Source organism: Mauremys mutica, chromosome 1 (assembly GCF_020497125.1).
Source record: "Mauremys mutica isolate MM-2020 ecotype Southern chromosome 1, ASM2049712v1, whole genome shotgun sequence".
In the NCBI taxonomy this organism is placed as follows: Eukaryota; Metazoa; Chordata; order Testudines; family Geoemydidae; genus Mauremys; species Mauremys mutica.
The window spans coordinates 193,608,258-193,680,346 of record NC_059072.1 but is presented as its reverse complement, the minus strand read 5'-3'; the positions used below and the strand labels follow the sequence as shown (position 1 = coordinate 193,680,346).

Below are 72,089 nucleotides of genomic sequence, written 5' to 3'. Positions count from 1 at the left end.
GGGGCAGGGCCAGGCTGTTTGGGAGGCACAGCCTTCCCTACCCTGAAGCTCATTCAGCAGTTTGAGGCTTGCAGAAAAGCCAAGCTGTTAGCTTTTCCATTAGGGCTACCATCCCTTTCACTTCTCAAACGCCAAGTTATAGTCTCTATTTAATTTCAGTGCCATAGGGAGATTCATGTCAGGGGAGGGTAGCTTCATTTAAAATTAGCCACTGGGAGAGGGATCACATAAGAAGAGCAATATCCTTCCCAACCCTATGAAGGGAGCCCCCCCTACATTCCCTGAGGCTCCAGAGAGGTTAATTCAGTGGTTCTCAAACTTTCGTCCTGGTGACCCCTTTCACATAGCAAACCTGTGAGTGCGACCCCCACCCCTTATAAATTGAAAACACTTTTTTATATATTTAACACTATTATAAATGCTGGAGGCAAAGCAGGGTTTGAGGTGGAGGCTGACAGCTCGCAACCCCCAGTAATAACCTTGTGACCCCCTGAGGGGTCCTGAACCCCAGTTTGAGAACCCCTGGGTTAATTTAATTTTAGTACCCTGTGTCCATTCACATGCATGTGCTATTTTGAGCATTTCAGTTTTCACAACATAGGCTCATCCCAGATTCTGGAACAAGCTCAAATGCTCAGTTCGTGGAGTATGTACATAAGCTATACTAAAGACAAACCCACAGTAACCGTCTCCAGTTTGTGAGGGACCCCATGGAGCCAGTCTCTAGGAAACAGATAAATGCATGGAGGTTAAATCCATTAATGGCTATTAGCCAGGATGGGTAAGGAATGGTGTCCCTAGCCTCTGTTTGTCAGAGGGTGGAGATGGATGGCAGGAGAGAGATCACTTGATCATTACCTGTTAGGTTTACTCCATCTGGGGCACTTGGCATTGGCCATTGTCGGTAGACAGGATACTGGGCTGCATGGACCTTTGGTTTGACCCAGTATGGCCGTTCTTATGTTCTAACCTAAATGAACCTAAAGTTATAGAGACAGATATGAGTCAAGGAAGCCAGCAGAGTATGAGAAACCTGGAAAAATCTCTGACTGGATGGGCTGGTCACAAGCTGAGGTGGTTCAAAAGTTTTGGATTATTTTTAAGCAGAATTTTTTTTACTGTTTCTTTAAACAATCAAACACAGCAAGAATCAAATATTTGGCCACACAATTCTGAAACCCCAAACCATATTCAGGTTTTGGCAGACTAATTTCAGATTTTCAATTAAAAAAAACCACAACAAATTTTGAAGGAAAGCAGACATTGTCCGTGATTTTTTTCTGCTTTTTACAAACCCCTAGTTTTCGAACCAAAAAAAGTTTTGATGGAAAATATTTGTCCAACCCATTTAATGAGCTTCAGTGCCTTTTAGCACTAGCTGATGCTGAGAACCAGTGATACCTTGTAAAGAAGTTTTCTCAAAACTAGGTTTGTGCTGAGATGCGGAAGGTTTATTTTTCTCAGGGCCGCCCGTGAGGGGGAGCAAGTGGGGCAATTTGCCCTGGGCCCCGCAGGGGCCCCCACAAGAATATAGTATTGCAATTTTTTTATGGAAGGGACCCCTGAAATTGCTTTGCCCCAGGCCCCCTGAATCCTCTGGGTGGCCCTGCTTGCACAACTGTTTGAAGTTGCACTTTGGCCTGGAGCTCAGGCTTTGAAGGTCAGACCCCTCTCTAGGGTTCAAACAAATACACTAAAAGAACAGGAGTACTTGTGGCATCTTAGAGACTAACAAATTTATTTCAGCATAAGCTTTCGTGGTTTACAGCTCACTTCTTCGGATGCATAGAATGGAACATAGTGCATAGTGTGTTCCATTCTATGCATCCGAAGAAATGAGCTGTAGCCCACGAAAGCTCATGCTGAAATAAATTTGTTAGTCTCTAAGGTCCCACAAGTACTCCTGTTCTTTTTGCGGATACAGACTAACACGGCTGCTATTCTGAAACCAAACAAATACACTGAATCCCATGTAAAGTAAGGCTTTGTTATTTCATTCTACAACATTTGCAGCACAAATCGGGAGAGAAAACAGATGTGCTCATCAGCTCTGGTGTTCAGAACAATGGTGGAGCTGCAGCTGACATCCACATCTCACTGCCTCATGTAATTGCCTAATTGCATGACTCACTTATACATTCATTCACGCTGTTTCGTTGGTAAGGGGGATGTCTCAGGCCCCAAAAGGGAGAAGATGTTAATGAAACCCTCATTCACTGTTACATCATTAAATAGTGAAGTGTGGTTTGGAGTTTCACATCAAGCTTCAGAGGGGTAACCGTGTTAGTCTGGATCTGTAAAAAGCAACAAAGAGTCCTGTGGCACCTTATAGACTAACAGATGTATTGGAGCATAAGCTTTCGTGGGTGAATACCCACTTTGTCAGACGCATGTCACATCAAGCTATTGCTGGTAACAATCACCATTAAAATATGTTCAATGTTTTCGTTTTGTTTTTTAAAGAAACAGCAAAAGAAGGAAAAAGAGTTAAAGCATTTGAAATGTAAAGCACTAAGGAAGGCTTTCATTTTAACAATAGCCCTTGCTCCTTTTCCCATTAGCTGAATAGATTTCTTAGAAGGACAATCCCTGTTTGATCATTTCAGATGGTATTAACTGTCCTTTGGGAGCAAAAGACAGTTAGCTTAGATGGTTTTGTTCTGCTGCTGTTCGAGTCTGATCCTGCTGTCTGTAAGGTAAAACAAGACAAACACACACAAAGGAAGAGAGAAAAGAAAAACCAAGCTAGAAAACACCATTTTTGGTTCTGGTGCTGACTTTCACGTATATTCTCATTGCTGCATAACACAGGCTCAGTGCACTTAGACAATTTGTGACCTAGCAAACTTGTACAAGTGCTGGCCAGTCTAATATGGTGCTTTTTAGCTTGCCTTTCTGGTCACAGATTTACAGCAGTGTCACAAAGGAAGGAGTTGTCAGTGTCTAAGTCAGACTATTACTAGACAGAAAGCAAAAGAAGAGAAAGAGGAAAAATAAGAAAAGGAAAAAAAAGACACATGACATTGGGTGAGACAAGAACCCGAGTCTCTCTTTCCATGTGTTGTCTGGAATGTAGTCAAAGCTGGTGGAGGCAGTGATTATGTCATCTGGTTACAGGTCCGTGATCTGCTCAGGATGCCTTTTAGCAGGACAACAATGGCCTGAAATTATGGTGTCATGGTGGATCCCAGGAGATGATGGGAGTGACAGCCATGAATGGAAAATTGCTCCTTTCAGTCCAATTGTCACACTGGCAGGGCCGGCGCTTCCATTAGGCGGTCGCCTAAGGCGCCAGGATTCGGGGGGCGGCATTTTGTGCCCTCCCCATGGGGCACACGGGAGCTTCCAGTTCCGCTTCCGTCATGCCACCGAAGAAGGACCTTCTGCTGATGTGCCGCGGAAAACAGCGGCAGACAATTGAGCAGCTCAATGACTGCCGCTGTCGCCTGTGGCATTTCAGCGGAGGGTCCTTCTTCGGCGGTGCAATGGGAGTGGAACCGGAAGCTCCCGTGCGCCCCGTGGGGAGCGCACAAAATGCTGCCCCCCAAATTCTGCCTCAGCATTCTGGTCCCATTTAGTGACCCATACATTAACAATGACTAAGAAACGATGGCAACCTCATGTTCATGCCATTACCATTAACCAGTCAAAACAAATGTAAGTGATTTCAGCTTTAAAATGTTTCTCCTATTTCTAGAATCTTTCAGCTCATTGCCAGGCCAAACTGTGACTTTACCAGGCACTTTAAAGACCCCTTATCACGTTTCTTTTAAACAATCGAGTTTGTATGTATTTGTCCCCAATTTTTGCTGATTTTCATAAACAATTGTATGGAACAGGCTGAGTAAGACTCTTATTACCTTGGATATAGACAACTAAGGGCTTGGCTACACTGCCCCACAGTTCAGACCATCGGGTTGTGAACAGAAGTGCGCACTAACATGCTGTGGTCAGGGGTGCAGGAACAATTTTTATAGGGGGGTTTTGCTGATGATGGAAACCACAGAAACCATGTATTTGGATTGTGTAGCGGGGTGGCAGCCCAGGAGAGGGCTGGGGCTGGGGAAGGGAGCAAAGCCCTGGCTGATTGGTGGAAGTGGCTGCAGCTGGGGCCACGCTCCAAACAGACTAACTGGGCCTTCCTTATAAGAAGGTCAGGGAAGCCAGAAGCTCAGGACTCTCTCTCTGCTTGTAGAGAGAGAAGGACCTGGCTGCTAGGGAGCTAAGCAGGGTACTGGGCGTGGAGCAGGGCTGGGGGAAGGGTAAAGGAGCTGGGGAGCTCTGGCCTAGGAAAGCCCCAGGCTGTGGGCCTAGCTGAGGGCCTAAGACCAGTACCAGGGCTGGAGAGGGGCAGCCCAGCTATTGAGAGAGGCGGCAGGTCCAACCCAACCTTGCCAGTGATGAGTGGCGTATACTGCAGTCTGCCCCAGGGAGTGAGGCTAGATGGTGTCTGGCAGTAGCCTTACACTGAGGGGAGGTGGGATTAGTGGGTGGGGGTTCCCCTGGGTGGGGAGACCCAGAGTGTGGGGGTACTGCCAGGGGGGCAGCAACCCAGAGAAAGGGGCACCGGGGTCCTGGGAGGGACACTGGTTCAGCGGTAAGGTGGATCACCAGCCTGCAGGGGGTGCTCCAGGAGGCTGGAAGAGCTAATTCCCATGGTTGACCAGCAGGAGGTGCCGCAGGGGTGAGTCCACTCCCTTACAGGTTGTTATTACTACTTCAAGACATGGGGTGGGACAGCACCCCCAGAACCCTCCGTTCCAGCACCAGTGGCTGCAGTATAAATTCCATAGGTGGACACTGTGGGTGTGAACTAAAAGGTTCCTGGTCCGCATAAATGTAATCATCTTCAAACAGGACTACATTAGTGCAAACTAGAACTCTTTTAGTTTGTGCCCACAGAGTTCACAGGGGAGTTACCGCACAGCACTTCAGTGTGCACAGATATTCACATCCCCAGTGTCCAAACTCCAGCACAGTGTAGACATAGACTTAGAGAATGAGACCCTGCACAACAGTACCTGCTAAATACTGCCCCCTCCCATCCTCTATCATTCTCATCCTTCATCTAGCCAATGACCGAGGACTAGGTGGGGTGTAAGCATAGTTCCAGTGGCAGCTGATTATCAGACGCAAGTGAAACTATGCCCCACCAGGAATCCAGACCTTCCACGGTGTCCGGCAGATAATCTACAATTTGACCTTTACTCAAACCATCAACATAAGATTGAAATTCTCTTATCCCAATGTCTGTGTGTGCCATCTTCTCCCTCTGCTTGTGAACTCTTTCTTCCTATTGGGAAGCAGTTTGACTTTCATGGGATTACTCATAAGAACATAAGCATGGCCCTATTTGGTCTGACCAAAGGTCCATCTAGCCCAGTATCCTGTCTTCCAACAGTGGCCAGTGCCAGGTGCCCATGGGGGAATGAACAGAACAGGTAATCATCAAGTGATCCACCCCTGTTGCTCATTCCCAGCTTCTGGCAAACAGAGGCTAGGGACACCATCCCTGCCCATCCTGGCTAATAGCCATTGATGGACCTATACTCTATGAATGTATCTAGCTCTTTTTTGAACCCTGTTATGGTCTTGACCTTTACAACATCCTCTGGCAAGTTGTTCCACAGGTTGACTGTGCGTTGTGTGAAGAAACACTTCTTTTTATTTGTTTTAAACCTGCTGCCTATTAATTTCATTTGGTGACCCCTAGTTCTTGTGTTATGAGAAGTAGTAAATAACACTTCCTTATCTATTTTCTCTACACCAGTCATGATTTTATAGATCTCAATCATATCTCCCCTTAGCTGTCTCTTTTCCAAGTTGAAAAATCCCAGTCTTATTAATCTCTCCTCATACGGAAGCTGTTCCATACCCCTAATCATTTTGTTGCCCTTTTCTGAACCTTTTCCAATTCCAATATATCTTCATTGTTCTTTATTATAGTTTCAACTAGTTTGCCTGGTACTGCAGTCAGGCTTACAGGCTTGTAATTGCCAGGATCACCTCTGGAGCCCTTTTACCTATGCAAGTAAATGTTCATCACGTGGAGCACAAATGTCCATGGGCCAGATCCTTATCTGCTGAAAATTAGCAATGAATGCAATGGAGTGATACTGAAGCGGTGAGGATCTTACCCCCCATATTTCACATGAGAAAGGTACAATGCCACTTCTAATAACTTTATTTCCTTGTCTTGATTTAAAAAAAACAAACAAAAAAACAAAACAAAACATAAAAAACCCTCATAGTTAATCTTAAATGTTGGCACTCTCATCTGCCAGCTTCTTTTCTGTCCCCCTTTTTCATTCCCTTTTTAAAAAATGGTTAATTAAAATTTCCACTTGTTACTTCACAAAACCACAAATGTTGCTGTATCAACATTTGAGACTGGTAATTGCTATTTCATTTGCTGGCTGTACATCAATAAAAGCTAAGATTTTCTATAGAGGTTGAACAAATCTTTCATAGTGAAGTCAGCAGTTTTCTCCATATAGAAAATAATTATAACAGAAATGTAGGTCAGGGTATTTTATAGTTTGCACAGAGAAAAATAACTACAAAACTCGTTCTGAATTTCTGACACATAATATTTTATGTACAAAAATGTCCCTTCATAAAGGAAAAAAGAGCAGCTACACTGTGTATACTAAAAAGACATAAAAATTCCAGTATAAAAGTAATATACACATACCTGATAGTCTCGATGATTCAAATTAAACCCTGAGTTCTATAGTAGTTCCCTTAAAGAACCATTGGACTCTTATGGAAAACTGAAAAAATTGAACTAAACTTCTCTCTCCAGACTATTTTGTTAGGTCATATTTTTCAGTATTTTCTTCTGATATTTATTTTTTTCCTTTTTTTTTCTGACAAAAGAGGATCGTCGTTGTTTAGACGTCCAGTAGCTCATGCTGCTGAATCGCCTTCTTAAACTCATTTGTAACTAGAACTACCCAGATGAAAACTATTCTGTCTGATGATAATTTCCAAGGTTTCAAAATTGGTTTCAATTCTGCATTTTTAAAAGAGACTTAAGCTCCTAAACTACTTAGGCCTTACAACATTGAGCAAAGCAATGCCCAAACACTGTTAAAAATCTAGACTTTAGTCCAGGGTTCGGCAACCTTTGGCACGCAGCCCGCCAGGTAAAGCCCCATGGCGAGCCGGGGCGGTTTGTTTACCTGATGTGTCCACGGGTTTGGCTGATTGCGGTTCCCACTGGCCGCGGTTTGCCGTCCCAGGCCAATGGGGGTGGTGGGAAGAGGCGCGGGCCATGGGATGTGCTGGCCACTGCTTCCTGCAGCCCCCATTGGCCTGGAGCAGTGAACCATGGTCAGTGGGAGCCACGATCTGTCAAACCTGCGGACGTGGCAGATAAACAAACCAGCCCGGCCTGCTAGAGGGCTTACCCTGACGGGCCGCGTGCCAAAGGTTGCTGATCCCTGGACTAAGGTCTAGATTTTTAAAAGTGTTGCTGATCTCTGCCTTAGTCTCTAAACTGCACTTACCAGCAAAGAGACCAAGTAGTGCCAATTTTGATGTGGACAAATGTCCACTTGTAACTGGACTACACAAACAGATCACCTCAATTATTTTTATTTATATTCCTATAGTACTTAAAGGCTCCAACTAAGATTAGGACTTCTCTGTATTAGGCACTGTATGAACATAGCAAGAGACAGTCCTTGCCCCAAAGAGCTTACAGTGTGAATAGACAATACAAAGACTGGGAGAAAAGAAATACTGTTATTAATTCTGTTTTACAGATGGGGAGCTGAGGAAGAGAGATTAATTTGCTGATGTGACTTGAGGGTCTCCCAGGCAGTCCATGGCAGATTTTTGAAGGGAGCCCAGACCTCCTCAGTCCTAGGTCAGTGTGTTATCCACCAAATCATTCTTTCTTGAAAGCACTGCCTAGCCATCATATTGGTTTTATATTTTTGGTCAGTTCAAACTTAGACCAGATTCAGACCAGAAGTAAAAATCTTTTAGCTATTACTAGTCTCCTGAGTGATCCTGGGTGAAATCCTGGCTCTCTTAAAGTCAATGAGAGTTTTTCTATTGATTGCCTTGGAGCCAGGATTTCTTATTTCTTAACACATATTTTTTCAAAACTTTCTATAAAATACTGCTGTTCTAACTTGGTATTCTAATGTATTTTATTTGTATTGAAACAATGCATGACACAAAGAAAAACTTATCCCTTAACTTAATACTGCTATCATTCTTGCTGCTGCTGAAATTTTCTTGAGCTCTCAGATCACTAGGTGACGGATTCTGTTTTCTCCCATTCCTTCATGAAAAAATGTATATGCTGAGAATGGAAATAAAACCTTAGATTTCTCATAATTGTATAAATATATAGTGTTTGTTTATTGAAGAATACTGTGACTTGAATCCTACCTTCTTATGTGATTTTGACAGCTTAGAGAAGCTGCGATCAAAAAAAATCTACCAGCACTGTTAAAATATTACCCCAACAAACACACAGAAAATGAAAAAAATACGTTATTTACACTGAGATGAAAGTACTTTTTATCCATTTGTCTATGTTTGGTCTTTGAACAGGTACTGTTTCATCTTCACTGGTATCAGTAATGGATTTATCATACAGCATCCTTACACAATTTCAGGAAGCAGATCCCGTGCCATTGAAATAATTGACAAAACACTTAGTAGGGGTAGGACTCAGCCCCAGTTCTGTATTAATCCCTGTAAATATGATTTTGGATTTTTTCCCCACCTCACAGGTTTACCTATTTCTGTCTGAAGGGAGTTCAGTCAGTGCTGAGTCACGAAGATCAGTTGGTATTTGAAGTGGATGGAAATTTAGAGAGATTTTCTTGTGGACATCTAGATTGAAATTTGTACAGGGCCAGCACAAGGCCGATGCACCCTATAAACCCTTAGAATGGGTATCAATGGGATGTAAATGGTATATGGACCTAGATCTGGCCCTCTGCACAGGGATGAATTCAACCATTTAGATTCTAATTTGAAATCCATTTCTAGAATAGTATGGAGAAGATTAATTTAAAAAAGTAACAGGAAGGACCTGGCCTCCATCTTAAAGAGAAGATAGGATACCATCCTCCCATTTTCATTGGATTACTTTGTATTTTCTCAGCCTATTTGGAAATATAAATCCTTTCTGAACTGGTGTGTGTACAATAAAATAGCCTCACAAAATTCTGTGTTAATTTTCTTTCTGGACAAGTAAAATATTTATTTTATTCTCCATTTGCATTGATATGATAAAGTTGGGTGAACAGGTTTGTAGCAGAGAAGGTACATTTTGATCATAATTTTGCAAGATTACATTTAAAAATAGCAACAAGGCCCAAATGACGGCAACAGAAGCAGAGAGCACTTTGCATCTTTCAGAACTGAGCCAACCAATACTTTTTGTATTAACTCTTCTCCTCCTAAAGCCTTCCTTAGTAACATTCATGTTTATTTTTAAATCTAATTCTGCTTTCATAATTTTGGGGTTTTTCAATTACATAATATCTAGTGAATAATTAACATGGATTTTGATTTGTTTTTAAACAGCTGGTTAATTTTATGACAATCTAGCAATAATAGTAGTAATAAAATATTATGAACCAAAGTGAAAACTACAGGGAGTCAGAAAGATATGTGTTCCCTGTGGATAGCATTGCTCAGTTAGATAAGTGTGTTATGGGGGTGTTCTCTTTCCTCTAAATTCTCAGGTATTGGTTATAGCCAGAGGCAACACGTAGTACACAGTCTTGTGATCTGGTATGACAAAAAACTATAGACAACATATTCAAACATGAGTGCCTAACAATAGACTCTAAATCCAAATAGGACCTAAGTGATGCATATAACTTGTGTTATCCCTCTGACCAAGGGTGAATTTTATCACTGCCAAAAAGTGGGCTGATTTCAGAGATGCTCTGTACTCTAAGAGGGAGCAGTCAATAGGAGTCTTGAGTGCTCAATGTGTCTAAAAACCAGGCCAAACATTTTAGGGCCTGATCTAAAGTCCATTGAAATCAATGAAAACATGCCCATTGATTTTAGTGGGTTGGAAATCAGATCATAGGATCTAGGGTCCTATTGTTATGCACCAAAGTTTGCAAATGTTGGTCTATGTATCTGTAATGCACCAAAATCTAAACCTTGGCTAATCAGGCTCTGGCTCAGAAGCATACTGGTGTTCAGCATTTGATTTTTTTTCAAATGTATGTTTTAAATAATATACAGATTAGCTATGGGTAAATGTATTCAAGATATGTTCCTTCTAGCTAGATGTGTTTGTGTGTTCGTATGTATACAAATAAAATTATTTAGGTGAATATCCAGATATCTTGTACATTAAAATAAAATCTACACTAGACGAAAGAAAGGAGATAAAATGTGCTTTCAGAATTCCTTCTGCATTACTCATGGATCCTCTTAATTAGTCGTGTTTTCCCTTTCCATTTGTGGGGGGGGGTGTCTCACCATAGCCCCCATGGAACTGATATGCTGTTCATTGGTCAGCTCCCCTTAATGTCTTTCCCTCTCAACTTTTGCATGCATTAACTTCGCTGTTTTGCCTTCCTCTTCCCTGCATCACTACTGAACATCCCTGAATAAGATTATTAGGGCTTGTCTACATGGAGCAGAAATGTGCACTATAGAAATAACAACTAGCTGTGTGCATTGCTGCTTTGTGTAGAACACCGACAGAGTTGCTTTTAAATATAAAACTAAAAAAAAAATGACAGTCATTTTTTAGATCTGGGGATCTGGATTTTAATTCTGCAATTTCGAAGCAGAACGAGAGGGAAAGAAAGAAATTTTCCATGGAAAAAAAAGATTCTACCCCAGAGTTCAATTTGAGTTGATCAAAATGTTTCATTTAGTTAAATCAAAAACATTTTGTTCTGATTTAGACTTTTGAAAACATTTTTATTAGGGCTGTCAATTAATCACAGTTAATGCATGCTATTAAGGTAAAAATAAATTAACTAGATTAAAAAATAGTCTCGATTAATGGCACTGTAGAAAAGTTTAAGAAAAGAAAGCATTTTTCAATTAATCTCATACAAATCCTCTCAGTCCTACTTGTTGTTCAGCTAATAGCTAAGACAAACATTTTTGTTTACATTTATGGGAGATAATGCTGCTTGCCTCTTATTTACAATGTCACCTGAAAGTGAAAACAGGCGTTTGCATGGCACTGTTGTAGCCAGTGTTGCAAGGTATTTAAATGACAGATGTGCTAAACATTTGTATGCCCCTTCATGCTTCGACTTGTAGGCGATAAAGCAGGGATCGGCAACCTTTGGCACGTGGCTCGCCAGGGTAAGCCCCCTGATGGGCTGGGCTGGTTTGTTTACCTGCCGTGTCTGCAGGTTCGGCTGATCGCAGCTCCCACTGGCCGCGGTTCACCGCTCCAAGCCAATGGGGGCAGCGGGAAGTGGCGGCCAGCACATTCCTCGACCCACGCTACTTCCCATTGGCCTGGAGCGGCGAACCACGGTCAGTGGCAGCCACGATTGGCCGAACCTGTGGACGTGGCAGGTAAACAAACTGGCCCGGGTGCTTATCCTGGCGGGCCGTGTGCCAAAGATTGCCGATCCCTGCTCTAAAGTTTTACATACTTTTAATCCCTTCTCACTAGGTTGGTGAGTTAGTGTCTGAAGATGCTCTTCTCCTTGGTCAGGTGGACTCCATCTCCTCTCAGCAGTCCTCATTCCCAGAACAGCATCCCATAGTCGAAAAAGCCAAAGCACCCACTATCGAGACCATCTGTGAAACTGTGCATTCATCTCTGGGATGTCTGTCCCCCCTGAGCCCTGACCCTCAATTGGGAGGATAGACAATAACTCCAGCTGCACCCCTGACTCTGTGCCACTGCTCACAGAGCTCTGTAGTCACTGCTGATCTGCTCAGGGTCATAACAGGAAGTATCACAAGTTCACAAGTATCACAAGTATCAAAGTGGATGAGCAATATGGGACAGATGAGCCATGACAACCTTCCCACATCTCAAAGACAGGCTCCAGGCAGGCAGCACACCTCCCAGGATGTCAGGTCAGCAGCTGGATGCCTCTGTCTTCTTCAGAAGGGAATCTCCAACTACCATCATCCTCTGTCTCCTCCTCTTTGGTGCGGTGGCTGTGCGCCTCCCAGCCTTGTGGTCAGGTGGCTCCTCTTCTTCAGCCATTAGGGTCTGCTCCTCTTCTCTTTATGCCACTACTACTGATTGGTTCTTGAACTCAATGGATGGGAGAACTGGATAGCCAGCAGCTAAAATCTTCCCCCGACCCTGCCTCCGCCCCAGACCCTCGCAGAGTAGCTCGTTCTCCTTCCTCCTCTGTTACCACTGCAGTCTTTAGTTAAGCTAATAACCTCCATCCTAGACACCCCTTGTGCATCCTGTCAAATAAGTCCTCATAGTCCCGAATGCTGTGCAGATTAATCACCTCCTCCTGCAGCTTTCTTATCAACTAACTGAGGGACTCCACCAACAGACGCCTCTCACACCAGGTGGTATCCCTTGCCTGGCTATCTGTGGCAGGGCTGTGCAGGCTGCATTCCTGGCAAATCAGAACCTGGACCTGAGCAGAGGCCTCTAGGATCAGGATGTCTATCTGGCCTGGAGCCCCATAGATCAGGGTTTCTCAAACAGGAGTCGCCGCTTGTGTAGGGAAAGCCCCTGGTGGGCCAGGCCGGTGTGTTTACCTGCCCCATCCACAGTTCCGGCTGATTGCAGCTCCCACTGGCTGCGGATCGCTGCTCCGGGCCAATGGGAGCTGCTGGAAGTGGCGGCCAGTAAGTCTCTCAGCCCGCGCCACTTTCAGCAGCTCCCATTGGTCCGGAGCAGCGATCCGCGGTCAGTGGGAGCTGCGATCAGCCGGACCTGCGGACGGGGCAGGTAAACACACCAGCCTGGCCCCCTAGGGGCTTTCCCTTCACAAGCAGTGACCCCTGTGTGAGAAACCCTGCCATAGATGCAGGCAAACAGAAATCTAGCTGTGGTGTTGATGACCATATAATTTCCCTCTTATTCTGGGTTCTTGCTTGTGGAGCATCTGTATTGTGAAGAAAGACTACATCTTCTGCCAGCAAACTCAAATGGCCAATTCCCTTAGTCTCCCAGCTTCCTTCATCTTACAAGACAGTAGAAGCCTCTGATTATTTTTTTAAAGCCACCCCACACTCATATTATAGGCTACAGGTGGAAAAGGTGACTCCCCTCCACCCCCTTTCACTCAGCTGCCTCTGGCTTATTTAAAAAAAAAACTGCTACTCACCTAACTGAAGGTCACTGTAGCCTAGATAGTCAGTCAGAAACTAAGGGTATATCTACACTACGAAATTAGGTCGAATTTATAGAAGTCGATTTTTAGGAAGTGATTTTATACAGTCGATTGTGTGTGTCCCCACTAAGCACATTAAGTCGGCGGAGTGCGTCCACAGTACCGTGGCTAGCATCGACTTTCAGAGCGTTGCACTGTGGGTAGCTATCCCACAGTTCCCGCAGTCTCCACTGCTCATTGGAATTCTGGGTTGAGCTCCCAATGCCTGATGGGGCAAAAACATTGTCACGGGTGATTTGGGGTACATGTCGTCAGTCGCCACTCCCTCTGTGAAAGCAAAGGCAGACAATCATTTTGCACCTTTTTTCCGTGCAGACGCCATACCACTTTCAGCAGATGGTGCAGTAGGACTGCTAATCATTGTCATCCAACAACCACTTCCGCTGCAACTCTGCTCTCCTGCAGAAGCCATACCACGGCAAGCATGGAGCCCACTCAGCTGACCGCTGCTGTTGTGAGCATTGTAAACACCTCACGCATTACCCTGCATTATGTGCAGAACCAGAACCTGCAAAAGCAGGCGAGGAGGCGATGACAATGTGATCACGATAGTGATGAGGACATGGACACAGACTTCTCTCAAAGCATGAGCCCTAGCAATTTGGACATCATGGTGGTAATGGGGCAGGTTCATGCCGTGGAAACAAGCACAGACTGGTGGGACCGTATAGTGATGCAGGTCTGGAGATGATTCCCAGTGGCTGCGAAACTTTTGCATGCATAAGGGCACTTTCATTGAACTTTGTGACTTGCTTTCCCCTGCCCTGAAGTGCAAGAATACCAAGATGAGAGCAGCCCTCACAGTTGAGAAGTGAGTGACAATAGCCCTCTGTAAGCTTGCAACGCCAGACAGCTACCTGTCAGTCGGGAATCAATTTGGAGTAGGTAAATCTACTGTGATCCAAGTAGCCAGTGCAATCACTGAGCTGCTGCTATCAAGGGTAGTGACTCAGGGAATCCCATTGCAGCAAAACCATCCACTATGACCTGCACATTTCCCAAACTGTGGTGGGGCAATAGACAGAATGCACATCCCTATCTTGGGACCGGACCACCTTGGCAGCCAGTACATAAACCAAAAGGGTACTAACCCTAACCCTAACCATCCCCCGCATTCTTGAGTGTCTGGGTGAGGAGGCTATGGAACTTGGGGAGGAGGGCAGGTGGTTACACAGGGGCAGCAGCGGCGGTCTGTGCTCCTGCTGCCTTTCCTGCAGCTCCACCAGATGCCAGAGCATATAAGTTTGATCCCTCAGTAGTCTCAGCATTGAATCGTGCCTCCACGCATCGCGCTGCCGCCATCTCTCATCTTGCTCCCGCCACCTCTCTTCTTGCTCCCGCCACCTCTCATCTCGTTCGTCCCTTCTGTCCTAGCGTTCATTTTCTGCTTTTCTGGACTCTGACGTTGTTTGCCTCCATGCATTCTGCTGAGCTCTTTCAGTGCAGGAGGACTGCATGAGCTCAGAGAACATTTCATCGTGAGTGCATTTTTTTCACCTTCTTATCTGCACTAGCCTTTGGGACGGAGATGATAGGGTTAGCATTGAAACATTTCCAGCTGCGGGAGGAAAAAAAGGGAGAGTAGCATTTAAAAAGACACTTTTAGAGAACAATGGGTAGACTCTTTCACAGTGAACCAAGCTGTTAACATTACATAGCACATGTGCTTTCAGTACAAAGTCGCATTTTGCCTCTTATACTGAGGACACCGGTTTGGTGTGAGACATCGCACACGCAGGGCCGGGCAACAGAATTCGGTTTGCAGGCAGCCATGGTAAGCCACAGTCTTTCAGCTTCTTCAACCTTCAAAACATGTGGGAATGGTTTCAAACAGCAGCACCCTCCTTTCCTATACCAAGCACCAGTTGGATTGGCTATTTAAAAGGAGGGTCTGTACTGGCCGTGAATGCTTCCCAGTCTTCAGGGCAAATTAATCATTAAACACACTTGCTTTTAAACCATGCATTATATTTACAAAGGTACACTCACCAGAGATGCCTTCTCCGGCTTCATGGTCCATGAGCCCACCTTGGGAGGGTTGGGAAGGTATTAGCTCCAGGGTGATAAACAGTTCCTGGCTGTCGGGGAGAATAGTTTCTCCACCTGAGTGCTTTGCACTATCCTCATCCTCCTCCACCTCATCTTCCTTGTCCCCAAAATCCTCATCCCTGTTGCATGAGACTCCCCCCTTGCAGGTATCCATGGACAGGGGTGGAGTAGTGGTAGGTGCCCCCCCCCCACAATTGCATGCAGGTCATCATAGAAGCGGCATGTCTGGGGCTCTGACGTTTGCCTTTTTGGTTTTTTGGTAGGCTTGCCTGAGCGCCTTAATTTTCATGTGGCACTGCTGCGGGTCCCTGTTGTAGCTTCTGTCCATCATGCCCTTGGAAATTTTTTCAAATATTTTGGCATTTCTTCTTTTGGAACGGAGTTCTGATAGCATGGATTTGTCTCCCCAAACTGCGATCGGATCCAGTACCTCCCGTTTGGTCCATGTTGGAGCTCCTTTGCAATTCTGGGACTGCATGGTCACTTGTGCTGATGAGCTCACCATGCTGGCCAAACAGGAAATGAAATTCAAAAGTTCCTGGGGCTTTTACTGTGTACCTGTCTAGTGCATCTGAGTTGAAAGTGCTGTCCAGAGCAGTCACAATGGAGTACTCTGGGGTAACTCCTGGAGGCCAATACCATCTAATTGCGTCCACACTACCCCAAATTCGATACGGCGATGTCGATTTCAGCGCTAATCCCCTCGTCAGGGAGGAGTACAGAAATCGATTTTAAGAGCTGTCTAGTCAAGAAAAATGGCTTTTTCGTGTGGACAGGTGCAGGGTTAAATCTGCTAAATTCGACCTAACTCGAATTGTAGTGTAGTGTAGACCACTAGTGTAGACTCGTAGTGTAGACCAGGGCTAAGTCCACATTTCAAACACTGCAAACAAGCTGATAGTCCTGCCAAATCCAACAGCAAGTTCACAGCACAATTTTGCCTCTGCAAGTTGCACAAAAGCAATAAGGCAAAATTAACTCAGAGATATTCACCTGCTGACTTAGTCTCCCAGCTGACTTTGTCTGATCACCCATGTATATGTTCTTAAGTTCTTTATTGGACTGAAGTCTAGTGCAGCCCCCATTCTTGGTGTTTTGTCCTGCTTTTCTGTTTCTGTATCTATTTCCTTCATTTTCTCTCTCTTCCCTTTCTTTTAGTCTCTTTTTCTATCCCCTTGGTGTTTCTCTTCATGTTTTGTTTTACTTCCATGTCCCTATCTCTCCCTCTGCCCCTTTATTTTCTTAGATTCTTCTTTGCAGGCTGCTGTGATTCTAAAGGAGCGCATTGGAGCAGCATGAAAGAGCTTAAATAAAAAAGAGAAGGGGAAATGGAGGATACCAGTAAATGCCTCAGAGATGACTTAAAATACTCAAAAGGTACTTTAGAAACATAAGTGCCCTGGAGTCCTGCTAGGCAGGTACTTTAGAAAAATAGGTATCCTATTCAAAAAATACCCCAGAGCACTCCAAATCATAGTAACTGCAAGCTCAGTGTATGAAATGAAAAATCCACGTCAAATGCACTGGGGAAGCTTTTAGGAATGTGCAATCACCGTTGCCTTTTTTGTTATGTGCTGCACACTTTCACAGTATAATTGCAGTTAAAAAAACCAACAGGGTGCAGAGATCACAAAATAAAAAGCACTTCAGCCTTTCCCACCCTTTACCCCCAACAATAACCTTTCTTCAGTACTGTATTGATTTTCCTCACTCTTAGCACATCGTTTCTTGCCTCAAGCAGGCAACTGTGGAATGGAGACATTTTCCCTCCTCTCAAACACCTTTCAGATGAGTACTTCCATACCAGTGGGCAGATTTAAAAACTTACAGCACCTCCTTTTAAAATGTGCATATAAAAATGTAGTTGCTTGGGGTTTCTTAGACCCTTCCTGACACAAGGGACACAAGTCCAGCTGTCTCCTAACTGGGGATACATGTCAAGTGATTATTGGCAGACCTGTGAATTGATCAGGAAAAATTAATATGGTAGAATATTAACCCCCAAAATTTAAAATTCAAACCCTGATCAAACATTAATCATAGAATTACTGTTGTTCTTTTGACCTGTGTTTTAGATTATCCCAAGAGATATTTTACATCACACAAAATGGTGATGCTAGCCTATTGAATTTTATTCTCGTGTCTGTATTATCCTGTGCTGTGAAGAGAGTCATAGTTCTTCTTTTCATCAGTACATTTTCCTCAGGAGGGGCAGGGATAGCTCAGTGGTTTGAGCATTGGCCTGTTAAACCCAGCATTGTGAGTTCAATCTTTGAGGGGACTATTTGGAGATTGAGCCTGCTTTGAGCAGGGGGTTGGAACATTGGCCTGCTTAAACCCAGCATTGTGAGTTCAATCCTTAAAGGGGCCATTTGGGGATTGGTCCTGCTTTGAGCAGGGGGTTGGACTAGATGATCTCTTGAGGTCCCTTCCAACCCTAATGATTTGGGGAATTAAGTGCTTTGTGCTTTACCCCCATGGTTATGTAAACTTTTTGAGGAGATGATATTTAAGATCATGGGAACATTTGGAGGGAAATAAAGAATAATCTTAGGCTGAAGAAATATTCACTGTCACTGAATATCTTTGCCCGGATTGAGTCTGTGGCTCAATTAGTACATTACATGGAAGATGATTTAAGATACACTTTTGTACTGCAAGTAATTATAAATGGTTAAAGTAAATGAGACCACAACTTATAAGGGTCACACAGTGCTGGCAGAAAAAATTGCCAACTTCCTGTGACATTTTTTTGGTCAGGCAGTCTCATTAAGTCTACTCTATGCTGTCTCCTAGCTACTCTCTTTCAACTTTATAATAAACACGGATGTGTGTACCTAAAAATCCACATACTTCAGGCCTCTATGTGATCAAGATGCACCTGGGTTTATAGGCAGTTGAAATGAAAAATTGTAGCTGGGAATTACAAACATGAGTAAGAGTTAGGTGCCCAACTCCTACTGAAATTCATTGGAAGTTCAGAGTGGGTTTTTTCAAAAGCACCTAAGTCTCTGGAATACAAGTCTCTGAATTTCAGTGTGACTTGTGAGTCTAAATCACTTAGGTGCCTTTGAAAATGATGGATATAATTTAATTTAGTACATATGCAGCTCTGATTGATATTAATGTGCCAGAGGCGGAGGGCAGTATGTAATTTTTCATTATAGTAGCTAGCTATAGGAAACAGAGTATTGTGTGAGAGGAAAAAGATGGCAATGGTATTACGTCATAAATAGAGGGGGGGCATTGTAAAACACTGTAGATTGTGCTTATTAAGGCCTCTGTTCCGGAGCAAAGTGGATGAGGGGCAAGATATAGTGCTGCACCAAAGATACTAGGAGGGGCTGCTGAACATAGTACTTCATTATGCACTGGAGTATAGTTGATCACCTATCCTACGCCCATCGCCCCTATTTGTCTGCTACTCACCAAGCCTTTGTTCAGTGCAAATGGAGAGGATTGCTCATATGTGAACAATGTACATATTTCCGTCGTGGGTGCTGAGCAATCCCCGCATGGTGAGCACCCATCCATGCTTCTTGCAGTAACAATTTCCATCCTGCAGGATATAGTTCTAGTTCAAATGCTGTACAATATGAACCCTAGTCAATAGCTGCCAGGTTAGTTGATGGAGTGCTGCTGTTGCTTTGGAAACTCCTTCTGGAATCTGACTTATGTGCGCAACATCACCCAGTGCCTTGGAGCACCTCTTTCATCCTTTTTCTGAACAGCTATTCTGTTACATTAACCACGGCGCAAGACATGGAAGAAAACTGGTTTTACCTTGATTTTATTTTTCTGAGTGGGGCAGTGACCCAGATGCCAGAAGGAGAGAGCCACCCCTAAGAAAGGGGAGGGGGGAATCTAAATATTAATTATTCATGTTGGGCAGCTAATATATAAGCCATTATCATAATGGGAGAGAAGTTTATCTGAATGTTGTTTTGGTGGAGGACCTTCATTTTATGTTGATTTAAATTAAATCCTGTCTGTGATGGTAGGTGATAAGGGAACTGAAAGGAAAATTAACTCTCTCTACCAATATTTGTTTTAAGAACATACTTCCAGTAGTAGATTTTTGCTTAAGGGTCTGGCCGTAGAAGTCTTTTAACTTGTGTAAGTCACATCTGGCCCTGGGGGTTTAGAGGTCTTTTCTTCAGACATTGGCGTCTTTGGAAATATCGATTATAGCAGCAGATACAACAGCAACTCACACAACACAGCAGAAGACCTTGTGAAGGGATATTACCTTTCATTAATTGGCATTGATTCCTGAGTCAACACACAGACTCAGGTTCATGCACAGGAAATAAACACTTTCAACACATTAAGATCCAGGGGCACTGACTTTACTTCTTTTACCCCTCAACATCTCATATCCTTAAATCAGGTGGAAAGTAAATGACTAATAGCCTCATGCTGCCCGCTGTGAAAATAACCCCAATTAGGAAAGGGAAAACTTCTCCAATTTCAGTTTGGAAGTTCCCTAGGAATTCTTCCATTAGGGACCAGTTCTCCCCTTTTTTAGAAGAAGCCAAAGACTTTACCCCATTTACTGGTACAACTCAGGGATCTGCAAAGGTAAGGGATGTACACACTGATGCCCTTTACCTTAGCACCAGTGCACCTGCACATGTAATGTTTCAAGAGGCTTCTGCTACTAGCCTCCCCCACCCCCATCCATTTAAAAGGATGTCTGTGTCCCACATGGAGGGGAAACCACTGTCAGTTAACGTGGCTTCATGCTTTATTAACTTATTGTTATCTTAAGTGAGAATTCAGGGGGACCAGCAAGCTACCAAACCGTTTTCTGACCATGCAACCTTGGCCAGCCTAAGTATATGCATTCTGATACAGTCTGTAATTACAGTATCACACACTATTTGTTCTACAGGAAACCTGCTTCGTTCAGTAAATTGGATGGACAATGAATGAGTCAGAGAATTTCAAAAAGAGATCTGATGTCTTCTTGTGTTCAAAGCACTGGACTAGGACCCAGCAAAGCTGTCTCTCTTCCTGACTTTGCTACAGACTTCCTACGTGATGTTGGATAAGGTTAGAGTAACGCATATGCACAGGAGCTCAAAATTAACAGTTCATGAACAAACTTAATTCTAGAATTTTGAGTGCTAGACTTTGAAAGCTTAATGTCCTTTTCACATAGTTTCTCCCCCTCACCATCCCCATACAATGGGATATATAAACAATTTCCAATTCATCTTCAAACCTGCCATTCTCATCATCTAGTTTCTGGTAGGTGTAGCAACAGAAGTAAGTTGTCATGAGGCATTTGAGAGAGAGGGTTATGCCTTGCAGATGAGCTGCCTAGGAAGAGTATAACAACAGCCTAGCTCCTTTCTCCCTAGCCATTCCTCCATTATCCCCTCGTGCATGTACAGGGAGAGACAAGAGCCCTGTCTCTGGCCTAGAATGGAGGCAATATGGCAATGAATCAGGTTAACTACACCTAGAGCTCGGTGAAATTTTTCAACCCCAGATTCTTTTGCCAAGCAATGCTGATTTAGGTCCACCAAAATATTTTGTAAATTAATGTTGGATTCACCAAATTTGTTTTGGTTGAACACCCCCCCATCACCACCACCACTACCAAAAAAACCCACCCCAAATTGAAATGTTTTGTTTCAGCATTTTTAGATGAAACATTTTAATTTTTCTATTCAAAATTACTTTGTTTCAAAATTTACATCTTTTTAAGTTTCCAAAGTCTTTAAAAAACAAAAACAAAACATTTTGTTTGTTGTGAAACATACCTTTTGGTTTGCCATTTTTTTTTAAATGCTCCAGGTTGATCTTAAATTATTTTGTAATTTTTTTTTTCAGTGTGGCCAGTGAACCAAATGTCAGTTATTCACACAGTTCCAGCTGCAAACAATTAATAGATTACAAAGACAGAAGGGATCACTGTGATCATCTAGTTTGACTTCCTGTATAACACAGGCCATAGAACAGGAATCAGCAACCTTTGGCATGCAGCCTGTCAGGGAAAGACCCTGGTGGGCCAGGATGATTTGTTCACCTGCAGAATCCACAGGTTTGGCCAATCACGGCGCCCAATGGCCGCGGTTTGCAGCTCCAGTCCAATGGGAGCTATGGGAAGCAGCACGGGCCGAGGGATGTGCTGGCCACCAATTCCAGCAGCCCCCATTGGCCTGGAACAGAGAACCACAGCCAGTAGGAGCTGTGATCAGCCAAACCTGCAGGTAAACAAACCGTCCCGGCCTGCCAGCGGATTTCCCTGATGGGCCGCATGCCAAAGGTTGCGAATCCCTGCCATAGAACTTGCCCAAAATAATTCTTGGAGCATACCTTGTAGAAAAAAAATCCAATACTGATTTAAAATCTTTACCCTGCAGCTATTCTGCTCCTTAGAACCCTCCCTCACAGTAGAATTTTAATGATATTGTAAAACATGATACAAATATTTTCCATAATTGACAAACATAGCAAAATGTATTTTTTTCCTAGCAGGACAGACTGTCTGGAGGGATAAAAGAAAAAGTAAAATACAGTTACCATTGTTTATCTGACTTCCTAGCAACTTCAAAAAGGAATCAGAATGTAAAATATCTTATTAAAATAGAAATGTCAAGCCTAGGATGAGCTCTGAAAGACTATAAAAGGTAAAGTTCCCTTTTAAATACCATGGCATTGCTAGTTCATTAACTAGGAACTCAGATTGTTAACTAAGCTGTCAACCAGAATTTAGAATTAATTATATAGAAATAGCACTTTGATTTTCTTAGTCGTTACAAAGATTTAAATGCCACCTCTTAATACCTGATTTTTCAGTAATGAGAATTAGATATTGAACAAAATGCCAGTCTTCTTAACAGTGATGCATGTGCTGAGTGCGCATTTTGGGGGAGTGGGAAAAAGTGATGCCATGTTCACCCCCTTGTATCAGACAAATGATTCCTCTGTTTGGGGCTTTTGAGGAAATATAATGGGAAAGGGTAAGGATCCCATCAGCCCCCTGAAAGGAAGGAGCAGTGGTAAAGGGGCTAGTCTGGGATTCAGGAGACTACGGTTCAGTGGCTTCTTGTGAAACCTTGGTCAAGTCATGTAGTCTTTCTATGGCTCAATTCCAAATGGGGACAATAGCCCTTCTCTACCTCCCAGGGGTGTTGTGAGAATAAATACATCCCCGATTGGGAGGCACTCAGATACTATGGTAACACGATCCTATAAGTAGTGCTGGGTTAATTTTTTTGGCAAAAAAATGCAGGTTCAGTGACACCCAAGTCTTTGAGAAATGCATGTAGGTTCTGTGGCCTGCTCCAGGGGCAGTGCAGTGCATGCTACCCCTTCCTCAGGATAGATTATGTAGTAGTTAGTATTGACCATCAGCCTGATTGTGGGATATGATAGGCAATGAAGCTGATTCTCTTCTCACTTTCACGGATATTACCACCATGAACTTAAAAGGAATTTGTCTTGATTTTTCACCAGTGCAACAAAGAAGGGAAGCAAGGCAATGCTTAGGGGACAGCTGAAGGCAAACCCAGCCCAAGTTTTTCTTTCTATAAGACACAGTGCCAAGCCACTATGCTGATTCAACAGACTTATACGTGTAATGATCTCCATTTCCCACTTCCTCTCAGTTGGAGATATTCCAATCCAAAGATATTTTTTGTCAGATAGGAATTCTCTTTGTATTAAACATCTTCAATTCCCTCTTTCCTTCTACAGGAGTTGCAAAATTATTTCCTCACCCACTCCTTTTTTAAATGCTCCAGGTTGATCTTAAATTATTTTGTAATTTTTTTTTTCAGTTTTTCAATATACTTCACGAAGTATATTAATAAATATACTTAGTGAATAAACAGAAAATTATTTCCCTTTCCTCACCCCCCTCCTAGCTACCATGTCATACTCCCTGACCTGATTTCTGTTATTACTAATAAGTGTTAAGTACCCATGTGTAAGTACTACATAATCATTATTATGTTATTATTCAGGATGAATAACACATTAGTCTAACAACACTGACTATTCTGCTCACTTGTTATTTGGGAGTTGTTAAAAGTGAATAGTTGTGAAGAAGCGTAATTCCACTTGCCAAATTAGTCATCTACAGTTTATTGCACTTATTTTCAGAGGTAATTAATTGTTTCTGTTGCTTTCCTTTGCTATTTTTCAGCCCCTTCCTCCCCCCGCAAAAAAACCCCATAAAACAAAATAAAAAGAACCCAAAACCTTGAAGCTCAAGAAATAGCTCCTCTTAACAAATAGTAGAATCTTTTTTTTAAAAAAAAACAGACTTTTGTTTACCCACTAACCTCCACCCTTACTGTCCTCATTATTGTTGATGGTTTTAGTTGCTTAATGCTATAATTGAGCACAGCACTTTATAGGTAATTTAAAGACTGGGGCAAGATCCTCAGCTAGTGTAAATTGATGTAGCATCATTAAAATCAAGGAAGTTGCAGCAATTTACACAGGCTGAGGATCTGGTTTTCTGGCTCTGTCCTAAGGAGTTTATGTTACGTCCTTGGAAGACCCCTGTTGCTCACCTGAAAGACCAGAGATGACCTTCAGTGAAGAAATGGGCAATCCACTCATTTTCACGTTGCCTGGATTTTTGTTGGATGGGCTCCTAAACGTCACTTGAGAATTAAACTATCAACCACTAAGAGAGGCACTTCTTCCCTAGAGAATCAAGCATAAACAACCTACCATCATAAAGAGATTAAAGGTCAGTGAGGGGGAAAATGAGGCACAGCCATACTCTGATGCTGGCAAAATAAGCAGTGTTGCCAGCTCATGATTTTTATCATGACTCTTCCAATATTTGGTATTTTTCGTAAAGTCCCAGATCCTGAAGTCATGTTATTTACATGAAAATTTCCACTTTTTAAAAAAGTGAGTTTCTAGCCCTCATAGTTGCAGAGAAAAGCTTGAAAATGTGAATCCTAAAGTCTCAAAATGCAAATGAAAAGACCCCCAAATTCATTGCATTTCAAAATCTCATGATTTTTTGGAGCCTGATAGTTTCTGAATGATTGGGGTTGGCAAATAGTGGAGAGCCCACAATATTAATAGAAATGCTCAAAATAGGAATTGTCCCAATAGTCCAGATTAATGATCCCATCTACTCCAGTGTCTTGCATTAGGAGTATTGGCCATTATTAACAGCTTCTAATCCCATAATTTAGATGGAGAAACCTATACTCACTGCAGTCACCTTGGATATGTAGAGAGCTGTTTACATCATATAAAAATGTGGTATATGTCTTATAGAACATATAGAAAGACAAGATCCTTGCCCAATAAAAGTTACAATTGGGAACTATTAGGTAGGTCTCAGTATCAGAACTTAACAAAACATAGAATGCATAAGGGAAATCATGTAGGATTTTATTTAAAGAAACATAGGAAATAATTTTGGCAGCTATAGACACATAGAATTTGGCTTCTGCTATGTTCTTAAAATATATTTCTTCCTCACTGTTCCTAGAATATAAAGCCTCAAAGGAGATTGTAACTAGGAGAAAAAGATGCTTTTATTGGCACTTCTCTGTCAGTAATGTAAGTAGATCTGGAGAAGATTTTAATAAGAATAAGAATATTTCCTTCTTAAATAAAAAAAATCTCATTAAAATAACTGAATAATAAGCATCTGCTTAAATTTTTGAACTTATCTACACAAGGCAGCAAAGTGCAACAGAGGGTGTCATTTGTAAAGCACGCTAATGTTCTGAGCCCTAACTGCTCCACGTAGAATTAGTCCTGCTCTAAAGGTTACCTATGTTGTGTTAACATAATCTGGAATTATACCAGTGAAAACTAGGTACCGTTCAGAGAATACCAGAAGGGGCTATGACAGGCAGTTTGAGTGCAACACATTAGAGCATTCTCCAAATTGCACCCCTGTAACATTGCTGGTGTTGTGTAGGCAAGCCCTTAGTTAATTTAAATTGAGGCTTTGTGACTTTAACAGAATTTTGTGTTCAGGAAGACTCCGGGTCTATCTACACAGCAGTGTATTGCTCAGCGAGACAGAGTGTGAATGTACAGTGTACTAGCTTGCTGCACTCTAAGGGTATGTCTTCACTAGCAATGTAAAAGCTGCCACCAGTGCTGCAAGAGAGCTCTCCTGGCACTATAAAATCCCCACCTCCACGAGGGGAATAGCTACCAGCCCTGGGAGCACAACACACTGTCTACACTGCCACTTTATAGCACTGAAATTTGCAGTGCTTAGGGGGGTGTTTTTTTCACCACCATCCCAAGCGAGAAAGTTGCAGTGCTGTAAAGTGAAAGTGTAGACAAGGCCTTAGTCACTGTGTGGGCCATGCTACCGCACACCAAATGTCCTGTACAGTATGTCAAACCGAAATGCAAAACTTATAGTGCACAGTAGCTGGCTCTACGTGGTGACTTAATGAATGGAAGGCTAATGCACTGTAGATTCAAACCCTGGCTTGCTGTGCACTAACGTACCATGTAGATAAGCCTGTAGGAATTAGAGCTGGTTAGAAAATAGAATTTTTGTTCCTCGGGAAATTCTGACATTTTGGAATTTGTTTTCATTCCAAATCCAAACAAAAAGTCAAAATGGCAACATTTACCAGAACATGAAATTTCATAAATAATTCATTTAAGGAAATATCAAAATGACTTTGTTGAAATATTGTTAGGTTATGTTATATTATAATATGTAATTTTTGACCAGCTCTTCTACATATAAAAGAGCAGTCACAATTTAGTTGAAGGTATGCATAACTTGTGCAGGTTAGTCCTTTTGTAAAAAATAGAGCACTACCTATAGAGCTTAGTCCTGTTATGAAGATGGAATATAAATACTTTTACTATGTACTCATCGGCTCTGATCCTGCTAGTCATTCCTCCTAGGTGTAACCTGGTGCCTGAACAGAGCCCTCCACTGTAGTCAGATGATCTCCATGTAGGTGCAGGTGTAGCCTATAGCAGTGGTTCTCAAACTTTTTTTTCGCGGACCACTTGAAAATTGCTGAGGGTCTTGGCAGACAACTTAATGATCTTCCCAAATGTTTTTTGTACCATTAGCTAACTATTATAAAGCACTTTGGATAAAAGCACTATATAAAAACAAACTTAATAATAATTAAAGTTTTTTTTTGTTCTACAAATAAAAGCACACAACTCATATTTTAATATCAGTAGTCTTACCTTTCTAATGCGATGGATGTGCCCTTTCTCCCACACTGTGGCAGCCCCCGAGCTCGGGCTGGGAAGGAGGGAGGTCTCTCCCCTGCCACAGCAGCCCCTGAGCTGCAGCTGGGAAGGAGGGACATCTCTCCCTGGCAGCCACAGGCCTGGAGCTGGGGAAAGTTGACTCTTTCTCTGGCTGCCGCAGCCCTGCAAGTCTCAAATTCCCCTCACTCCCTCTTCTCACCCCACTGCCCTTCCCATCAACCCCCTATTGCCCCCTAAGGCCACGACCTCACCTTACATGTGCCTCTTCTCCAGGGTCCAGGCACCTAATTAGTGGAGCCACGCCAGCACGGTGGCCCTTCATTCTCTTGTGTGTGACTGCTCAGGTGCGCACCTTAGGTGGAACTTTCCATGGACCACCTGAATGGAGCTTGCAGACCACTGGTGGTCTGTGGACCACAGTTTGAGAACCTCTGGCCTATACGATGGTTTGGGTAATGAAATAAGTAGAAGTTAGGTTTGGGGCCTAAGTTAGCTTAAGTGTACAGGAGTATGTGAAATTGAAGTTGGTAGTATGAGGAAGTTGGAGGCAGAGTGTTATGGGAAAGTAAGATTAGCAAGGACGTTATCATTATGTTTTGGTTATAGTGGCTTGAGTAAGGTTTTCAATCAACGTTTTTTAAGAATTGAGTGTTTTTATTAAAATGTCATCTATATTGGTAGTATGAGAAGGACATCAGTGCAGATGTGTAATGTAAAGAGCCATAAGAAGGTGGCAGAAATATAATTATGGTTAGGGGCATTTTAATGTTAATTGGTATTATAATACATTAGAAAGGGAGTAGTTTTGCTAAATTGCAGGAGAGGTCCAATTAACATCAAACGGGTACTGTTAGGTTCCAGGATTATAAAACTGTATTTCACTCTTTTGTCAGTGGACTGAAGATCCATTGATACACCATTCCATCTGTTACAGGGCTCCAGCCATAGGGAGTGATTTTCGGGGTCAGATCCTAGATATATGCATTAGGAGCATGATCCTGCGCCACTGAATTCAGTGGTGTAGAACTGGCCCCTAAATAAATAGATTTACTCCTAACTTGTGTGGTGCTGAGTCCTCCTTTCATCCCTTTCCCGTCTCTCCAAATCCTTTGATACCATTATGTAGTGGGTCTTGCCTTGCATGCATTTTATGTGTAATAGCTTTCTTCAACTCAGTATGACCCTGCTTTTATAAATTAATTGCTTCAAGTATACACTATGCCTGGATACCCTGAAATCCTAGAACCTAAAAGACACTTTTTCACAAATAAATATTGCTCTTACTTCAAGATGTGCTTTTAATAAAACACTAGCTTGCCTTTCCACTCTGACAGTTCAACTCTCCTCATTGCATTTCAGACTCCAAAAATTGTTAACAAGGATGTGGGAGGGAAAACAATATACCTAGATGAAGTGAGCTGTGCAAGAAATCAATATTTATTGGCATAAACACTTTTCTTTGGATGTTTGTAGCGTACAAAGGGATTTTTTGTATGTCTAAATGCTTTAAATAATAGCCCTTCTCCAGGAGTACATTGTATATCACCAAATAACAAAACCACCCATCTTATCTTAATTTACAATGCCTCCTGACTTTCAGAACTCAGTCCAGGAAATGTCCAGCTATACATTCTATTCTCTCTACCACATCTACAGAAGAAGTACATAGTTGCAGTATGTAGGTCAAACATAGTACTCCTGTACTGAAGAAAACAATCTGTTAAAACCTGCACAGGAATGTGAATTTTATCACTGTAGATCAAAAGACCATTCTTTGAAGGATGAAGAATGCAGCCTAAATCCTCCCATACACCCTTTTGGCTGTGTTATTGGGAGATATGGATTGTTACTGCCCACATGAAGAGCATCCCTGATTAATCCTGCCAGCACAGAGTAAGAGGGTTCGAGGAGGTGGGCAGAGGCATGCTCAGGAACACACCTTACTGCTACTCCAGAAAGCAGCAGTCAGTACTCCGGTAGCTCATACTATTGACTATAGCAAACAGGCCTGGCAGTCACCAACCTCTTCTCCCCCTTTCCCCCACCCAAAGAAAACAACCCACAACAGAAGACCATGCCCTCATGGAACTCTTGTCTGATGGGTGTTTTAGCTAGAGCTTTCCTCCTAATGCTAGGTAAATATCTTGCCTGCTGCTGTATGGGTGAATTAAAGGGAAAAGAGTCTTCCTGTGCCCTACCACTCCTAAACACACCCATCCAACATAAAAGAGAACTGTCCCCTTTATATGATGTTGCATGATTTCAAAATATTGGTTCATGAAATTTAAATAGTCTTGTCCAGCAGTCAAAATAGCATAGTTACAATGCTGAGCACATGACTATAACAGTACCCTAGTTGAAATAGAATTCATTAGTTGGGCAAATGTACTGAATTAATTTCTCATATTTTTATATATGATTGGAACATATCCTTGAGACACAACACTGCCTTAGTGTTGAATAGCTAACAATGTTTCTTTATACCACACAGCTCTCATCATCCACTAATAAATGTGTATGTAGCATTGTAATGTATTTAAGAGAATATAAACATAAATGCCCCTATGCTGCTGGTGGACCCTTGTACCCATGTGAAGACCCACTGACTCAGTGGTGCTGCATGAAGATGAAGGGGTCCATTTGTACAAATGCAGTTGCTGGTCATTGCCTTGATCTTTTCTACCTGTGTTCTAACTATTGCTTAGACTCACAAATAAGACACAAAGTGCTACATTCTGAATAAATCCGCACAAGCTCTCAAAATGCAAATATAAAACTCTGTTTCCACTGACAAGAATGGTCCGATCAAGCAGTAAAATGCTAGTAGGACAAGGATAGGGTGCACTCATGATTGTATTTTTTTCCCCTGAGTTCTTTGCAGGGCTAGCAAAATAAGCAACCATAACATTTGACTGTCAATCATTTGAAAAATAAATTACTTTGCCTTGCATCTTAAGCCTATTTTTAAAAGACCCTTGAATGTTTATGCCCAGTTGCTTTTCTTTGTTATGTATGTTTGTTCAAAATATGCTGAACTATTTGAAATAGCTTTGAGAAGGAGCACAAAGGGCATAATAGAAACATGGCTGAATTCTTATTTTGGAATAGTACTCAATAAAATGAGTGATTGATGTCTAGTTTTGAAAAGTGCAAAGAAACTTATTATTTTTTAAAAAAATATGTTCCCTAGTCTCTATTACACTACATTTATTTATGGAATTTATAGTTACATATATCTTCAAGAGCAGCTGATTATGAGGATTTGGTGGAGTAAACCTCCACTAATAATATGTTACAATTGTGGCTGAAGTCCTTAAATGACAATAACCCTTGCTGCCACTAAGGACTCCTGGTGGGGCTGCAGTACACATCTGGCTTCCCCCACTGGGAATTCTGGCTCTGGAATACACAGAAAAGGCAGCAGAGGAAAAAAACTCAAGAGCAGGGACCTGACTTTTTGGGGTTATTTCACATCACATGCTCCCTGTGGCCTCTGTTCCTTTTCCAGACCGATGAAAGGACCTGGATAAAGGAATGTCTGAGCTTGGTTGTGGGTGCTGGGCAAGGTCCTTAACTGTTGTTTCTGACCCAGACTGCCATTTTTAAAAATGGATCATACTGTATATGCTAGCAAGTAGAAATAATCGTTGAAAGAATACTTAAAAATGAAACAAAAGAACATGTTGGAGTGGCTGATTATCCCTTTAACTGCCTTTGTTCCTCTGAAGAAAACTGCAGCCTCCTAACCCACCATTTCAGCTGTGTCCATTTGGTTCGTAGCACCTATCTAGAGCTGTGCACTGCTTGAATTCTAGTGCTATAATGCAAAGTTAATTGAGAAAGCTGAGCTTTTATAACCCTGAGCCAGCTTTCCAATCAGCTTTTTGTTTCACAAAGTAAACTCAATATCTGTATTTACAGTCTAATTATAGTCTAATTCCTTTAATTGCTTTAGATTAGTTTTGTATCAAAGACCCTTTCAAATTTCTTGTAAGTAGAAAACACAAATAAAATCCTTGCTGTTGTTTTTTCTTAAAAAATCCCAACACTCAGGCCAGGCAAGAAGAGACCTTAGTAGAGGAGACAAAAAACGAATGCCTTAAGCACAGGAGTTAAAATTGGTAGAAGTGTTTTTTCTTTGGTGGAGTAGCATTTGTAATTATCCTGCAGCATGAAGAAACATGGCAAAAGAACTTGAGAACTCTGCTTAGAGAAGAAAAAGTAAGTGCATACGCTCACTCTACACTAACCTTCATGCTCTCTACCACTTTCTATAGATCAGGGGTCGGCAACCTCTGGCACGCAGCTCCCCAGAGTAAGCATCCTGGCGAGCCGGGCCAATTTGTTTATCTGATTTGTCCACAGATTCGGCCGATCGCAGCTCCCACTGGTTGTGGTTCACCGTCCCAGGCCAATGGGGGTGGCAGGAAGCCATGGCCAGCACATCCCTCGGCCCGCCACCCCCATTGGCCTGGAGCGGTGAACCACGGCCAGTGGGAGCCGCGATTGGCCAAACCTGCGGACACATCAGGTACACAAACTGGCCCGGCCCGCCAGGGTGCTCACTCTGGTGAGCCATGTGCCAGAGGTTGCCGATCCCTGCTATAGATTCTCTTTTTTTCTCCCCCACAGAGGGATTAAATCCTCCACACATGACCACATCATTTAAGCTAGGTATCCTCCCTCTGGGAATGATGCACTATGGCCAGGGATTCCTATCATATCCCCCTTCTCCTCCCACCGACTAGGGAGAAAGTGGTGTATCATGGGAGCTATAGTCCAGTCAGGGACCCCAGGCCATAGAAAAGAATGGGAGTATAAGGCATACGAACTACAATTTCCATGAGGAACTGTGGCAACATTTGGAATAACTATTTTGGGAGTTTGGCTAAAATATTTTTGTTTTCAATATTTCACTGACATTTCATTTTGATCAAAGTTTTCCCAGGGTGATGATGCTGTTTTCTAACCAGCTCTTATTGGAATGTATCTATTATTCAGTGGAGAAGAGCCACCTATCATGGAAAATTTAGGAATAAATTCACTCAACATCATATGACAATCTTATAATTACATAGGTTATAAGAATATAAATAAAATGAATAAACATGCAATTGGTTTGGGAAAGACATTTTTTCCCACTCATGGATTTTTTTTTAAAGGAGTAGTAACTTTAATATCGAAGAATCTGTGATTCATTACAAGAAAGGAATTAGGTGTGATGTAGAAGGAAGTTTTATATTGATAAGGATCATGATATCTGGAGACGACTATGCATTTAGGTCAGTCTATGATTTTATTTCTAGGCAGGAATTATTTGCTGATCAATTTTTGGCTAACATTGTAAATTTTGTAAGAAGAAGAATTATAAGTGGAGGAGACATTAACACCTCACTAAATCTCCTAATGGATAAATCAGCTACTAATAAATATAAAAAAGCCATAGGCTAGGACCTACAGTCAAGGGAAAATGTAATCAAATGTGGCTTCAGGATGACACCTGGAGGAATCAGCCAGATTATACCTTTTTTATCACTGTCTGCAAGTTTATACACCAGGATTGATTACATTCAGGCCACATCACAATTGTTAGCTGAGGTTATAGATTCAGCTACCATACCCCAAATATGGACAGATCATGTATATCATGTTTGTAATTGTGATGGGGGTGTATAAACCCCACATCAGGCAAGAAGGGGTGGAAGAGCAGATTTCCACTCAGGCAGTCCCAGCCCGCTGGGCCTATGAGGAGGAGCCTAAAAGAGAGAAGCACAGTACAGAATAGCCCAGCCTGTGAAGAGGAGGACAGACCTCTCTGAGAGGAGCACAGCAGAGACTCACGCTATCTTAGCAGTAGGGTGGATGTCTGAATGATCCTAGTAGGGCAGTAGAGCTTAATTTTTGTTAATTTAGTTTTCTTTCCTTTGTTACATGCCAGTGGTGAGCTGGAGCAGGTTCCCACAGGTTCTCAAGAACCGGTTGCTAAAATTAGACCTCCATGGAGAACCGGTTGTTAAAGGGCCAGGAGGTGGGCAAAGAACTCTGGTCTGTGGGCCAGACCATCCTGTTGCTCCCAGGATTCCCAGCTGGGGAGGCTGAGGCTCCCCCGGCCCTTCCCCCGCTTCCCTGCAGCTGCAGCATGGCCAGCCGCCGGCACCAGCTAGGCAGCTCAGCTGAGCTTTTTGAATGGCCCAGCAAGGTGAGGGGCGGGGACTGCTGCAAGCTCCAGGGCTGGCCAGAGGGGATGGGAGGGGGCAAGTGGGGCAATTGGCCCAGGCCCTGCAGGGGCCTCCAGCCCTACGACGAACTTTCCCTGGCTCCTCCCCCACTCCCCCCCCTTAAATCAGAACTTTTTATAGGGAACCGGTTGTTAAGATTTTGGCAGCTCATCACTGCATGATGAGACTATGGGCCGGACCCCAGGGAAGACTGCTGCTGAGAATGTGATCCTTCTGAGAGGAAGGTGGGATGATGTAGGAAGTAGCCCATGGAAGAAGCAAGAGGTGTACTCACACAGCCCTTCACTGCTTGCTACAAGGGCCCGTGGGCTGGAACCAGGGGTAGTGGGAAGGACTGCGTTCCCATAGAGCCTTAATGGTGAGACCAGTGTGAGGACCGCAGACCCAAGGGGCCAGAAAGACTATTGGGCCTGGACCAGGGGCATTGACCTGACATGAAGTTCTGAGACTGTTGAGTTAAAACCCTGGCTTATCCCGAAAAGGTTGAACTCCAAGTAACTAGTCTGGAGGGCCAAGTCACAAGGCAATGAGGACCACTAGCAGACCCGGATGGCCAGTCAGCAGGACTACTGAGAGAGACACTGCAATGCCATACCTGGCCACAAGGTGAGTAACCCTATTTGAAATCAGTAATGGTGGTCTGACAGAAAATACATGGATGCTGAATAATTCTCCCAGTTGAAAGATTCATTTATTTTGGATTCTATAAAGATAGAAATTAAGTTCTGTTTTGATAATGGTAAGGTCAAACATCTAAAAACATTGTCTGAGAGGTATATAAAGGAGTAATAAGAGGTAAATAAATTAGCTAGCATCCTGAGGAAGAAAGAAAGGGAAGCAGAAAAAAGAGATGATATGATCAGGGGATAAGAGGAGAAATCAGGCTAATAAAAACCTCATAATAGATTAAGAAAAGAGAAGGACAAGAAGCAATGGGCTTAAATTGCAGCAAGGGAGATTTAGGTTGGCCACTAGATAAAACTCCCTAACTGTCAGGTTAGTTAAGCACTGGAATAAATTTCCTAGGGAGGTTGTGGAATCTCCATCATTGAAGATTTTTAAGAGCAAGGTAGACAATCACCTGTCAGGGATGGTTTAGATAATACTTAGTCCTGCCCTGTGTGCAGGGGACTGGACTAGAAGACTGTTTGAGGTCCCTGGTATGATTCTAAGAGTCAAAGACAGGCAACAAAAATGCAAAATAAATACATTTTTATACTAGAGGGATTACTGAATAATTCAGAAGGTTTTATACTACTGTTTATGCCTCTCACTATAAAGAGAGTATGAGGAAAACTATAAAATATATTGAGTATACTGGTCAAAAACATTGTGACCAAACATTTTTTTCTCAAAATTTGCTGACTTGGCAGAATTGAGACATTCTGCAGAGACATAGGCGGCAGGTTTGTATAATTTTTGGTGGGGCCCAAAATGGTGGCGCCCCCCCGCTCCCGCCCTGTAAGCCGATATAAAATGAAGCTACAACGCGTCAGCGCCACAAGATTACAAGGGTCAATTAAAAGTGGAAAGTCAGAAGCAGCACTTGCCTACTTCAATATACAGTATTCTATTTTGTTGCACCTGTTGTGATGAAGTGGGAATGTTCTTAATATTTTCTCTGAATACTGTGTGGGTGCCTCAGTTTCCCCTGCAAGATGCCAACTGAAGGTGTTGGGGACAAAGAGATCAGGTGGCCTCCTTGTCCGGAAGAGACACAGAGGCCAGAGGAGGGAGTGTCAGTTTGGAGCTGGCTGGGGAAATGGGGAGAGACCCAGAACTTGGTTCTGGGCTCCCCACCCCGCAAGATGGACCTGACAGAGGGGTTCTGTTTTCTGTACCAACAAGCTCTGTTTAAACTGTGTTCCCGTCATCTAATAAACCTTCTGTTTTAAAGTTTGGCTGAGAGTCACATCTGCCTGCGGAGTTGGGGTGCAGGGACCTCTGGCTGCCCCAGGACCCCGCCTGGGCGGACTCACTGCGGAAAGTGCATGGTGTGGAAGGGCATGCTGAATGCTCTGAGGTCAGACCCAGGAAGGTGTAAGCTTCTTGCCCTGGAGACAGTCTGCTCAGAGAGGAGGCTCCCCCAGAGTCCTGACTGGCTTTGAAGGAGTGGTTCCAGAGCATCCCAGCATCCCCTTCCACCCCATGCACTTCCCAGAAGTCCGCACAGGCACTAACACTCCCTCCTCTGGCCTTTGTCAAGAAGGCTAACAGCATTTTGGGCTGTATAAGTAGGGGCATTGCCAGCAGATCGAGGGACATGATCATTCTCCTCTATTCAACATTGGTGAGGCCTCATCTAGAGTACTACGTTCAGTTTTGGGCCCCACATTGCAAGAAGGATGTGGAAAAATTGGAAAATCCAGTGGAGGGCAACAAAAATGATTAGGGGGCTGGAGCACATGACTTCTGAGGAGAGGCTGAGGGAACTGGGATGGTTTAGTCTGCAGAAGAGAAGAATGAGGGAGGATTTGATAGCTGCTTTCAACTACCTGATAGGGGGTTACAAAGAGGATGGATCTAGACTGTTCTCAGTGGTAGCAGAGGACAGAACAAGGAGTAATGGTCTCAAGTTGCAGTGGGGGAGGCTTAGGTTGGATATTAAGAAAAACTTTTTCACTAGGAGGGTGGTGAAACACTGGAATGGGTTACCTAGGGAGGTGGTGGAATCTCCTTCCTTAGAGGTTTTTAAGGCCCGGCTTGACAAAGCCCTGGCTGGGATGATTTAGTTGGGAATTGGTCCTGCTTTGAGCATGAGGTTAGACTATATGACCTCCTGAGGCCCCTTCCAACCCTGATATTCTATGATACTCTAAACTGACCATCAAATTTAAGTTGTGTGTTTTTCCCGTCAGGTGAGGACTCTGGGACAGGGCTGGGGATAAGGAACTTGGGGTGCAGATAGGCTGCCCCAGGGCTAGGGCCAAAGAGGACTCCCCTCCACCCTCCCTGGCAGCAGCAAGCTCCAGGGGAGGGACCCCTCCTCTCCCCCGCAGTTCACTGCACATGCTCCTAGGTCCCTCTCAGGTCCAGAAAGCCCACTCGCCTCCCCTATGGTGGGTACCGAGGGGGGAGGTTGCCATCACGTATGGCCTCCCCTGCTGCCACCCCTCACCATAGCCTCACTGGGGATGGGGCTGCCCCTTGCCCAGCATGGTGCAGGAGTGGGGACTGCACGGTGGTAGCTGGGGAGGGGCACAGTATCACAAAATTCACCTAAGCCCCAGCTGCACAGGTCTAGGAAGCTCCCCTCCCCAGTGGTGTAGCCAGGTTCTAACATCAGGGGGAGCGAACACGTAAAAAAAGATGCCAGCCAACATATCCAATTACTAATCAGGTAGTTCTATAACAGGCTATAACAGGCTGCCCTGGACCCCATCACCCCCTGGAGCACAAGGTAGGGGTAGGCACCACCATGTTGTGCAACAAACACTTGACAAAATTACTGGACTTAGTGATGGACAATGCAGGCAGGTGGGTATTATGTCATTCAATCATTCAACCCATAAAATTGCACACATTTTGCCTCAGTGAAATTAAATATCCAGAGAATTACTGGGCCTGTGATGATGACCAGGGCTTGCTCACCTGTGGCTCCCCCTCCCTGTGCTGTGGAGGCACAGCCAGGCTGGTCTGCATCTGCAGGCAGGCACCCTGCCTCAGGTGCAGCTCCCATGGGCCCTGATAGCCACTAGACTGGGAGCCTCCCGGCCAATGGAATGGGCTGGGCTGGGGGGCGGAAGTCAAAGGGGGAGATTGTAGGGAGCTTTGGAGGAGGGGAGGCAGTGGGGGAGGGGAGTGGGCTGGCACAAAGGGGAGGGCTCTCTGGAGAGGAGTGACAGGGGTCATTGGGAGTCTCTCGAGGGGGCAGAGGGTTGTGTGGGTCTCTGTGTGTGTCTGTGCCACAACCCCCCTGGCTGTGTCCTTATGTCTGTCTGTCTCACAACCCCCTGCTGTGTCTGTCTGGCTGCCCCCACCACCCCCGGCTGTGTCTGTCTGTCCCCCCCCCCCCGCTGTGTGTGTCTGTCCCACAACCCCCCGGCTGTGTCTGGCTGGCTGCCCCCACCACCCCCGGCTGTGTCTGTTTGTCCCCACCAATCCCCCCTCCCCGGCTGTGTCTGTGTGTCTATCTGTCCTCACAACTCCCCTGGCTGTGTCCTGGTGTGTGTCTGTCCCACAACCCCCTGGCTGTGTCCTTGTGTCTGTCTGTCCCACAACCCCCAGCTGTGTCTGGCTGGCTGCCCCCACCACCCCCGGCTGTGTCTGTCTGTCCCACAACCCCCCAGCTGTGTCTGTTTGTCCCCACCAACGCCCCCCCCGGCTGTGTCTTTGTGTCTGTCTGTCCCCACCACCCCCGGCTGTGTCTGTCTGGCTGCCCCCACCATCCCCGGCTGTGTCTGTCTGTCCCACAACCCCCTGGCTGTGTCCTTGTGTCTGTCTGTCCCACAACCCCCCGGCTGTGTGTGTCTGGCTGCCCCCACTACCCCCGGCTGTGTCTGTCTGTCCCACAACCCCCCAGCTGTGTCTGTTTGTCCCCACCAACGCCCCCCCCGGCTGTGTCTTTGTGTCTGTCTGTCCCCACCACCCCCGGCTGTGTGTGTCTGTGCCACAACCCCCCTGGCTGTGTCCTTATGTCTGTCTGCCTCACCCCCCCCGGCTGTGTCTGTCTGGCTGCCCCCACCACCCCTGGCTGTGTCTGTCTGACCCCCCCCCCCCGCTGTGTGTGTCTGTCCCACAACCCCCCGGTTGTGTCTGGCTGGCTGCCCCCACCACCCCCGGCTGTGTCTGTTTGTCCCCACCAATCCCCCCTCCCCGGCTGTGTCTGTGTGTCTGGCTGCCCCCACAGCTCACTGGCTGAGTCTGTCTGACAGGCACAGACGCTGCTGCTGCTCTGCCCAGGGCTCAGATGCTGCCGGTGGCTGGCTCGCTCCCCCTCCCTGCTGTGGAGGCGTGGCCAGGCAGCTCCGGCACCGCCCCCGGCAGCTCCCATTGGCTGGGGTTCCCGGCCAATGGGCTGTGAGCCCAGTTGCTGCTGGGGCCTCTCCAGGGAGCTGCCGCTGCGGTGAGAGCACCCGGCATTGCAACGCGGGGACCCCCCAAAGCACAGGGCCTGGGGCCCAAACATTGGTGGAGCTGGGCCCACCTTCAGGATTATTGGTGGGGCCTGGGCTCCACGGGCCCATAGAACTCGCCGCCTATGTGCAGAGATGGCTTTTTTTGTGAAATTCCCACACTTGTTTTCCTGCCAGCTCAGACTCACAGCTCCTCGGCAGCCAAGTGGACTACTCTAGGGCTAGGTTACTCAGAAACAGGGCTCCACTCCCTCTTGCAAAGAATTTAGATTTTTTTTTGTGCCTAATCCGAATGAAACCAAATTTTGAAATTATCCATGAACCAGAATTGCCCTTTTCTACCGTGCACTATTAATGAGGCTAACAAGGCAAGGTTCACTCAGGAACAGTTAGATTAGAAAGACCAGTGGAAGATGAGGTGGCCATGATTAAATCAACGCCACCACAAAAATCCCTGGAACCAAATAGGTTTTATAAAATAACATCAGAAATTATTGCAAAGAAACTAATTATTCTGTTTATGTAGAGTAAGGAGATTCCAATACAGGAGGTGGACATAGTACATAAAAGACAAGCTTCTAAATCATATTCATTGAATGTTTTGTTTGCTCATACAGCCCACTTTTAATGTAGGCATGACAATATTTTCAAAGATTCTTGCCTGTGGAATAGAAGCAGCCCTTGCCCAATTAATACACATTGATCAAACAGTTTTTGTGTGATAATTGAGTCATAACATTAGCTGACTCATAGAAATAATTTAAAATCTATAAAATAAAATATAAATCTAGTGCTATCCTTAGATACCAAGACCTTTGATAAAGAAGCGAGTCTTTCCTCAAAACACTGTCTTCAAATTGCCTCCTAAACTCATCTCTGAAGATTTGGATAAATATATTGCATCCTCCTTCCCCTAGGATAAGAGTTAATGAGGTATATTCCAAATAATTTCAGCTACAAAGAAGAATCAGACAAGGTTGTCCTATATCTCTCTGTTGTTTGCCCTCTTTATTGAATGCCTGGCACAAAAAATACATCAGAATAGTAGCATAATAGAGGTTACAATTAATAAATGAACATAAAATTGCACTGTATGTAGATGTTAAGGTACTCATGGTTACCAATCGAGTAAAATCTAAAGCATATTCTGAAGAAACTAATCACTTTGATGACATCAGGCTATCAAATTAGTTATACTAAATATAGGGCTGGAGAAGTATGATGGGGTGTCCACCCCCACACTAGGCCTGAAGGGATTAAGTGGCCCAATTAAACACCTAGGCTGCAACTAGAGGAGAAGCCATGGAGCAAGGAGGACTAATTAGAGATTAAGCTCAGAAGGAGAGGAACAGGAGGGGCCTGTAAAAGCTCAGTTGCTACAAGTAGAAGGAGGCTGCAGAGGGAGAGATGATGTAGTCACTCTTAGGGCGAGAGAAGGCAAGGGAGGAAGTAGCCCAGGGATACAGTAGTAAGGTTGAGAACTGTACAGACTTTGACTGCTTGCATGATTCCTGGGCTGGAAACTAGTGTACAGGGTAGGCCTGAGTTCTCCTACCAACTACTGGGGAAGAGGTACTGTTAAGGGGCAGTGAAAGGGGCCTGGAGCAGTGGGTCCTTTGAGGCATACAACCCCCTCACTCCTCCCTTGAAGGGGAAAACTGCACTGACCTGGCTGGCATACCAAGCCACAAAGCAGGAGTAGTCAAATCCCAAGCAAGTGAGACATGGAGAAAGATGTAGTGAACAACTGCAGGAAGAGGTGTCAGACTGGAAGAACTAATCCCTAGACACAGCCAGAAGGAGACACTCCAGCAGTGAGTAGAGCACCCTATGACAAGGAGCCACTGATCAACAGCTGCAGAATGCATTTGTGTTATTGTGTAGAAATAAATTACTTTGGAGTCAATATTTCTCATAATCTCAAGCATCTATATGAAATTAATTTTTCTCCAATTATTTCAAAACTTAAAAAAGCTCTTTTGGATTGAAAGAAACATTTGGCTTGGCTTGGTCATATAGCAGTGGTAACAATTAATTGGTGGTTAATTTCCCACTTCAGGCCCTACCAATACGGATACCAAAATGAACTCTAGTGGAAATTCAGACAAGAATTATTAAATTTGTTTGGGGCAATTGTGACGGGTTGGGTCACAGAAACCCCCTTGGGGCTGCCAACTGATGTGCCAAGACTACTTCTGCTCCTGCTTTCCCTGCCAGCTTGCGACTCCAGAGCCCTGCCTGGCTGTGCCAGACATGCTTGCTAGCCACAAACACAGACCCAGGTCTGAATCACGTCCCACAGACTGCAGGCTTAACTGAAAGCAGCTTAAGAAGTGTTCCTGTCTTTAACACTCAGCTGCCCAACTCCCAATGGGGTCCAAACCCCAAATAAATCTGTTTTACCTTGTCTAAAGCTTATACAGGGTAAACTCATAAGTTGTTCGCCCTCTATAACACTGATAGGAAGATATGCACAGCTGTTAGGCCCCCTACCCCCAGTATTAATACATACTCTGGGTTAAATAATAAGTAAAATGTGATTTTATTAAATACAGAAAACAGGATTTCAGTGGTTCCAAGTAGTAATAGACAGAACAAAGTAAATGCCCAATAAAATAAAATATGCCAGTCTATGCCTAATACAGTAAGAAAACTGAATACAGATAAAACCTCACCTTCAGAGGTGTTCCAGTAAGCTTCCTTTTGCAGACTAGTCTCCTTCTAGACTGGGTCCAGCTTTGGAGTCACATGGGCAAGTCACATGTCCAGGCATGACTGAGTTCCTTACCAGCCAAGCCACATTCCTGGGAAAGCTCAGATGTGGATTGGCATCTCCAAGTTCATTGTTGACTTAAGGGCTTCTTCACTGAGCACTTACTGAGAACAGACTTTTCTCAGGAAGTTGACCAACTGCTTCACTAAAACCTACTTAAAATCAAACAAATATACAGCCAATATTCATAACTTCAAGAACAAAAATGATACATGCAAACAAATAAGAGGAATGTATTCAGTAGATCATAACATTTACAGAGATATGTTACATGGCATGTGTAGCATAAAACATATTCCACTTATGTCATATATACATTCATAAGCATATTCCCATAAAGCATTATGGGGTGCAGCGTCACAGCAATAATTTCCCCAGAGTGAATAAGAAAACTCTATAGGCCTCTGTGGAAGTGGGGGAAATACTTACCAATAGTTTCAGATTCTATTTAAGATAAGCAAACTATTAAATATACTATACTACAGGTTTAAATGCGGAGTTGAAAATTGTGGAGAGATGTGGACTTTTCTGCATAGATGGTGGGAATGCCCTAAAACCATAACATTTTGGAAGAAAATAACAGAATTTTCAAGATAATTAAAATTACCCATAATGGTTCTATTAGGTTACAGTCCAAAGGAGGTAATTAACTCGAGGCAAGTCCCATTAATAACCCAATTATTTCTAGCAGCCAGATGTGTAATAGTTCAATTTTGTAAAGGACAGATCCTGCAACACTACTGTCCTGGAGAAATAAACTATGCAAAATCCTTTCAGTGGAAAAAATAACAGACAGCTATGTACCAGGAACAAGTACATTTTACAATGTATGGTTACAACTTTTAGAATTTGAACAAAATAAATTCAGAGCTAATGATACAAAGTTGACCAAACACAAATAGTTCTTTTAAAGGTTAGAAATTTCATGTTATAAATAAAGTTGTTAATATTGTGTGGAAAGTTCGTTTGTTCAGTCAAGCTTTTTTTCTTTTTTAACTTATTATTAACATACAAGTCCTGCAGTGCGATCTGTAGCTCATAAAACTTGGACCCCATTCCTACAAATATTTGTCCACTGTGCATGTCACTAGCGCCATTGGTGTAATTATGATCATGCATGTGCATAAATCTTAGTGGGATCAGGACCCAAGGCTCCAAATGACAGTCAGGAAGAGCAAGTTTCAAAAGTGGGAAAGCTTTCAGCAGACAGTGCCGTGCCACCAATCTTAGAAAACAAAGTTTCCAGATTTATGGCAATCTGTCAAGATAAACAAATGTACTCTTATGTTCCATGAGACAGTTTAAATGCAGTATGAGGAGTCTGAGAAAAACCCTCTAGGAAAATGTGGCACATATAATAGGACTACTTTAATCTTGCCAGTTGTACAGGTCTTTATCTTCCTCTAACCATTGTGTTCTTATTCCATGGAGTTAATAGCTAGTTATATGACATTTGTGATGAATTTGGATCAAGGACTTTTTAATAGTCTCTGGTATAACTTCACTGATTGCAATATCTCCTGTCTAAGCCCCAGAGTGATTCACAGCCCCGGGGAAGATAGGCATTCAGCTGCCTAAGTCACATGTGGGACTGTGGGTGGCAGATGCATATTTTCTCTCACTTTGTGGATTGCAAGCGGAGATGGGTGCCTCCCTGTAGCCTGGACTTAGGCACTATCTCCTGACTGGGGAAGGTTTTAGGACACACCTGTATGGTCACCATCTCTCATTGGCTAGCTTAGGCAGCTCCCCACCAGAGGTGCTGGCTTTATGGATTACAGTCTAAGGCAAGGGTTCCCAGACTTGGTTCACAGCTTATTCAGGATAAGCCCCTGGTGGGCCGCAAGATGCTTTGTTTACCTGAGTGTCCGCAGGTACAGCTGCTCGCAGCTCCCAATGGCTGTGGTTCGCCGTTCCCAGCCAATGGGAGCTGTGGGAAGCGGTGGCCCAGCCCGGCATGTCTAAGGTGCCTATCTTTCCCCTTTCATTGAATGGGAGTCTAGGCACTTAATCAGACTTTGTGTATCACAGTGTTGTTCCCATGATTTTCTGGGTTCCTATAAATTGGGCACCATGATGCCTAAGTCTCTTTGTGGATATGTGCCAAAGTTCTTAATGGATCCTTCTGTCCCAGCCTGACCATCCTCAGTGTGATGTGAGGCCAGCAAATACAGGCCTATGGTTTACCACACCCCTTCTTTCTGTTTAACACTTGGCCTATAGACTAAATAATGTTTAGTCTATAGCAGAGGTTCTCAAACTTCATTGCACTGTGACCCCTACTAACAACAAAAATTACTTCATGACCCCAGGAGTGGGGACTGAAGCCTGAGCTTTCCCAAGCCCCACTACCCTGGGTAGGGGAGTGTCATAGGTTTATTCCCCACTTTGAACTTTAGCGTCCACAAGATGGGGACCTGCATGGACTTGTCTAAACTTAAATCCTAGTTCAGATCTGGTACGCTGCCACCAGCTAGAAATTCCAGTGTTTAGCACACTCCCTGTTCCCCCAAAACTTTCCCTGGGGAACACAGATCCAAGCTCGTTGGGTCTTAACACAAAGGGAAATAGCCCATTCCCCCACCTCCCCCTCCCTTATCCGTCGGGAAAGATCACCTTGATTCAAACTCCTTGAATCAAACAAAGAGGGATTCTCGTTCCCCCCTCCTCCTCCACTTCCCCTGAGATTCCAAACAAGGGAAGAAATCAATCAGGTTCCAAAAAGAAAGGATTTTATTAAAAGAAAGAAAGAAAGTACACTATCTCTGTAACACCAGGATGAAAAGATTACAGGGTCTAACTTATAAAACTGGAGAGACTTCCCTCCCCCCTTTTCTCAGGATAATCAAAAGTAACAGCAAACAGAAATAAAGAGATTTCTCCAGCCAACACACATTTGCAAATACAGAAATTAATTATAAGACTAATCCGCCTTTCTAATACTCACTATACTGAATAGAAGAACTACTTCAGGAAACTTGGAGATACATCTGGCCCCTCTTAGATCCAAAGAAAGAACAGCCCCCAAACAAAGAACACAAACAAAGACTTCCCTCCACAGAGATTTGAAATTATCTTGTCCCTTGATTGGTCCTCTGGTCAGGTGTCCATCAGGTTACTGAGCTTGTTAACCCTTTACAGGTAAAAGAGACCTTAACCCTTAACTATCTGTTTATGACAGGGGGCCCAAGCCCGAGCCACGTTTTGGCTTTGGCCCTGGGGCAGTGGGGTTCGGGCTTCAGCCCCAGGCCCCAAGAAGTCTAAGCTAGCTCTGGTGACTCCATTCAAAGGGGGTCACAACCCACAGTTTGAGAACTGCTGGCCTACAGTAAATTGGATTTAAAGCCCTAACTTGTACTGTTTCACTCCAGTCATAGGACCTGAGCCAATGTCTACTGAAGTCAATGGAGGGACTCACATTGACTTTAATGGGCTTAAGATCTAGCCCAGGGGTCGGCAACCTCTGGCACGCGGCTCACCAGGGTAAGCTCCCTGGCGAGCCGGGCCAGTTTGTTTACCTGCTGTGTCAGCAGGTTCGGCCGATCGCAGTTCCCACTGGCTGCGGTTCGCCATCCCAGGTTAATGGGGGTGGCGGGAAGCCGCGGTTAGCACATCCCTTGCCCGTGCCGCTTCCCACCGCCCCCATTGGCCTGGGACAGCGGACTGCAGCCAGGTAAACAAACTGGCCTGGCCCGCCAGGGTGCTTACCCTGGTGAGCCGCGTGCCAGAGGTTGCCAACCCCTGATCTAGCCCTTAATGAGCTTCAATCTGCATTTAGGATCTTGCTTCTTGAATTCATACTATGCAGAGGAACCCATTCGTAATATTGTACTGGGCCCCAGAAAGATTCAATAACCTTGTGCTCCTATAGCGAAGATGAATTTTAACCATTTTTTCTTGAACCGGGTTACAGCCCTGTATGTGATTTTTCTTGTGCATGTTGGAGACTATGATTTTTAAAGAGCAGGACTGGGCCCATTGAAGTTGATCTGGCACTATGTGATGTGCTTGAATTTAAATATGTGGAAAGGACATTTAAATAGCTTCCAGCCTTCTTCCATACTGTGTGGATGTTGACAAAACATCATTAATTTATTAATAAAGGAATATATTTACTTCCCACAATATAAATGCCCAGAACATTCTGAAATACAAAGAAAGAATCATTGTGTTGTTTACAAGGACTCTTTGAAAGTGTAAAACCAACAATGACTACCAAACACACTAAATAAATGTCTTAAACAGTTACATACATAATCAAGAGTGCTCCTCAAAGAACACGTTTCTTCTCAGAAATGTGAAAGTATAAATTAGAGCAGCAATTCACTCCTTTGGAAAGGAAGCAAAAGCAAACAACATCTTGCCTTTTATTTGTTTTAATGTTGGAAAAATATAAAAGATGTCAGTCACACATCTATCTTAAAAGCAAATAGCTGTACTGGGGCTGTAAAGTTTACCGTGCAGGGAAAACAAAGTAGTCTAGATGCATCCAAAATAGCTAAATACTGTACAATGAAAGGTACCGATTGTACCTCACTGTTAACCAAATTAAATTAAATAGTGGATAGATTTATTGCATATAATAAAAGGGAACTTACATCCCAGCAAATCACATTGCACAAACTTGCTATTTTAAGATCCAGGGACAAAAAGAAAACATATCTAACAATAAATGAATCCTCATCATGCATAATTGGATCATTGCATTGTCACCTTCACTAGACAAAAAGAACAATGGGCCAGCTCAGGGATTAGTGATAGATGCCAATATGAGAAACAAGCAGGGGTGAAAGTAAGACAGTACAGGCCAGTATGACATAGTGGAAAAAAGTGGTCACTGGTACCAGCCCATACCAGCCCTTTAAATTGCTGCTGGAGCCCAGGGCAGCGAGGGCCAGGCAATGCAGATGGGCTGGCTGGGGGATGCTGACCCCTAACCCTGCCCCTTCCACCCAAGGCCACGCCCCTTCTTGGGAGGCTGGAGCTGGCCCCGTACCAGTAAGAGTTCAATTTTACTTTAACCCCTGGAAACAAGACATGTAACTTAGTACCTTCTTTAAGGAACATCTGCACTAAAGTTAGAGATATGATTGCAGCTTTGGTGGAATACCCATGCCAGCTTTAATCTAGCTAATGTGGCTAAAAATAGCAGTGAAAATGCAGTGGCATGGAGCATGGCATGAGCTAGGAATGTGAATATGTCCCCAAAGTTCTGAGCAAGCTTGTACAGCTACTGCATCTTCACTGCCATTTTTTACCATGGTGGTAAAGCTAGTATGAGTATGCCTACATGATCTGCAGTTACACCTCCAACGGCAGTGTAGACATAACAATAGCAGGGAAGCTACAGCTGCACAGGTTAACCATACCTACATCCAAGATCCTGGGTACATACAAGCGTAGCTGCTGAAGCTTCACAGCTATTGTTATTTGAGCTAGCTTCGATCTGAAATCAGACCTCCCAATTACAGTCAAGATATACCCTCAGACATACTTATCTCCGTTTGGTTCTGATCCTGTACAGAGCTGAGTGACCTTGACTGATTTTTACAGAAAGCTCATGGTACTCAGCACCTCATAGCATTGCATCTTCAGGGGGAACTCAGAGGCCTTTTCCCAACCCATTCTTACAGATTTTTTTTTCTCTCTGGGCTGCTTATGTGGAGGCTACATGCATTATCATCATGTGATATTATCTGATTAAAATATGACCATGTAAATCATTGTTGCTACCACTGTTATATAATTGCTATGGATCTTATACAAAGTGTGTCAAGTAAGGTGTCAATAGAAAGGGTTGGATTTGCTGCTTATGGTTATGGTATTTGTATGCATGTATCATTTTTGTATTTGAGGCTATGAAAATTGGCTCTATACCTGTATTCAAATATGTTTGCTACTGCGGTAATGCCCACAAGGTATTTAGCCAGCACACCTTGAAGGGACAATTCAAGTTAAGTGGTCCATCAAAAGAACACTTAATTCATAATGGAAGATGCCCATCTACACTGAATGGACTTTCCTGTGAATGTTCCATCTGAAGTATAGGTAATGGCCGCTGCTGTGACTAAGCAAAATTATGCATGGGCGTGTGACTTGTCCAAGTGACTCCAAATACTATCTTGTCACCTGTGATTTTCCACCAGCTGTGCTGAGGGCTTTGTTTGAAACAATGGGTTTCCCTCTACATGGCAGACGCTATAAAAGGCGCAGGAAACATCTCCATTTTGCCTCTTTCCTGCTCAAACCTCTGGACTATGGATTTATACTAATGGGAGCATTCTAACCAAGGGATTGAGGACCTTTCAATGATTTGGAAGCAATCAGAGACTTGACTTAAGCCAGCAGTTTATTCCATCACTGCTACAAGCCTGAACTAATAACTTTGCATTTATTGTATGCATTTGATTCCTTTAACCAATTTTAATTCTCACCTTTCTTTTTAAAAATAAAACTTTAGATTTTAGATCCTAAAGATTGGCAACAGTGTGATTGTTGGGCAAGAGCTGAGTTGTATTCTGACCGGGGTATGTGGCTGGTCCTTTGGGATCAGAAGAACCTTTTATTTGATGAAATTGGTTTTAAAGGACTGGAATATCTAACAAAACTGCGTTTTCTGACTTCTTGTTAGTCAGTGTGGTGAAACAGAAGTTTACTTTTTTTGCTGGTTTGGTATATTTTATGGGAGAATAGCTGCCAGTTTTGGGGTGTATCTGCCCTAATTCTCAGCAGTTTGTTCTGAATTTGGTATTCTCAGTTGTGACCCACGAAGGCACAGTTACACATCTCAGCGCCAGAAGGGTTTTATTCATGTTTACAGTATAAGTATAAAAAGTATTTAATGTTCCTTTTAGAAATTACTTTCTTAAACTGTTTTCCTTTCAGAGAAGAAATAATTCTGCCCCTCAGAGGACATCGTAGCTCTGAAAATAGGAGCATCACTCCATTAATTTCTGAACCAACTTGAACTCACCAGTTTCTGTAGTAATAAACATGAGATACAGTCTCTGACTTAGAAGAAAGCCGGATACCAGAGGAGAAAAATAATGATCCACGAGTTACTTAACACAACTACTCAGAGTCAGCCAAAAAACTTTGTTTTCTTGCAGTTCCTTTTTATCTGTATTTCTGAACATGTGGAAGGTAAATAAATAAATAAAAACTTGATGATTGACTGCTTTAAACAAGAATCTACCAGCAATTCACTGTTGTCTTCCTGCTAGTTCAGTGAACATGGATTAGGGATCTTTTTCAAGAAGTCTTCATAAAGGTCTCCCCTGAACTATTACACCACAAGGGTGAAGATGTGTATCTGTTTTTGTAAATTTGCCATGTGGAAAATGTGGAAGCTTTGAGCCCTCAAAAATTCTTCACATGGATTTCCTACTGAACTCAAGGGGTGTTCAGTGGATGAATGTGTAGTCTGAATGCAAAATGGTCTGGAGGACTGAGCACCAGGTTGGGAGTTTTAATGCTGGTTTTGCCACTGATTTACAGTGTGGCCTTAGGAAAGTCAATTCATCTTTCTCTGTCTCTCCCTCTGGAAAATAGGAATAGAGCTTATCCACCTAATTCACAGGGGTGTTGTGAGAGTTCATTTGTATGTAAAGTTTATTAATGATAAATATTATAGAAAAGCTACACAGTACAGCTAGAAATGTTTAGTTAGTCTAAAAAGGGTTAGAAGGAATTATCTGTGTACATACATCCTCTGTCTCTTGTATGCACAGTATAAATGTACATCAGCATCTAAATACATTAATTTATTTGCTTTATTTCAATAGCTTCAAACCTGTGCATTTTCATGAGTATTCACATGTAATTTTGTGAAAATTTGTTTCTTCTTTTCTTCAGCAAAATGACAGCTCTTCATCTGCAAAAATGACAGCTCTTCACCCTTTTTAGACTAACTAAACATTTCTAGCTGTACTGTGTAGCTTTTCTATAATATTTATCATTAATAAACTTTACATACAAATGAACTCTCACAACACCCCTGTGAATTAGGTGGATAAGCTCTATTCCTATTTTCCAGAGGGAGAGACAGAGAAAGATGGAACAAAGAGGACCAGGGGAATTAGAGACCAGTCAGCCTAATTTCAATACTTGGAAAGATACTGAAACAAATTATATAACAATCAGTTTGTAAGCACCTAGAGGATAATAGGGTTATAAGGAATAGCCAACATAGATTTGTCAAGAATAAATCCTTCTTTGACAGGATTATTGGTCTACTGGAAGGGGGATGGGGAGCAGTAGAAACAATATATTGATTTTTTAGTAAGGCTTGTGATATGGTCCCACACAACATTCTCATAAGCAAACTAGAGAAATGAGGTCTAGATAAAATTACTATAATGTGTATGCACAACCGCTTGAAAGACCATACTCAGAGAGTAGTTATCAATGGTTTCCTGTCAAACTGGGATGGAGTATCTAGTAATATTCCTGCAGGGAGTCAGTCCTGGGTCTAGTACTATTTGCATTAATGACTTGGATAATGGAGTGGACAGTATGCTTATAAGATTTGCAGATGATACCAACCTTGGGCGGGGGGATGCTGCAAATACTTTGGAGAACAGGATTCGAATTCAAAACAACCTTAACAAATTGGAAAGTTAGAGTATGTCTACACTACGAACAGGAGCGGCTCCAGGCCCCAGCACGCCAAGCGCGTGCTTGGGGCGGCAAGCCGCGGTGGGCGCTCTGCCGGCGCCGCGAGGGCGGCAGGCAGGCTGCCTTCTGCGGCTTGCCTGCGGAGGGTCCGCTGGTCCCGCAGCTTCGGTGGACCTCCCACAGGCATGCCTGCGGAGGGTCCGCTGGTCCCGCAGCTTCAGCAGTAGCCGCAGGACCAGCGGACCCTCCGCAGGCACGCCTGCGTGAGGTCCACCAAAGCCGCGTGACCAGCGGACCCTCCGCAGGCACGCCGCCAAGGGAAGCCTGCTTGGGTCGGCAAAAACTCTAGAGCCACCCCTGACTATGAAATTACTCTGATTTTACAGAATTCGATTTTTGGCAACAGATTGTATAAAGTCGAATGCATGCATCCCCACTAAGCAAATTAATTTGGCGGTGTGCGTCCATAGTACTGAGGCTAGCGTCGACTTTTGGAGCGTTGCACTGTGGGTAGTGATCTCATAGTTCCCACAGTCTCCCCCGCCCATTGGAATTCTGGGTTGCGATCCCAATGCCTGATGGGGCAAAAAACATTGTTGCGGGTGGTTCTGGGTGCATGTCGTCAGGCCCTGCTCTCCCTCCCTCCGTGAAAGCAATGGCAGACAATCGTTTCACGCCTTTTTTCCTGGGTTACCTGTGCAGACTCCATACCACGGCAGGCATGGAGCCTGCTCAGCTGACCGTCACCGTACATCTCCTGGGTGCTGGTAGATGTGGGACTGCATTGCTACACAGCAGCAACTCATTGCCTTTTGGCAGCAGATGGTGCATTATGCCTGGTAGCCATCATCATTGTTCTCCTGGGTGATCTTTTAGCCAACCTTGGTGAAGTCAGTCAGGGGCACCTGGGCAGACATGGGAGTGACTCATCCAGGTCATTCCCATCTTCTGCCAAGCAGCCAGGAGATGACGATGGCTAGCAGTCATAATGCAGCATCTTCTGCCGAGCACCCAGGAGATGACAAGGGCTAGCAGTCGTATTGCACCATCTGCTGCCAGCCTAAGATGTAAAAGATAGATGGAGCGGATCAAAACAAGAAATTGACCTGATTTGTTTTGTATTCATTTGCTCCCTCCTCCCTCCCCCCCCGGTGAAATCAACAGCATGCTAAATCCAGGGTTTTGAGTTCAATCCTTGAGGGGGCCATTCTGTGTGACAGTTGTTTGTGTTTCTCCTTGATGCAAGGCCACCCTCTTTGTTGATTTTAATTCCTTGTAAGCCATATCGTTGGTTGCCCCTCCCTCCATCAGGGCAACGGCAGACAATCGTTTTGCGCCTTTTTTCAGTGCAGACGCCATACCACCTCAGGTATGGAGCTCGCTCATCTCAACGCAGCAGTCATCAACATTGTAAACACCTCGCGCATTATCGTGCAGTTTATGAAGAACCAGAACCTGAAAAACCAGGCGAGGAGGAGGCAATGGCAGCGGAGTGACGAGACTGATGAGGACATGGACACAGAATTCTCTCAAACCGTGGGCCCCGGCACTTTGGAGATCATGGTGTTAACGGGGCAGGTTCATGCCATGGAACGGCAATTCTGGGCCCAGGAAACAAGCACAGACTGGTGGGACTGCATAGTGTTGCAGGTGTGGGACGATTCTCAGTGGCTGCGAAACTTTCACATGCATATGGGCACTTCCGTGGAACTTTGTGACTTGCTTTCCCCTGCCCTGAAGCACCAAAATACCAAGATGAGAGCAGCCCTCACAGCTGAGAAGCAAGTGGCAATAGCTCTGTGGAAGCTTGCAATGCTAGACAGCTACCGGTCAGTCAGGAATCAATTTGGAGTGGGCAAATCTACTGTGGGGGCTGCTGTGATGCAAGTAGCCAACACAATCACTGAGCTGCTGCTACCAAAGGTAGTGACTCTGGGAAATGTGTAGGTCATAGTAGATGGCTTTGCTGCAATGAGATTCCCTAACTGTGGTGGGGTGATAGATGGAACCCATATCCCTATCTTGGCACCAGACCACCAGGGCAGCCAGTACATAAACCCAGGAGCGGCTCTAGGTATTGTGCCGCCCCAAGCACAGCAGGCAGGCTGCTTTGGCGACTTGCCTGCGGGAGGTCCCCGGTCCCGCGGATTCAGCGGCATGCCTGCGGGAGGTCTGCCAAAGCCACGGGACCAGCGGACCCTCTGCAGGCATGCCGCTGAAGGCAACCTGCCTGCCACCCTTGCGGCGACCGGCAGAGCACCCCCGTGGCTTGCCGCCCCCGGCATGCGCTTGGCATGCTGGTGCCTGGAGCCGCCCCTGCATAAACCGCAAGGGGTACTTTTCAATGGTGCTGAAAGCACTGGTGGATCACAAGGGACGTTTCACCAACATCAACGTGGGATGGCTGGGAAGGGATCATGATGCTCGCATCTTCAGAACACTAGTCTGTTTAAATGGCTGCAGCAAGGGAATTACTTCCCAGACCAGAAAATAACAGTTGGGGATGTTGAAATGCCTATTGTTATCCTTGGGGACCCAGCCTACTCCTTAATGCCATGGCTCATGAAGCCATACACAGGCAGCCAGGACAGTAGTCAGGAGTTGTTCAACTACAGGCTGAGCAAGTGCAGAATGGTGGTAGAATGTGCATTTGGACGTGTAAAGGGTCGCTGGCGCACTTTACTGACTCGCTCAGACCTCAGCCAAACCAATATACCCACTGTTATTGCTGCTTGCTGTGTGCACCACAATCTCTGTGAGAGTAAGGGGAGATGTTTATGGCAGGGTGGGAGGTTGAGGCAAATCGCCTGGCTGCTGATTACATGCAGCCAGACACCAGGGCAATTAGAAGAGCATCAGAGAAGCTTTGAAAACCAGTTTCATGAGTGGTCAGGCTACGATGTGAAAGTTCTGTTTGTTTCTCCTTGATGTAAACCCGCCACCTTGGTTGACTCATTCTCTGTAAGCCACTCACCCTCCCCGCTTCGATCACAGCTTGCTTGCAAAGGAAATAAAGTCACTATCTTTTGAAAACCATCTACTCTTTTTTTAATTGTTTATAAATATAGAGAGAGAACTGACAGGTAGCCCAGGTGGGGTGTGGGAGGAGAAGAGGGAAAGAAAAGGCCACTTCAAAACTTGTTGAAAGACAGCCTTCTGTTGCTTGGGCTGTCCACTGAGGTGGATTGGCAGGGTGCACGGAGCTTCCTTCCCACCCCGCCCTGCGTTCTTGGGCATCTGGGTAAGAGGCTATGGAACTTGGGGAGGGGAGAGGGCAGTTAAACAGGGGCTGCAGCGGCACTCTGTGATCCTGCTGCCGTTCCTGAAGCTCCACCAGATGCCAGAGCATGTCCGTTTGATCCCGCAGTAGCCCCAGCGTTGCATCCTGACTCCTCTGATCTTCCTGCCACCATCTCTCATTTGGATCGTCCCTCCTGTCCTCACGTTCATCCCTTCTGTCCTCACGTTCATTGGCCACTTTCCTGTACTGTGATAATGTGTCCTTCCACACATTCAGATGATCTCTTTCATTGTGGGTCAACTGCATGATCTCAGAACATTTCATCGCACATGCGTTTTTTTTGCTGCCTTATCTGAGATAGCGTTTGGGACGGAGAAGGGAGGCTTAAAACATTTGCAGCTGAGAGAGTAAAAAAGAGAGAGAAGTATTTAAAACAATACATTTTACAAAACAATGGGTATACTCTTTCAAGGTGAACAATACTTTTCACATTACATAGCATGTGATTTCGGTATATGGTCACATTTTGCATCGTAATATTGAGTGCCTGTGGCTTTGGTGTTAGAGATCACAGACGCAGGTCTGGGCAACAGAATTCGGCTTGCATGCGGCCATGGTAAGCCATAGTCTTTCGGCTTCTGCAACCTGCATAAAACCAGCGCCCTCCTTTCCCATACCAAGCAAAGCCCATTGAGTGCTGCAGTTTTCATGTTAATGTGCAGCAGCAGAAACCAAACTAACTCCCCCCCATCCAATTCTCTGGGATGATCGCTTTACCCCTCCCCCCACCGCGTGGCTGGAATCAGGGGAAATCCCTGCTAGCCAAACGCGAACAGCTCAGCACCAATGCCCCTCCCTCCCCACCGCTTGGCTAACTGCGGGGAGGATTTCTTTTCAACCACAGGCAAACAGCCCAGTAGGAACGGCCACCGCTGAATGTCCCCTTAATTAAATTCCCGTATTTCAACCAGGTTACCATGAACGATATGACTCTCTTGAGGATAACACAGCGAGATAAAGAAGGGATGTTGCTTGAATGCCAGCAAACACCAGGACAATACGCTGCCAGGCTTTGTCATGCAATGATACCAGATTACTTGCTACTAACATGGCGCGGTAAAGTGTCCTACCATGGAGGACAGAATAAGGCTGCTCTCCCCAGAAACCTTCTGCAAAGGCTTTTAAAGTACCTCCAGGAGAGCTTCATGGAGATGCCCCTGGAGGATTTACGTTCCATCTCCAGACATGTTAACAGACTTTTCCAGTAGCTGTACTGGCCGCGAATGCATCTCAAGTCCTCAGGGCAAATTAATCATTAAAAAACACTTGCTTTTAAACCATGTATTATATATACAAAGGTTCACTCATCAGAGGTCCCTTCGCCAGCTTCGTGGTCTGGGATATCGCCTTGGGAGGATTAGGAGGGTATTTCAGTCAGGGTGAGAAAAAGATCCTGGCTGTTGGGGAGAAAGGTATGCTGTGTGCTGTCCTCAAGGTTGTCCTCCTCTTCCTCCTCATCTTCCCCGTCGACAAAATCCTCAGGCATGGCTGAGAGTACCCCCACCTCAGAATCCACGGTAGGGGTGCGGTAATGGTGGTGGACCCCCCTAGAATTGCATGCAGCTCAGCGTAGAAGCGGCATGTCTGCGGCTCTGCCCCAGAGAGTCTGTTTGATTCTTTGGTTTTCTGGTACGCTTGTTTGAGCTTCTTAACTTTCATGCGGCACTGTGTTGAGTCCCTGTGTGGTCTCTCTCCATCATGCCCTTGGAGATTTTTTCAACTGTATTGGCATTTCGTCTTTTGGAACGTAGTTCAGATAGCATGGAATCATCTCCCCATACAGCGATCAGATCCAGTACCTCCCATACAGTCCATACTGGAGCTCTTTTTTGATTCTCAGACTTCATGGTCACCTGTGTTGATGAGCTCGACTGAACAAACAGGAAATGAGATTCAAAAGTTCGTGGGGCTTTTCCTGTACACCTGGCCAGTGCATCTGAGTTGAAAGTGCTGTCCAGAGCAGTCACAATGATGCACTTTGGGATAGCTCCTGGAGGCCAATACTGTCAAATTGCGTCCACACTAACCCTAATTTGAACCGGCGATATCAATTTTAGCATCGGGGAGGAGTACAGAAACCGATTTTAAGAGCCCTCTATGTCGAAGTAAATGGTTTGTTGTGTGGACGGGTGCAGGATTAATTCGATTTAACACTGCTAAATTCGACCTAAACTCATAGTGTAGACCAGGCCTTAGTGTGACTTCAACAAGACAAAATTCAGTAAAGACAAAAACAAAATACTTCACTTACGAAGGAACAGTCAAATGCCCAACTACAAAATGGGGAATAACCGGCTTGGCAGTAGTACAGCTGAAAAGGATCTGGGGGTTATAGAGGATCACAAATTGAATATGAGTCAACAATGTGATGCAGTTGCAAAAGGGGTAATATCATTTTGGGGCAAATTAATAGGAGTGTTGTATAGAAGACTTGGAAGGTAATTGTCCCACTCTGCTTGGCACTGGTGGGGCCTCAGCTGGAGTACTGTGTCCAATTCTGGGTGCCACACTTTAGGAAAGGCGTAGACAAATTGGAGAGAGTCCAGAGAAGAGCAACAAAAATGATAAAAAGTTTAGAAAACATGACCTATGAGGGAAGATTTTAAAAACTGGGCATGCTTCGTCTTGAGAAAAGAAGACTGAGGTGAGATCAGCTAAGTCTTCAAATACAGTGAAGACGTAGGTCTGTTAAAAAGAGGACTGTGATCAATTGTTCTCCAGGTCCATGAAGGTAGGACAAGAAGTAATGGGCTTAATTAGCAGCAAAGGAAATTTAAGTTAGATATTAGGGAAAAAAATCTAACTATAAGGATAGTTAATCTCTGGAACAGGCTTCCAAAGGAGTTGCGGAATCCCCAATGTTGGAGGTTTTTAAGGACAGATTGGACAAACACCTGTTAGGGATAGGTTTCAGAGTAGCAGCCGTGTTAGTCTGTATCTGCAAAAAGAACAGGAGTACTTGTGGCAGTACAGCTCACTTCTTCGGATACATAGAATGGAACACACAGACAGGAGATATTTATACATACAGAGAACATGAAAAGGTGGAAGTATGCATACCAACTGGAAGAGTCCAATCAATTGAGATGAGCTATCATCAGCAGGAGAAAAAAACCTTTGAAGTGATAATTGAGATAACCCATAGAAGGTGTGAGGAGAACAGTGTAGGTTTACTTGGTCCTGCCTCAGTGCAGGGGGCTGAGCTTGATGACTTCTTGAGGTCCCTTCCAGCCTTACATTTCTCTGAATCTCTGTTTCTATAAATGTAGACATGCACCTTCTTAAACTGCACAGTGAGTTGCATTTTTTACAAAACTGCAAACATAATTTTCTAATGATGACAATTTTCCTTTTTAGAAATGTTGCCTAGCCAGAGAACAAGGAAGGAAGTTCAAATTAGCTACATCTGATTTCAGTGATTCATTTTTATACAACTATTGTAATTGTCTGTTGCTGCTCTGGATTAAGTTAAAACCCTTTTTACTGCTTTTAACTTTTTGATTTGTGAGAATAAAATGTTAGTTTGTTGGAGTTATTAGCATCTGCAAATATAATAGCTTATGGAAGTTAAGAGAATGTGTGTGCGTGCGTTTCAATGATATTCCAGTGTGTTTAGCTGACAGTTTTCCTATTACTTCTATCTGAATTGATTTTTGTGCATGAAAAGTGTCTCCTCTCATTAACTTTGGAAAGACTCTTGCAGCTCTCTTACTGTTTCCTGTGGCTTTGTCTGCATAGAAGTGTAAATTTCCAGTAATATTTTATTCATTTTGGCCCTGATCCAAAGCTCACTGAAGTCTTTGAAAAGGCTACTATTGACTTCAAAGAGTTTTAGATTAGGGCCCCTCTTAGATTAGTGGAGGTTCTCAACAGAAGTGTGCATGTGTGTTTGCTGTGTATCTGAAAATCATAGTATATGTGTGTGCCCATGGCTCTATTTTGTTTCCCTGTATCATACTAGACCATTACACATGATCTTACTTTTGAATAAGCTACTTCAGCTAACCTGTGGGTTTGTCTGTGCTAGAATTTTAATTTTTGCAGCCTATTTACCAATTCTTTAAAAACAGACTAGTATTAGTGTATTTAGCCATCTCTCTATAATTGATTTTTTGGAATCACTTGTTCTTCATTGTTCTTTCCCATTCTTTCAATCTCATAGCGTTCATCCATTAGTTCCAGTATTTGCCTATAATAGCTGGAGTATCGCTTTTGCCTGCTGACCAGCGATGTGAGGTTTTTTTACTATTTTAAATACTATCACTGTTTTCTCATGGTCTGTGTCTGACTTGATTTCACCTAGCTTTTTTATTTGTTCATTCACTGACAGATTAACTAGCAAGTGTTTGTTCAGTTATTTTCCTGATCCACTTTGACACAAATGTTTGACATTTTCAGTCTGATATCTTTTTGAATGTGTCTTCTGCACACATTTCTTTTCATGAATTGTATTATAGTCTGAGATGACAAAATAATCTCAGTAGACTCTATTAGTAATGATCCAGTTTTTAGACACTTTGAAATATTGTATCCACTTCTCAGGAAAAATCCTTGATATCACCATAAACTCCAGGTAATATCACAAGTCAAGCTTTCTCATGAGCTGGCCATCTTCATTCAGCTACCTTATATACATTCACCACAAGATAGGAGTGAAACAATATTGCAGTTTAATAGGATAATTTACCCACATGCTACAACTTTAATTATAACCTGTCTTGCTTTTCTATACATATTTGCTAAATGAGTCATAGTAACTTGCTCAGACTGTTAATTTTATTATGTTTATTTAGATTTTAAATGATAAAAAGATGTCTATCCAGGACTTGAGGTACCTAGATATCTTAACATAAAAATCTCAGCAGTAATAAAGTGATCATTTCAATAGGAACTCAGACATCTACAAGAAGCTCTTTATTATAGAAAAAAATATCAGCTTTCTCCAGAATCTCTGTCAAACAAATGTCCTTTGCTTAATGCTATATTCTTAAGTATATATAATTTTAAACATATATGCTTATGTTCTAAATGTAGTAAACATCGTATTTATTAACTGACTAAAGGAAAGCCATTATCGTCTTTTTTTTTGTAGCAAGTAAGCAATTTTATAAAGGTTTGTATGGTAGCAGTGTGTGTGGGATCTGTAACAGTATGAATTGCATAAGTGCCAACAGCAATAAAAGCAAGTACTATAGAAGGAAAAACACAGAGAAAAAGCTCTCAGTAGTCTTTTCAGGAAAAGGGATAGTGAACAGAGAGATGGGGGAAATCAATTATAAACAGCTGAAGAAAAAATCAGATGATTTAATTATGCAGAGAAAGAGAGATTAGCCCTGAAGATGGAATGAAATCACAGTTAGCTGACTTGCTGTATTCTCATGAGAAATGATGGTCCAGGTTCACAGGGCCCAGCAGACTGAGAGAATCTTGGAGCCAATGTCCTGGAGAGAAACAGGGAAGAGGCTGACAAGGGGAACACTATGCTCCATCCAAATGAAGTACACCACTGCAGCAATGGACAACTCAACAGCTGGAGCAAGAGTAACTACAGCTGGAGAGGGATCCAGTGTGTCTGGAAACCCAGCGGCATGCATACTGTGAGAAGCAGCACCAGTAAGAGAGAAAAGAGAAGGAACACTAGTGTCAGTAGGAGAGAAGAGTGCCAGTACGAGTATAGAGAGAAGGACAGGAAGCATCAAGGATCAGCTCGAGATGGAGAGACTACAGCAGTAGAACCAGAGACGGCTTTTGGATAAAACCCTGAGTTTTAAGCTGACTCAGGGCCCTCTTTCTGATCCAGCAAGCCGACAGGACCCTGGTCCATGGAGGGCCTCAATCCTTAGGGTAGGGTTGAAAGGACTGGGCCTACTGACAGCTCATAAAACGGGATAATTGTTCAAAGCTGAAGCCCTCATGAACTTGTAACCACAAAGAAACAGCTAGGGAGGGTGTCCGTTCTCTTATTGTTTTTAAAATGTTTCCTCTGTAATGCTTTTCACCTTAAGAATTAAGTAGGCTTGCTTAGGAAGAGCCGTGTGGTAACTTATCTCTGTGGCAATCACTCTGTTATCAGTCTCTAAAGAAAAAGCAAGAAGGCCTGTTTAGACAGACTGTCTTTGCTGGGAGTAACACAGTGAAGGCAGGGAACTGTGCAGCCTGGAAATAAGCCAGTTGGAAGTGAGTGAGATGTGGGTCTCCCCCAGCCATTGTACTTGTCGGGTGAACTGGAAGCCTGAGTGTGGGTGCCCTTGCTAGACCACTGAAGGGAGAAACAGGTGCAGTTGCCCTGAACTGAGACAGTTTGCTCACAGCGTTTGAATACATGAATTTAACAGAATGAATAACTCAGCATGCTCTAATCAAACCAGACACTCCTAGGTCTTGATAATCCATTCTGCTTAGAAATATAGTACATTTTCTATAAATATAGAGCATCTGTTCCAATAAGGCCTGAATTCTTATTGGGGTTTTTGGGCATCACCATTACACAAGTAATAATTAATAGTGTATCCAAATCCTCTCCAAAATCTAATCAGTTAGTCTGGCTGTTCTCCTCTATATTTCAATGATCGCAAAGCCCACTTAGTTCATCCCTGCATATGGATTAAAGAAAACATTTGGTTATAATGAGCAAAAGAGTACAAACCAGTTCTTTTGGTGAATCTCTTAATGAGGTAGTGGAGTTATTGAGGTTATTTTTGTTGTGATTTGAGACATTACACAGTTTACTATGTATCTAGTCAACAAGTTGTACACAGTTATAAAAAGACTATACATTTCTTCTTTATCTAGTATGAACTTTCCAATAATCCCTGACAGCCTGCAATCTCTGCAGTTTGTTGCTATAACTCCAACATTCAGTAGCTACACTGACTTGGAAGAAACTCTAGTTTTGAAAAGCATATCTTACAGTCATACTGATGATCTATGTCATAAACAGATAGTTAAGGGTTAAGGTCTCTTTTACCTGTAAAGGGTTAACAAGCTCCGTGAACCTGGCTAACACCTGACCAGAGGACCAAACAGGGGACAAGATACTTTAAAATCTCGGTGGAGGGAAGTCTTTGTTTGTGCTTTTTGTGTTGTTGTCAGTTCTCTCTTGGGATTAAGAGAAGCCAGACGTACTTACAGGCTCTCCAAGCTTCCTGAAATAGTCTCTTCTATTCAATATAGTGAGTATTAGTTAAAAGGTGGATTAGTCTTTTGGTTGCTTTCTGTATTTGCAAATGTGTGTTTTCTGGACGAATATTTTATTTCTGTTTGGTGTTACTTGTGTTTATGCTAGAAGTGGGGGAGTCCCTTTAGTTTTTATAAGCTAGACCCTGTAATATTTTTCATCCTGGTGTTACAGAGATAGTGTTTACTATCCTTTCTTTCTTTTAATAAAATCTTTTCTTTTTAAGAACCTGATTGATTTTTCCCTTGTTTGAGACCCCAGGGGATTAGTCTGACTCACCAGGGATAGGTGGGGGGAAGAGAGGAAGGAGGAAGGTGAATCCCTCTTTGTTTTAGATTCAAGGAGTTTGAATCAAGGTAGTCTCTCCAGACGACCGAGGGAGGGAAAGTCTGGGAGGGGGGAAAGTGGGGGAATGGATTATTTCCCTTTGTGTTAAGACCCAAGAGGTTTGGGTCTTGGATTTCCCAGGAAAGGTTTGGGAGGAATGGAAAGTGTACCAAAACACTATATTTTTGGTTGGTGGCAGTGCTATCGGATCTAAGCTAGGATTTTAGCTTAGAAGGGTACATGCAGGTCTCCACCTTTTGGACGCTAAAGTTCAAAGTGGGGAATAAACCTATGACAGTCTATTATACAGATCTTAACTAACTCAAGCAGGTTTTATCAGCTTAATTGGTATAAAATAATTTACTTGTAAGCACACACTAATTTCAAGTTAGTTATACCGTAGAATTTCAGAGTTATGAACACCACAGTTACCAACTGACTGGTCAACCATACACCTCATTTGGAACCGGAAGTACCCAACCAGGCAACACCAACACACACACAGAGCAAATACAGTACGGTGTTAAAAGTAAACTACAAAAAAAAGGAAAACTAAGAAAAAAAGACTTGACAAGGTACGGAAACTGTTACTGTACTTGGTTTCATTTAAATTAAGATGTGTTAAAAGCTGCATTTTTCTTCTGTATAGTAAAGTTTCAAAGCTGTATTAAGTCAACATTCAGAAAACTTTTGAAAGGACAACCATAACGTTTTGTTCAGAGTTACGAACAACCTCCATTCCCGAGGTATTCGTAACTCAGATTCTACTGTACCTTCACAAGCTGAACAGTGAAGTAAAAAAAACTGTGCTGTATTTATCTAGGCAGATTTCTTATTTAGGATGGCAAAAGGGAGTATAACAAAAGAAATTTAGATAGAACGATGGAGAATAATTCCTAAGGGTAAGATCTGTTCAGCTTTTAGAGTGAAATAGTCTCCTGAGGGAATGATTGCTCTTTTAAAAAAATAGTAATTTAACAAAAATACTTTCAAGTGAATACTATGGAGGGATGTGGGTGAGAGGGAAATGCATATACCTTGTCTGAAGGGAAACTTGTTAAGATCACAAAAATGAAGGAAAAGGATCATAAAAATGAATATTTATATGAGTAATGTCATTGTTCACAAAAAGTTCTTATACCCCTATCTGAGGATGCAGATAGGTCTCAACCTCTCATTTTTGCATCCCATATTTGGTGCCTGGTCTACTTTAAAGGTTAAGTCCATTAGTTGAAATGATAGAGGTTTCTGATGAAAGGCTATGTTCAAGCCCTGCTGATGATGCACAAGGGTGGTGCTACGGTTACCTGTGATAGAATTTTGTTTTTTCTTCCGGTTTCCTTAAAAATGTTGCATTTAATTCACAAACAACATAATTGTTTTAAAAAGACACTAGAAAACATCATTTTATAGTGCAATGTGCAAGAAAATCCAGGTGTTCTACATCATGGTCAGCTGTCACACGTTTCTTTTTACTTATGTCATGCATGGTCAGGTTTGACATTAGAGAGGTATGGTTCAGTGCCAAGGCAACATTACTTCCCTGAACAGAAGACTATCATAAAGGTCTTTCACTGGTTTAAAGGGCTATGGTTGAAATACTTCTTCTCTCTTAAAGAATATTTTAAATGATACGGAGACCTACTAAAAATTGTTGCTATAGTGGTTCCCCGTTTAAAAAGAAATCCACCAGTCGCCTTAGATAAGTGAATAAACGTTTCTGGTTATTGCTTATGTTACATACAGAAAATACTATGTTGATTTTTTTTTAATGTGGGAGATTTTCTATTGACTTCAACAGGCTTTGAATCAGGTTGGTTTGGTTTCCTCTATAGGTGGTTCAAATTGCACCTGAGAATATAGGGCAGAATGCTTCCTGTATTCTACATGGACCAAATGACATCTGAGCTTCTACAAGATCTTATTTGTGCCTGTACCAGTAGGGGTTGCTGCACAACCAACTGTGTTTGTTCTCAGAACAATCTTCTCTGCACGGAACTGTGCACTTGCTGTAGTAGACTGTAGTAACTCACAGTCTTCAACTGTGACTGTAGTAACTCACAGTCTTCAACAGCAATCATAATGATGAATAAGATAATGATAGTGCCTAGAAATGTCACCAGCTCTATTACACAACAATAATACCTATAAATATTATTATTAGATTTTTTTTTACTCTTTAAATTGTTATGATGAATTTAGGTCACAAATACATCCAATGTTATGTCTTGAAATAATACATAGAGTCATTAAACTATCACATGAATGCAAATATTTAAAGTGGTTATTTTAATGTGTTGATGGTGTCATCATTTAATCCAGTTTCTATGGTAATGGCACCACTTGACATCTCCATATCATACCTCATCTTAAAGTAGATATAATCAGCTTTCAAATAGTGTATGATGTGCATCTGTGTATAGAGGATAGAGTAAGTCAACTAAATATATGTTGTCTGCTGCTTGCCTGAAAAGTCCTGCTCGACCCAAGAGTCCTGGGTTAAACCATGATCAGCTGCTCTGTGAGGATGGTGCAGCTGTTCAGTCAGAACATATGAGCTGGGAGATATGGAGTAGGCTCAGTGAAGATGGACTCTGCAGAGAATTTAGCTGTCAAACTTTAACAATTCTCAATTGAGCATGTGCGAACTAAGATTTGCAGTGGCATAAAAGTTGGCCAACTTTGGGTGAATTTCATGGGGATAGCAAAAGACTGATGTCATCACATTACAGCCCCACTAGTTCTACTCCAAAGATCAGGTCCTTGCTCCAAAGTAAGGTTGTGTTAGAGCTTCTCAAATGGTTGTAAGACTTTCTAATATGGTCAAAGAAAATATTTTCCCTTAACTTTGTTTTTGGAAAAAGCAGAACCATTCTAATTGCAATGGGCATAGGTGCTGACTCCGTGGGTGCTCTGGGGCTGGAACACCCATAGGGAAAAATTGGTGGGTGCTTAGCACCCACTGGCAGCTCCCCACCCCAGCCCCCCACCCCAGCTCACCTCTGCTTTCTCCCGAATGCACCGCGTGCCCACTTTCCCCCCCCTAGCTCCCAGCGCATGTGCCGCGAAACAGCTGTTTCGCATGACAAGCGCTGGCGGGAGGAGGGGGAACACGGCATGCTTGGGGAAGAGGCGGGGCTGGGTCAGGGATTTGGGGAATGGATCTAATAGGGGCAGGGAAGGGCGGAGTTGGGGTGGGGACTTTGGGCAAGGGGTTCGAATGGGGGCGGGACAGGGTGGGGAAAGGGTGGAGTCGGGGCAGGACTGGGGGGGGCACGAGCACCCACCAGTGCCGGGGAAGTTTGGCGCCTATGGTGATGGGTCATGGGCCTGGTCTGCTTTGCACTCAACCCACTGCCGCAGCGCCTGTCCCATGGGGCTGGGCCCAGCACCCTAGTCCCGATGTTTTGACCTGGCATATGGATTTGCAGAGCCACTCAGGGTTGGCCCAGCTACCTCTCCATCAGAATGGAGGGCAGATGGTGCAAACAGGAGTGGCACTCTGACCCTGTGTGCAAGGTCACAACATCACTCACTCAGATTTGACCTGGCTGTCCCGTCATCAGGTTGGAAGGGCAGCCAATCCAAACCTGAGTGATGCTGTTATCCCATGAGCCAGGATGCAATGCCTGGAACACCCTGTGGGACAGGAGCTGTGGGGTGAGCTTGCTCTCCAATCCTACCCCAGGGGTCTTCCCGCTGCATTGGGACAGTATTGGATTGTTGTAGTACCGGGGGAAAAGGTATTGCTGTGAGTGGTCAGTGCCCCTTCAGCTGAATGAGGAGGGGGAAGTTGACCTACGATTTTGTGCACCCCCACAAATTTGGGCTGTGGATGGGTCACAAAAAAGGATTGTGTTAGTAAAAAAGAGTTTATGAAGCACTGATATAGTTAAAGCTGACCTGGACATCAAGTGATATCCCATTATATGAAATGTGACAGATCATATAACTGAACTGTCTGCAGACTCAGGCAGATATGGCTACTTTGGTGATACTCTCTTCACCCCCCATCTCCTTTAAATGAAAGTTGAGATTCTGGAGCACAACTATGTGATGAAACATGGATTATGTGACAAATCTGGCAGCTATGGATTAATACAATACATGGAACCCTCAATATAATCTATAACTCTCCGTTGCAAATCTGAATGTTTCTGTGTGGTCAGTCTTAAAGAAAAACACTGACAAGATCATTCACTAGATCTGAAAAGTTGGCCTCAAATGTTTAGTTTGTTACTTTTATTCATATGTAACTGCTGTACTGTCAGAGTGAAATAATTAGAGTAAGAATGAAAGTAATTTTACTGCCTGTAATACAACAACTGCCTGTTGTTCTTATCGTATGTAACAAATGACAAAGGTCTTTATCAGAGAAATGAAGAGCAAAGTAAATCTCATGTATAGGGATTACAGAACTATTTTGTTATCAGCTGCCATCAGGACTACAGGGAATGAATTCAGCTTCATATTATCACAATAAAATGCAGAATAAAATAAAGTGTGCATTTATGAACCTTGTCTCTTGGTGGTTGTTTCATGTTAATGACTTTATTAGCTTAAGTGCCTCTGGCATTTTGGAGTAGTACTGCAATTACAACAAACTCGGAGCTGGAAGTGCCCAGGAATTTTATCGGTAGGAAAAGCTTTTTAAAAGTTATCATCTTAATGATTTCAGCCATTCAGTGGGAGTGAAAAATGATTGGGGGTGGGGCGGAAGGGGCCATGAAGAGCAACTGTTAATTACGTAGTTATGTTTTGTTTGATCGTTAGGAAAAAGCTCAATTACAAAGAAATGAGAAATATTTTAAATTTATAAAAATGTGCTTTCTCAAATCCTTTATAATCTCATTAGAGTATGGTAGCTGCGCAAAGCCTGTTCACTTTTAACAAAGAAAACAAAAGGTGACAAGTAAAATGTGCTTAATGGACAGCTTATTAAACTAACATAAGAATAGCAACATAATTGTACAACACAAGGCTAAGGGCTACAGCTGGGTTTTTTTAGCAAAGGAAGCAAGATCATTCTGATTTCTGTAGCAAAGGAATTAACTTCATGATTGTCATTTTATTTGTCAATACCATTCTTTGTTAAGAAAGGCAGGCTTGGTAAAAATGTGAAGAAAGGAAGATGGAACATAGAATATGTTGGCTAAAGAAATTCTCAAATGCAGTAAGCTATTCTGGCCAAGTTCAGTCCTTGCAAGTGAAACTTAATTAAATTGAAGGGAATTGCACCAATTTCTAGCAAAACTGAATCTGACTCTGTCAGTAAAAATGAAAGTGGGAAAGCTATTTGTTGTGAATTCAGGCATCCCTTCCCCTTGGTCTCATCTGATTCACTGAAAACAGACTCAGATGAATGCTTAAAGTCTAATCCATCAGCCAGCTTGTGTGTGTGTGTGTGTGGGGGGGGTAGTTAGCCATGAAATATCAAATGGGAATGCTGCTACATCACTTCCAGTATAGTCCATCTGTAAGAAAGATCATTGTAATAGGGTGTCTACCTCACACAAAACACAAGGGATTAAGGTGGCTAGGTAGGCCAATTAATCACCTATGCTGCACCTGGAGGAGGACCCAGGGCATAATAAGGCTTAATTAAAGATGAAGCTCAGCTGGCCATGAACAAGAGAGGCCTGTATAAATCCCAGTAGCTGAGTGAGGCTATAGTCACTGTTAGGGGGAGAAAGCAAAGTTGGAAGTAGCCCAGGAATACAGTGGTAAGGCTAGTACTGTCCAGACCTTGACTGCTAGTTATAGGGTCTCTGGACAAGAACCCAGTGAAGAGGGAGAACCTGGGTTCCCCTGGAGAAGTGGAGCCATTAAGGAGGCAGTGGGTCTGGAGACACTTATATGTATATAATTTACCCAGAAGGGGAAAGCCACAGTGATCTGGCTGAAGCCATGAAGTGGGAGCAGTTGAGTCCTGAAAGAGAGAGAGAGAGAGAGAGAGTGCAACTGCAAGAAGGGGTGTTGCTCTGGTAGAGCTAATCCCTCAGATGTGGCCAGCGGGCAGTGAGTAGAGCATGATTTGATAATCCTTAGGAGTAATAATAACACTTTAAAAAGTGAGTAAAATCATTGAGGTGGGGGGAGGGGAAAAACAACAGACTAGATAAATGAGCAGTGGATCCTCTGTAGGTGCTGGAAGCAGGAGTTGCTGCTTGATAGCAAATCCACAGCCCAGAGGAGAGGGATAGGAGGAGGACTTGGGAACTAAGCAGTGTGTATGTGGCTTACTTTTATAAACAATGAGCCCTGGTCTACACTGGGGGGTGGAGGCGGAATCGATCTAAGATATGAATCTTCAGCTACGAGAATAGCATAGCTGAAGTCGACCTATCTTAGATCAACTTATGATCACTTACTTTGCGTCCTCACAGCACGGGGTCGACTGCCACTGTTCCCCCGTCGACTTTGCTTCCACCTCTCGTCAGTGATGGAGTTCCGGAGTCAACGGCAGAACAATCGGGGATCAATTTACTGTGTCGATTTGCTGTTGGTTAAACTGAAAACAAATATTTTTAATGCTATTTCCATTAAGTAGAAGTTTCTTGGTGGAAAAATCTGTTTTCCACAGAAAGTTATGACATTTAAATTCTTTTTTAGTCATAAACCTGATGTCTTTGGGAGAGGGGGAAGCTATTTTGACAGAATATTTTTTTAACCGTTTTTAAATGATACATTTAACTAGATATCTGGAATTCAGTCACATTTGTTGTGAAGACATCAAACAGTTGTGTTAGTGATACTAATTTTATAATCCTTTTGGTAGAAGATGTGGATTACTCTCACTCAACATTTAGAAAACAACTTAAGAAAACTGTTCCCCAGAACCGAAGCACATTTTGGATTTTTTTTATGCCCATTTACCTAAATGTTTAGGTATGACTAGTCAAACTAAACACTATATAAACTTCTTTAACAGACAAATTCATAATAGAATGACAGAAAAGTTATGAGGGGTGGGAAGTTTTATGAAGTGAAATAAGTCTTCTGACACATTTTCTAGGATATTGTTAGTCAGACCTAACAACTCTGGTGTAGATTGAATCAGATTGGGTTACCCTTTTCTGATATCTGATAATTTTGTTACCCTATACATTCCCACGTAGTCATTCAGTGACTTTTATATCTTGGAACCTAGATCTAATCATTCATTTAAATCAGAGGTCAGCAACCTCTGGCACGCGGCTTGCCAGGGTAAGCACCCTGGTGGGCTGGGCCAGTTTGTTTACCTGCCGCGTCGGCAGGTTTGGCTGATCGCGGCTTCCACTGGCCGTGGTTCACTGTCCCAGGCCAATGGGGGTGGCGGGAAGCCATAGCCAGCACATCCCTTGCCCGCGCCACTTCCCACTGCTCCTCATTGGCCTGGTATGGCGAACCGTGCCCAGTGGGAGCCGCGGTCCGCAGAACCTGCTGATGCGGCAGGTGAACAAACTGGCCCAGCCTGCCAGGGTGCAAATTTGAATATAGCGTGGTAAAGCAGTGCTCCGGGGGGATGGGGCTGTGAACTCTGGCAGGTCAAAGCAGTTCGATATAATGCAGTTTCACCTATAATTCGGTAAGATTTTTTGGCTCCCGAGGACAGCGTTATATCAGGGTAGAGGTGTACTAGAAAACAAGATCACTCATCCTTTCTTAAATCAATCACTATGCCAACAAACACAGAAGACAGTAGCTATACAAACACAGTAGAAATGGGTAAATGCACTGATTGTATTAGTGCAAAAGGCAATAGTAATTAAATGGAAAAGTACATCTATTTAAATTTGAAGGCTGAGACTGACTTTATAAATTCCAAGAAAATTGCTGTTGAAAATCATGTACTTTGCATAAATATATAGGAAAAAATATATTGATCTGTGTAGATGGAGTATTAAGGCTAATTTAATGTTAGCTCAACATATTTACTTTTGTTTGCAGTTCTAAATATTTTATGTAGGTATGGTCTGACGCTCACTGATTTGAATGGGTTTTGGAACAGTCTATTAGAAAAGATAGAAACTCAAAGTAAAATAGATAAGTAGTTATGGAAAACTTTGTAGTAATGATTGGGGTGGGTGGGTGCGGAGTAGATGAGATAAAATTTTATATTAAGAAACTAATCCTAAAGTTTCAGGAGACAATGGCCACCTTACTGCCTTAGCTATGTTGACAAATGTGAATTTCCTATGTTTTATATAGTAGTGCTATATGTATATGTCAAAATGCCTATACTCAGTCTTTTGTACTATTTATTCTTATGCTTTTTTTTTTACTCAATTTTATGTTTTAGAAAATTCAGTCAAATCAATGGAATGGTGGAGAGGAATGTGGGCCAAATTTATCCTCCATTATGCTCAATGGAGTTGTGCTAGGAATAAATCTCAAATCATAGTTTTATGCTGTTATGCTTTTATGCTGCTATGTTCTCTGCCATTCAGTGAACTCTCCCTTTAATGACAGGCACAAGGGCGTCAAGACACCTGAAAAGCAGAACACGGAGAAAGCAGAACACTGCATTTTGGAGCTTTAAAAGAGCTAATTGTTAAAAATGAAATTACAGTTTCTTCAGAAAATTCTGAGAATGAGAAACTAAGTTATGTACAACTTTGTGAACTTGTGTAGCACTGATTAAATCTGAAACTTATTGGAATGGAGATCTGTTCCTTAGAAAGTATTTTTAAACTGTGAGAAACCATCACTTCTCCAAGTAAACCCTGTGAAGTTATGTGAAGAGGGAATGAGGGTTCTCAAACTACTACTTATCTCTCTGGGAAGATCATAATTATTCAAATACCTAAATTATTTCTTAGCAGCTTTTCAAAATAATATAGGTAACCTCCTATTCTGTTGAGCATAGTCCATTGCTCTTTTTCTCTGATTTTAATTTCTGTGTCATGGAGTCTTTCCTATATGTGAAATCAAACAGAGGAGTAACAGAAAGCTGAACCATGCTGCACACTCCAGCATCTGGCACATAATTACTGCACATGGATATTCTTAGAATTGTGATATAACTATGCCATCTGTAACCACATCCATATGTGAGAATGAATAGATGACATATCAGGGATAGATTCCATCCAGTTGGATTTCATCTGTGGTGATAAACTTGTACAGGTGAGATGACCGATAAATCAAACAAATGTGATTTAAGCAGAGTTCATCCTAAAAATGATATATTTAGCTAATCAGCTTGCTGTAGTGTAAAAAAAATTGTAATTACAAGAATAACAAATTCACAATGCTATCATTTAATATACTTTTACTGACACTGTGACGGGTTGGATCACAGAAACCCCCCAGGAGCTGCCACCTGATGTGCCAAGACTACCTCTGCTCATATTTTCCCTGCTAGCTCAGGACTCCAGCACCCTGTCTTGCTGAGCCAGACACTCCAGTCTGCTCCAACAAAGACCCAGAGTCTGAATTACTTACCCCAAAGCTGCAGGTTTACCTGAAAGCAGCTAACTAAAGTGTTCTTGTCTTTAACACTCAGATGCCCAATTCCCAATGAGGTCTAAACCCAAATAAATTTTACTCTGTATAAAGCTTTTGCAGGGTAAACTCAAATTGTTTGCCCTCTATAACACTGATAAAGAGATAGGCACAGTTGTTTGCTCCCCCAGGTATTAATACATACTCTGAGTCAATTAATAAGTAAAAAGTGGTTTTATTAAAAACAGAAAGTAGGATTTAAGTGTTTCCAAGTAGTAATAGACAGAACAAAGTAAGTCACCAAGCAAAATAAAATAAAATGCGCAAATCTATGTCTAATCAAACTGAATACAAATAATCTCACCCTCAGAGATGCTTCAGTAAGTTTTTCCCTCAGACTGGACACCTTCCAGGCCTGGGCACAATTCTTTCCCCTGGTACAGCTCTTGTTCCAGCTCAGGTGGTAGCTAGGGGATTCTTCATGATGGCTCCTCTCCTGCTTTGTTCTGTTCCACCCCTTTATATATCTTTTGCATAAGGCGGGAATCCTTTGTCCCTCTCTGAGTTCCCACCCCCTCCTTCTCAATGGAAAGACACCAGGTTAAAGATGGATTCCAGTTCAGGTGACATGATAACATGTCACTGCAAGACTTCATTACCCACTTGCCAGCACACTCCTATACAGGAAGACTTACAGGTAAAACAGCCATTTGCAGACAATAGTCCTAGTTAATGGGAGTCATCAAGATTCCAAACCACCTTTAATGGCCCACACTTTACATAATTACAATAGGCCCTCAGAGTTCTATTTCATATTTCTAGTTTCAGATACAAGAGTGGTACATTTATACAAATAGGACGATCACACTCAGATTATAAACTTTGTAATGATACCTTACAAGAGACCTTTTGCATGAAGCATATATCAGTTACATTATATTAATTTATTATTAAATTTTTATAAAACCATATAGACTGCTCAACGTCACAGACACCATTAATAGAATGGTAGATTATATACAACTAAGATGAGCTATCAGTTTGGGAGTGGGGGGAATTACAGTTGTTCTTACATCTCCAAATTCTCCTGATGAATGTGATAAGCAGTTGCTTCCAGTAGTAAAACCATTGGCTGATTTTTAGTAGCCTATTGAGAATACAGATACACATTTCTCTTTTATTGCTGTGATAAAAATGTCAGAGGAAAAAGCATGCAGCCTTAAATAGTCATTAGAGACGGCCATTCTTAAAGCACCAAAGGCAGCTGCTTTCATAAGGTAGGCATCAGCATTCGTAGTTAATCTAAAATAAACTTATTGAAATGTTAATAGTTACAGGGGGAAAGGATTTTAAAAAATACTTCCTGAAGCTGAAAGTGGGGCTCATCTAGAGATGGAGTCATAATAACTAAATCATATACACAAACGACTATATTGTCACTCCAGCCTCCCTCATGAAGTGTGCAATTATTTTGACATGCTAAAGGCACTTGCAGCTGTAGGTGTGTTTTCCTCTAGGAGGATGATGGGGATCCTCCTCCACATCAACTTCTAATAAAATGTGCTTCTAACTATTCAAGTAGGTGTCAACTAGCTGCTGCATTCAGTGGATGCTTACATAAAATAGATGTACTTACTACACTTGTTTCCACCACTGTGATGTTCATACACATTCTCTACTAAGCGTGTATTGAGTTTATATGTACTGAAACATTCTGACTGCAGTTTTTTTCCTTTAGCCCCCAAAACTTCTCCAACAGTGGAGTATAGCTTGAGTGCAGAGACCATCCCCTCACCTTCAGCCCCATGCCTACACTAGTGTTTGTGGAGGTGGGATGGAGTTTTTGCAACCACTTGGTGAATTTCCTCTACTATCAGGGTTGTCCCTGATGGCCAGACCCTCTAAAGCAGGATAAAGGGGCCAGAATGCAGCAGCTAATTTGGCCATAATAATCCTATTGCTTACAGGGCCGCCCAGAGGATTCAGGGGGCCTGGGGCAAAGCAATTTCAGGGACCCCTTCCATAAAAAAAGTTGCAATACTATAGAATACTATATTCTCCCATTTGCGCCTCGCCCCCTCCGGGTGGCCCTGGGAAAAAGAAACATTTAAAAACTTTCCGCATCTCGGCACAAATCCAGTTTTGAGAAAACTTTTTTTCAAGTCATGTTTACAAGGTATCACTGGTTCTCAGCATCAGCTAGTGCTAAAAGGCACTAAAGCTCATTAAAAGGGTTGGACAAATATTTTCCGTCAAAACTTTTTTTGGATCGAAAACTAGGCTTTTTTAAAAAGCAGAAAAAAAATTACAGACAATATCTGCTTTCCTTCAAAATTTGTTGTCGTTTTTTTAATTGAAAAGCTGAAATTAGTCTGCCAAAACCTGAACATGGTTTGGGGTTTCAGAAGTGTGTGGCCAAATATTTGCTGCTTGCTGTGTTTGATTGTTTAAAGAAACAATAAAAACATTCTGCTTAAAAAAATCCAAAACTTTTGAACCACCTCAGCTTGTGACCAAATGCCTGAGCCCATCCAGTCAGAGATTTTTCCAGGTTTCTCGTTCTCTGC

The 72,089-nt window shown here is 43.2% G+C and overlaps 1 long non-coding RNA gene across 1 annotated transcript; it reads left to right on the top strand.

Moving 5' to 3' along the window:
- The first annotated feature begins 20,289 nt into the window (after window positions 1–20,289).
- LOC123361747 lies at window positions 20,290–47,741 on the top strand. Its single transcript, XR_006576215.1, has 6 exons — window positions 20,290–20,444; window positions 21,879–22,030; window positions 23,885–24,105; window positions 24,868–24,938; window positions 33,310–33,433; window positions 47,561–47,741. It is a non-coding gene; the product is annotated as an uncharacterized LOC123361747 (long non-coding RNA).
- Window positions 47,742–72,089: the final 24,348 nt, after the last annotated feature.